A 72,089-nucleotide genomic window follows, 5' to 3' on the forward strand; every position below is an offset into this window, starting at 1 on the left:
GCTCACAGAGCGACATCGTTTAATGTGTATGGGCCTTTAGACTTTGGTCAAAATATTTTGCTGCCTTTGCAGCTGATGCAGGGAGGGGGGTAGGCGGCAGCAGCCTGTAACTGAGGCTGGAGGTAGGCGTGAAATGCATTGCTTATACGTGTGAGTGCGTGGTGTCAGGTGCTGCTCGTGTATATGTGTGTGTGTCAGGTGCTGCCTGTGTATGTGTGTCAGGTCCTGTGTGTGTATGTGTGTGTCAGGTGCTGCGTGTATATATGAGTGTGTCTGATGGTGCGTGTGTATGCGTCAGCTGCCGCACGTGTGTGTGTGTCAGGTGTTGCGGGTGTATATGTGTGTGAGTATTAGGTGCTCCGCGTGTGTACAAGTGTATGTCTGGTGCTGCGCATGAATACGTATGTCTGTGTCAGGTGCTGCGCGTGTACATGAGTGTGCGTCAGGTGCTGCGCGTGTACATGAGTGTGCATTAGGTGCTGTGCGTGTACATGAGTGTGTGTCAGGTGCTGCGTGTGTACATGAGTGTGCGTCAGGTGCTGCGTGTGTACATGAGTGTGCATTAGGTGCTGCGCATGTACATGAGTGTGCGTCAGGTGCTGCGCGTGTGCATGTGTGTGCGTCAGGTGCTGCACGTGTCTATGTGTGTGTGAGTAAGGTGCTGCGTGTGTATGTGTGTGTCAGGTGCTGCATGTGTATATTGGTGTGTCTGATGGTGTGCGTGTATATGTATGTGTCAGGTGCTGCGTGTATATGTATGTGTCAGGTGCTGTGTGTATATGTATGTGTCAGGTGCTGCGTGTATATGCATGTGTCAGGTGCTGCATGTTTATTTTATTGTGTCTGATGCTACGTGTGTGTGTCAGGTGCCGCATGTGTATATGTGTGTGTGTCAGGTGTTGCGCGTGTATGTGTGTGTCAGATGCTGCATGTTTATTTTATTGTGTCTGATGCTACGTGTGTGTGTGTCAGGTGCCGCACGTGTATGTGTGTGTGTGTCAGGTGTTGCGCGTGTATGTGTATGTCAGGTGCCGTTCACCTTCTTCCCATCCCAGCTCAGCTCTGCACCCAGAGAGAGGGAAAGACCAGGGGGCTGACCACTGCACTGCTCACTTTTTGGTCATGAGTTCGGCCTCCTGTTTCTTCCAGTGCTGTGTTCCTGCAGCCCAGCCCTCCCTGTTGTGCCAGAGAATCAGCCCTTCCTTCCCCTGCCAGAGAGAGAGAGCCCGAGGCAGAGACACTCTTCCCGTAGCTGGCCTACCCCCAGTACTTCAGCACTGGCCATGCGGCAGTCAACAAAGGAGACCAGCAGGGGGTCCTGGCAGCATCAGCTGTGGCCGCAGCTGGATCGAGGAGGCCTGCAGTGTCTGAGGTGGGCAGCACTTCCTCCGCCGCTCTCACCTTCCCCTGCCGGAGAGAAAGCCAGAGACATACCCTTCCTGCAGCTGGGCTACCCCTAGTACCTCAGCGCTGGCCAGGCAGAAGTCTATGGAGGGGACCGGCAGGGGTTTCGGGCCGCAGCAGCAGCGGCCGCAGCCAGATCAGGGAGGCCTGCAGGGTCAGAGCTGGGCAGCACTTCCACCAACACTGTCACCTCTGTGCTGGGCATGTACACCAGTCCGTACGGACGGAGGTGTCCACAACAGGCAGCAGTATAATGAGTCAGACAAACTCATTACACGCTGCCCACTGCTGCGCCGCTTGCCCTCGATGGAGGAAGCCTAGATGCGGTCCCCAGCTGCAGCGAGGGAGAAGGGTGATCACATCACCCTTCAACCCGGCACCTCACAATCAGCTGGGGATCTGCAGTAGCTTCATCTCTCTCTTCCTCTCCCTCTCTGACAGCACAGCAGCCCCTCTGGGTCCCATGTAGCTCTGCCCCCCTGCTCACAGTTCACTCGGCCTCTCCTGATTAAAAAGAAAATAAGAGCCTGACCTGCTGCTCAGATGCGAGGAGGGGACGGGCGGTAGGTCCTCTGTGAGTGCACTACACAGCAAAATTAACTGACTCCTCACAACAGTGTGGACTGCGGGCGACGTCAGACGCCAATTTGGGTGTGCTTGCCGCACTACCTGCCCATCAAGCCCAACGTGGTGCCATGGTGCCAGCCCCGCCCACTATACGGATTCCATTTTGTATTAGGAATCCTATAACAGCATTCCGACATCCCTCCCTATGACGCTGCCATCCATACACTGCCGCTCTCATACATCCGTACACCGCCACTCTCATACATCCGCACACTGCCGCTCTCACACAACTGTACACTGCTGCTCTCATACATCCATACACTGCCGCTCTCATACATCCGTACAACCCCGCTCTCATACATCCGTACAACCCCGCTCTCATACATCCGTACAACCCCGCTCTCATACATCCGCACACTGCCGCTCTCATACATCCGCACACTGCCGCTCTCATACATCCACACACCGCCGCCCTCATACAGCCGCACACCGCCGCTCTCATACAGCCGCACACTGCCGATCTCATACAGCCGCACACTGCCGCTCTCATACAGCCGCACACCGCCGCTCTCATGCAGCCGCACACCGCCGCTCTCATACAGCCGCACACCGCCGCTCTCATACAGCCGCCATCCACACACCACCGCACTCATACATCCACACACCACCGCACTCATACATCCACACACCGACTCAGTTATACAGCCGTACACTGCCGCTCTCATACAGCCGTACAACCCCGCTCTCATACATCCGCACACTGCTGCTCTCATACAGCCGCACACTGACGCAGTTATACAGCCGTACACTGCCGCTCTCATACATCCGCACACTGCCGCTCTCATACATCCGCACACTGCCGCACACCACCACACGCATACAGCCGCACACCATCGCACTCATACAGCCGCACACTGCCACTCTCATACATCCGCACACTGCCGCTCTCATACATCCGCACACTGCCGCTCTCATACATCCGCACACTATCGCTCTCATACATCCAACCACTTCAACTCACATCTATACATACATAGCCTCCATACATCTACACATCCAATCCCCGCGCAAGGGAACACTGAATTCACTATCACTTTTCCCCGGGGTGTGACCACAGCCAGCCACTACTCCGGCCACCTTCTTTTGACACCAAAATGCATATTACCTATCATCAGGGTGGTGCTGCTGCTGGGGGTGGGTTGCTGCCTCAGTCTCCTGGTTGGTGCTGCGATTGGAGGGGGTACTGCTTCCCTGTGCTGCCACTGTCTCCCGGATCATCATGCCGCTGGATGAATTGCAGCTTGACGCTACTGCTGCCGGGAGTAACAGCTTCCTGACTGTTGTTGCTGGTGGCTGCCTACTGCTCATTGCCGCCGAAACACTGACCGGCTCGGCAGTGATGCTGGCGAAGGAGTAGTGGCGGTGGGGTGGGGGGTGCCTGCTCCCTTCCCTCGAGCATACCGCAGTGCAAAAAAATAAATAATAAATAGAGAGCATACCAAGGTGAGAGTCTGTATGGATCACAGTGATTACACGGGGCACAGCATAAGGACACCTTGCTGTGAGGGGCTCTGCCCACACAGATTGCTGCACCCTCTCTGATGTCAGCCGCTGCCCTCTCATTCTCTGGGAGGCCAGTTCCAGTGTGAGGTAGGAGAGGAAGAGAACACACAGGAGAGCAGCCCTGATATATAAAAGAGGTGGAAGTTCTATAGGCAGCAGAGACGGAGACCAGCCAGCCAGTCTCCCAGTGCCCTGATCACTACACGCCGCCAGCACAGCATTACAGGAGGGTCCTATAGTGCTGCCCTGAGCTAACAGGTGTGTGTACCAAGTGTACCCCATACAGTGTGCTGCGCCTTGGTGTCTCTAAGAGGGGTAAGGTCACCTTGCCACTTTAGTATATGGCTTTTCCTTAGTACTGTACGTTACAGCCCTGCACTAGTAGTGGCAACTCTGCCCTATGTGAACCTGTGAGGTTATTTTCCTATTTACAGAATAACCGGGGAGAAGGCGGCCATATTGCGGCTCTCAAGTGAAGGCCCTCTAGTACACCCCCTGCTGGCGGCCACTGCGCAGGCGCAACAAATTGAAATGCCCTATCTCTATAATGGGGCATATTTCTCTTAATTAAAAAAAACCTGTAACTTTCTGAAAAACCACAACCCCAAAAGGCACTTCACTGGGACATGCTCTATCTAATAAAACAAACCCCAAGTCTTATTTTTATATATATATATATATATATATATATAGAAGCGTAATGGCGGCACTCAGAGACTTGTGTAGAGCTTACAAAATAAATAGCATTTTGTAAGCTCTACACAAGTCTCTGAGTGCCGCCATTACGCTTCTATATGCTGGGACGCTGAACCCCTGGAGGGCACCGGAGCAATTACTTATGCAGCAAGCAGAAGTTAGTGCCGGATGTTTGCACATGTATATATATATATATATATGCACACACACTCATGTATATACATGCATATACATGTATACACAAATACACGTATGTACATGTTTATGCATGTATAATACACTGATAGAGTACATTATATTTATGAATTAATTGCTTCCCGATTCTGCAGCAGCATCATCAGCACCACCAGTGTTACTCACAGTCACTTCACACTGACTGCTGCATAACACATCACTTAATTTCCGGGCTGCCCGCCACCTGGTGAAGAGACATGGGAGATGAAGGACCAGCAGTGCCACGTTGAGCGGAAGTATTGTGAATTAGTTACCCACACACTCCTTGTGACACCTGCTCCGCGTCTGCCCTCCCACCCGCCGCCTGCCGTCGGAACCCGCACTGACAAGTAAGTCTCAGCAGAATGTGTCTGCCAGCAGCTCCCAGTCCCTCCTAGAGGAACACTGCCAGTGGTGTGGTGGCCGCGGCACACTAGGACTGAGAGACCGCAGCAGGAGGAAAGCACAGGTGGGCGGGAGGAGAGCATGGGCGGACATCACCACGTCACATTGCAAGGTGATGCCAGTCCCCCCAGTGAGGCCGCCGACAAATGCACTCAGCATAGTATTAGCAGCAGGCAGAGGGGGGGCGGGTGCAGCGGTGGTGGGAGGTACGGAAATGAGCTGCAGGCTAGGCTCCACCGATCACACACTCAGCGATCACTGTGCTACAGCAAGCGTGGCGTGCAGCGGTGCTGGACATTAGGGAGTGCCTGTGCGCACCAGGCACCCCCTGTATGCACGCCTATGCCACACTACATCACTATGCTACAGCCCTCCCATATGCTGCACTTCATAATTACACTATACCCCCATACAACATACTACATCACCACACTACACTACTCACAATAAAATTAAAACATCCCAGTTCCTCATTCTTAATGAGCTCACGTGAGTTCTCTCCCCAACGGAGCTCCAGACCAAGCAACAATGAAGTCACCAGCAGCGTGTAGGGGGCAGGCCTGGTCCACTTGTCAGGAGAGAGCAGTCACAGGAGGGTAAGAAGGGGGCGGGGCCTAGTCCTACAGACGGGAGAGAGCACAGACAGGAGAGAGCAAGGTACAGGGGTAGAAGGGGACGGCTGATGTGAAGAAGGGGGCGAAATCTATTTTTACAGGCTTTCAAAATTCGACTTTAAAATTCGACATTTGACAAATTCGACTTTTCTGCAATGGTACAAATGCGGCAATTCGACAAAAGTATGTTCAATTGAAGTTTGTAAATTCGACAACAGTGCTTTTAAACAGTAAATTCATCATTTTCAATCCGCCACACTTTGCTGGCGGAATCTAATAAAAAAAAATTAAAAACATGTTTTGTTTGCTGTTTTTTTTTTTGGTAATAGCATATCTATTTATATTAGAAGGGATTAGGTACTTGGTTTGTCTTTTTTGGAGGCACAAGTATTATTTATATATTTTTTAATAAAATTGCGTGGGTCCCCCCTCCAAAGCATAACCAGCCTCGGGCTTTTCGAGCCGGTCCTGGTTCTAAAAATCCGGGGGAAAAACGGACAGGGTGCAAAAAATACGGGGGACAAAAAGAGTAGGGGTCCCCCGTATTTTTTACACCAGCATCGGGCTCCACTAGCTGGACAGATAATGCCACAGCCGGGGGTCACTTTTATACAGTGCCCTGCGGCCGTGGCATTAAATATCCAACTAGTCACCCCTGGCCGGGGTACCCTGGGGGAGTGGGGACCCCTTCAATCAAGGGGTCCCCCCCCCCCAGCCACCCAAGGGCCAGGGGTGAAGCCCGAGGCTGTCCCCCCCATCCAAGGGCTGCGGATGGGAGGCTGATAGCCTTGAGAAAATGTAAAGAATCTTTTTTTTTCTAGTAGTACTACAAGTCCCAGCAAGCCTCCCCCGCAAGCTGGTACTTGGAGAACCACAAGTACCAGCATGCAGGAGAAAAACGGGCCCGCTGGTACCTGTAGTTCTACTGGGAAAAAAATACCCAAATAAAAACAGGACACAGACACCGTGAAAGTATAACTTTATTTCACACCTGCCGACACACACATACTTACCTATGTTGACATGAAGCAGTCGGTCCTCTTCTCCAAGTAGAATCCACGGGTACCTGAAAATAAAAGATAATTATACTCACCTGATCCAGGTTCCAGATTAAATGCACGTACTTGGCAAAACAACAAACCGAACACACGGACCAGACGGACTGAAAGGGGTCCCATGTTTACACATGGGACCCCTTTCCACGAATGCAGACATCCGAATCTCGCGAGAATCCGACAGCGGGATGATGACGTTCGTGCGCGCTCGGGCTAGCCGAGCAAGGCGGGAAGGTTCGAACCTGCCTCGGACCCGTGTAAAATGGGTGAAGTTCGGGGGGTTCGGATTCCGACGAACCGAACCCACTCATCACTAGTATGTACGTGAGTGTCAGGTGCCGTGCGCGTACATACGTGTCAGTGCCGTGCGTGTATGTACGTGTGTGTCAGGTGTCGTGCGTGTACGTGTGTGTGTGTCAGGTGGCGCGTACCTACATGTGTGTATGTCAGGTGCTGTGCATGTGTGTACGTACAGGCGTGTGTCAGGTGCCGCGCGTGTACGTACGTGTGTGTGTGTGTGTGTGTCAGGAGCCGCGCGTGTACATGCGTGTGGGTGTCTGGAGCCGTGCGTATACGTACATACGTGTAGGTGTCAGGTGCCGTGCGTATACGTACATACGTGTGTGTGTCAGGAGCCGCGCATATCCGTACATGTGTGTGTGTCAGGAGCCACGCGTGTGTGTGTGTGTGTGTGTGTGTGTCAGGAGCCATGCGTGTGCATACATGTGTGTGTGTCAGGTGCCACACGGGTACCTACGTACGTACGTGTGTGTCAGGTGCCGCACGTGTATGTGTGTGTGTGTTAAATTCCGCGTGTGTACGTACGTATGTGTGTGCCTGGAGCCGCGCGTGTACATACATGTGTGTGTGTGTGTGTCAGGTGCTGTACGTGTATGTGTGTATCTCAGGTGCTGCACGTGTATATGTGTGTATCTCAGGTGCTGCATTTGTATGCGTCAGCTGCCACGTGGGTGTCAGGTGTTGAGCGTGTATGTGTTTGTGTCGCATCTGTATGTGTGTGACTGTCAGGTGCTGCGCGTGTATGTGTGTGTCAGGTGCTGCATGTATATATGTGTGTGTTAGGTGCTGTTCATGTATGTGGAAGTGGCAGGTGCTGCATGTGTATATATGTGTGAGTGGCAGATGCTGCGTGTGTATACGAGTGTGTGTGAGGTGCTGCGAGTGTATGTGTGTGTTAGGTGCTCTGAGTGTATATGATTGTGTGTCAGGTGCTGTGCGTGTGTGCGTTAAATGCCACATGTATGTATGTATGTGTGTCAGGTGCTGCGTGTGTGTGTGGGTGTGTCAGGTGCTGCATGTCTGTGTGTGTGGGTGTGTCAGGTGCTGCATGTGTGTGTGTGTCTGTCAGGTGCTGCATGTGTGTGTCAGGTGCTGCATGTCTGCGTGTGTGTCGATGCATGTCTGTGTGTCAGGTGCTGCGTGTGTGTGTGTGTGTCAGGTGCTGTGTGTGTGTGTGTGTGTGTGTGTCAGGTGCTGCGTATGTGTGTGTGTCAGGTGCTGCGTGTCTGTGTCAGGTGCTGCGTTTCTGCGTGTGTGTGTCAGGTGCTGCGTGTCTGCGTGTGTGGGTCAGGTGCTGCGTGTCTGCGTGTGTGTGTCAGGTGCTGCGTGTCTGCGTGTGTGTGTGTCAGGTGCTGCGTGTCTGTGTGTGTCAGGTGCTGCGTGACTGCGTGTGTGTGTCAGGTGCTGCGTGTCTGCGTGTGTGTGTCAGGTGCTGCGTGTGTGTCAGGCGCTGCATGTCTGTGTGTCAGGTGTTGCGTGTGTGTGTGTCAGGTGCTGTGTGTGTGTGTGTGTCAGGTGCTGCATGTCTGTGTCAGGTGCTGCGTGTCTGCGTGTGTGTGTCAGGAGCTGCGTGTGTGTGTCAGGTGCTGCGTGTCTGAGTGTGTGTCAGGTGCTGCGTGTGTGTGTCAGGTGCTGCGTGTGTGTGTGTCAGGCGCTGCATGTCTGTGTGTCAGGTGCTGCGTGTGTGTGTGTGTCAGGGGCTGTGTGTGTGTGTGTGTCAGGTGCTGCGTGTGTGTGTGTCAGGTGCTGCATGTGTGTGTGTGTGTGTGTGTGTCAGGTGTTGCGTGTGTGTCAGGTGCTGCATGTCTGTGTGTGTCAGGTGCTGCGTGTCTGCGTGTGTCAGGTGCTGCGTGTGTGTGTGTGTGTGTGTCAGGTGCTGCGTGTGTGTGTGTGTCAGGTGCTGTGTGTGTGTGTCAGGTGCTGTGTGTGTGTGTCAGGTGCTGCGTGTGTGTCAGGTGCTGCGTGTCTGTGTGTGTCAGGTGCTGCGTGTGTGTGTGTGTGTGTGTCAGGTGCTGCATGTCTGCGTGTTTGTGTGTCAGGTGCTGCGTGTGTGTGTCAGGTGCTGCGTGTCTGCGTGTGTGTCAGGTGCTGCGTGTGAGTATGTCAGGTGCTGCGTGTGAGTGCGTGTGTCAGGTGCGTGAGTGTGAGTGTCAGGTGCGTGTGAGTGTATGTGTCAGGTGCTGCGTGTGTGTCAGGTGCTGCGTGTGCGTGTGTGTCAGGTGCTGCGTGTGCGTGTGTGTCAGGTGCGTGAGTGTGTGGGTGTGTCAGGTGCGTGAGTGTGTGGGTGTGTCAGGTGCGTGAGTGTGTGGGTGTGTCAGGTGCGTGAGTGTGTGGGTGTGTCAGGTGCGTGAGTGTGTGTGTGTGTCAGGCGCTGCGTGTCTGTGTGTGTCAGGCGCTGCGTGTCTGTGTGTGTCAGGCGCTGCGTGTCTGTGTGTGTCAGGCGCTGCGTGTGAGTGTGTGCGTGTGTGTCAGGTCCGTGTGAGTGTCAAGTGCTGCGTCTGTGTGTGTGTCAGGTGCTGCGTGTGTGTCAGGCGCTGCATATGCGTGTGTCAGGCGCTGCAGGGAGGGCGGGGGGGATGGACACACAGCGAAGGGGGGGACGGACACACTGCAGGGAGGGCGGGGGGGGGACACACAGCAGGGAAGGCGAGGGGGGGGGGACACAGCAGGGAGGGTGAGGGGGGGGAGGGGAGACGGACACACAGCAGGGAGGGGAGAGGGTGGCCGGACACAGCGGGAGGAGGGGGGTGGCCGAACACACAGCACGGGAGGGGAGGGTGGCTGGACACACAGCAGGGAGGGCGGGGGATGGACGGACACAGCGGGAGGAGACGGACGGACACAGCGGGAGGAGGGGAGGGTGGCCGGACACACAGCAGGGAGGGCGAGGGGGTTTACACAGCAGGGAGGGCGGCGGGGGGGACACACAGCAGGGAGGGCGGGGGGGTATGGAAGGACACACAGCAGGGCGAGGGGACGGACAGACACATAGCAGGGAGGGCAGGGGGGAGCGGACGGACACACACACAGCAGGGAGGGGGGGACGAACGGACACACTGCAGGGAGGGTGGGGGGGGGGGCACACAGCAGGGAGGGCGAGAGGGGGGACGGACACACAGCAGGGAGGGCGAGGGGGGGGGAGACGGACACACAGCAGGGAGGGCGAGGGGGGAGAGTGACACACAGCAGGGAGGGAGGGTGGGGGGGGGGACTGGTGACCACAGAGACCGTGATAAATACCGCATACTGCAGGGAGGGAGGGCCGGACACAGCGGGAGGAGGAGGAGTGGCCGGACACAGCTGCCCGAGACGCCTCCTACTGCCAGCCGCACCACAGACGCGGGGAGGAGACGCAGGCAGCCACCAGGGAAGGTCCAGCGGGCGGCCGGGCACACAGCGGGAGGGCGGGGGGAGAACGGAAACACAGCAGGGAGGGCGTGGACACACAGCAGGGAGGGCGGGGGGGGGACGGACACACAGCAGGGAGGGCGGGAGGGGGGACGGACACACAGCAGGGAGGGCGGGGGGGAGAACGGACACACAGCAGGGAGGAGGAGGGGGGGTGGCCGGACACAGCGGGAGGAGGGGGGGTGGCCGGACACAGCGGGAGGAGGGGGAGTGGCCGGACACAGCTGCCCGAGATGCCTCCTACTGCCAGCCGCACCACAGACGCGGGGAGGAGACGCAGGCAGCCACCAGGGAAGTCCGGCGGGCTGCCGGGCACACAGCGGGAGGGAGTGCGCGGCCGGGAGGGGAGGGTGGCCGGACACGCGGGGGAGAAGTGGAAGCTGGGTACACAGCGGTGGGCTGCCTGACAGAACTCACCCAGTGCTACGCAGCTCCGGCGATCTCCTCCCGCTTCATGGACCTCAATGAACTCACACGCCGGGAACCGCTCGCTGTCCTCCTGCAGCTCCACGTGACTCCTTCCCTCTCTGTCTCCTCGTGCCCAACTGCCAGAGCTACTCTCTGTACACCCCCTGCTGGCGGTCACTGCGCAGGCGCAACAAATTGAAATGCCCTATCTCTAAAATGGGGCATATTTCTCTTAATTTAAAAAACCCTATAACTTTCTGAAAAACCACAACCCCAAAAGGCACTACACTGGGGCATACTCTATCTAGTAAAATAAACCCCAAGTCTTAATTCGTCCTCTATCCTGAGTTATGCCTTCCCAAAAAAATCCTCATTCACTGTATGGGAAAACGTTGTCAAAAAGCCACAGAGGGATTGGCAGAAAAAAACTGACAGTTGGAACTTTAGCTTACTCCCAATTCCTCATTTTTATTATTTTGCCCTGAAATTTGGCATGCAGCAGCGGGTGACGATTCTACGCGTCCATGCCAAATTTCAGCTCAGTACGTCCAATCAGTTTTGAGGTGTAGCCCCTCAAACACCATGCCCCCATCTCAGAAGTTCCCTATGGGAGAATTCCGTTTGTTCGATTCAGCCTTAATATAAGGGCACGACCGTGCCCTTATAATATATATATATATACAGACACACACACACACAAGTTTTTGCTCCGGCACTCGGCTCAGCCCCTGCTATGGGGCTGTCTTGCTCAGGTGTCCTCCTCAAGGGAAAAACCCATTGCATAACACCAAACAAAAATGATGAGGCGGCACTCAGAGTCTTGTGAAGTAACAACAAACTGTAATGGTGCAGATTCTGCACCATTACAGTTTGTTGTTACTTCACAAGACTCTGAGTGCCGCCTCATCATTTTTGTTTGGTATATATATGTATGTGTGTGTGTGTGTGTGTGTGTGTGTGTGTGTGTGTGTGTGTATATGTATATATATATATATATATATATATATATAAAAGACATAATGGCAGGCGGCACTCAAAGGGTCTGGGCAACCTCAATAAAGACACTGCGGACCCAGTGTATGGTCTGACGTTTCGGAATTTGAATTCCTTTTTCAAAGAACCGAATAAAATGCATTACACTTACCTAAATAGCCCCTACCACCAGTGAAGAGACACCCACCGCTACGGCGTTGTCCGCTGGGAGCCACGTACTGACGTCATCAGCACTGCGCCCGATCTCAGTCAGCACGTCTGACTCTCCCCCGGTTGCCATGGCAGCAAAGGACAACACCTAAAAAGAAAGGAGAAATAATAAGCAGAGGGATAGCACAGAGAGAAAGTACTCTATAATAAATAACATATAATCAGAGCACATTCAAAGGTACACAGCAAGTGGAAAGATATAGAGAAATTTAGAGACATTATCATTAATTGTAAACACTGGGAAAACCTTTTGGAGGAGCATTAAAGAAAACATTGCAGAGACAAATATTCATTAAGACCAAAGGGGTTTATGGTGTTTAGATTAAAAATCCATTTGGACTCCATCCTCAACAGTGATCGATCCCGATTGCCACCTCGAATCGATTTGGGGGCTTGATCTGTCATCTTATAGCGAAGTGTAGCAAGGGGGTGTCTCTGGTCCCTAAAGTGCCTGGCTACTGGCTGCTCACAGGGTTTGCCTTCCAGAGCTTTCCTGATGGCACATCGGTGAGCTGCCATCCTCTCTTTAAATTGACAGGTGGTTTTGCCCACATATATCAAACCGCATGGACAGCGGATGATGTAGATAACGTATTTACTGCTGCAGGTCAGTGCTTGACGAATCTTAATCTTCTTTCCTGAGTGTGGATGTAAAAATGTGTCCCCTGGTTCCAGATACCCACATGTTACACACCCAACACATCTGTAATTACCAGGCTTTCTGGAAAGGAAATGTTGTCCTGGTGCTTTCCTAAATGGAGTAATGTCTGTTCGCACCACCATCTCACGAATGTTCTTACCATGTTTATGGCATGGCATCAGACGATGATTCCGCAGTGTGGGAATGCCTGGATCCTCAGCGACAATTGGCCAGTATCGTTTGGCCTGTTGCACAATTACCTTGCTTGCTGTTGAATATGTATTGATAAAGGGGATGGATTGTATGACGGCACTTTTTTTAGTTGATTTAAACGTATCAGCTCTTGGAATGGCCATAACCTTTTTCTTGGTTTCCATCAGGGATCGTAGATCATAGCCCCTATGGACAAAGCGCTTAATCATTTCATCCATGTGCAATTCTGCAACTTTCTGATCACTGCAGATCCTGTGCACTCTGAGCAATTGTGAATAGGGGAGACTCCTTTTCATGGCCCCCGGATGATGACTGTTAGCTGAGAGCACGGTATTGCGATCTGTCTTCTTTCTAAAGATAGAGGTTTGCAGACCCTGCTCCGAAATTTGGATATGGATGTCCAAATAGTTGATTTCATTACTACTGACCACGTATGTGAATTTGATGTCTTCATCAGTATTATTAGCATACTCCAGTGCCTTCTGTAGGACATCCTCAGGACCAGACCATAGAAGCAGGATATCGTCTATGTACCGGAGGAATAACATCACATTATCCGATATCCAGGGTTGTGACATACATATTCAACAGCAAGCAAGGTAATTGTGCAACAGGCAAAACGATACTGGCCAATTGTCGCTGAGGATCCAGGCATTCCCACACTGCGGAATCATCGTCTGATGCCATGCCATAAACGTGGTAAGAACATTCGTGACATGGTGGTGCGAACGGACATTACTCCATTTAGGAAAACACCAGGAAAACATTTCCTTTCCAGAAAGCCTGGTAATTACAGATGTGTTGGGTGTGTAACATGTGGGTATCTGGAACCAGGGGACACATTTTTACTAGAGATGTGCACCGAAAATGTTTCGGGTTTTGTGTTTTGGTTTTGGGTTCGGTTCCGCGGCCGTGTTTTGGGTTCGAACGCGTTTTGGCAAAACCTCACAGAATTTTTTTTGTCGGATTCGGGTGTGTTTTGGATTCGGGTGTTTTTTTCAAAAAACCCTAAAAAACAGCTTAAATCATAGAATTTGGGGGTCATTTTGATCCCAAAGTATTATTAACCTCAATAACCATAATTTCCACTCATTTTCAGTCTATTCTGAACACCTCACACCTCACAATATTATTTTTAGTCCTAAAATTTGCACCGAGGTCGCTGGATGACTAAGCTCAGCGACCCAAGTGGTCGACACAAACACCTGGCCCATCTAGGAGGGGCACTGCAGTGTCACGCAGGATGGCCCTTCCAAAAAACACTCCCCAAACAGCACATGACGCAAAGAAAAAAATAGGCGCAATGAGGTAGCTGTGTGACTAAGCTCAGCGACCCAAGTGGCCGACACAAACACCTGGCCCATCTAGGAGTGGCACTGCAGTGTCACGCAGGATGGCCCTTCCAAAAAACGCTCCCCAAACAGCACATGATGCAAAGAAAAAAAGAGGCGCAATGAGGTAGCTGTGTGACTAAGCTCAGCGACCCAAGTGGCCGACACAAATACCAGGCCCATCTAGGAGTGGCACTGCAGTGTCACGCAGGATGGCCCTTCCAAAAAACACTCCCCAAACAGCACATGACGCAAAGAACAAAAGAGGCGCAATGAGGTAGCTGTGTGACTAAGCTCAGCGACCCAAGTGGCCGACACAAACATCTGGCCCATCTAGGAGTGGCACTGCAGTGTCACGCAGGATGGCCCTTCCAAAAAACACTCCCCAAACAGCACATGACGCAAAGAAAAAAAGAGGCGCAATAAGGTAGCTGTGTGACTAAGCTCAGCGACCCAAGTGGCCGACACAAACACCTGGCCCATCTAGGAGTGGCACTGCAGTGTCAAACAGGATGGCCCTTCCAAAAAATACTCCCCAAACAGCACATGACGCAAAGAAAAATTAAAGAAAAAAGAGGTGCAAGATGGAATTGTCCTTGGGCCCTCCCACCCACCCTTATTTTGTATAAACAGGACATGCACACTTTAACCAACCCATCATTTCAGTGACAGGGTCTGCCACACGACTGTGACTGAAATGACGGGTTGGTTTGGACCCCACCAAAAAAGAAGCAATTAATCTCTCCTTGCACAAACTGGCTCTACAGAGGCAAGATGTCCACCTCATCATCATCCTCCGATTCATCACCGTGTACATCACCCTCCTCACAGATTATCAATTCGTCCCCACTGGAATCCACCATCTCAGCTACCTGTGTACTTTCTGGAGGCAATTGCTGCTGGTCAATGTCTCCACGGAGGAATTGATTATAATTCATTTTAATGAACATCATCTTCTCCACATTTTCTGGAAGTAACCTCGTACGCCGATTGCTGACAAGGTGAGCGGCAGCACTAAACACTCTTTCGGAGTACACACTTGTGGGAGGGCAACTTAGGTAGAATAAAGCCAGTTTGTGCAAGGGCCTCCAAATTGCTTCTTTTTCCAGCCAGTATTCGTACGGACTGTCTGACGTGCCTACTTGGATGCGGTCACTCATATAATCCTCCACCATTCTTTCAATGGTGAGAGAATCATATGCAGTGACAGTAGACGACATGTCCGTAATCGTTGGCAGGTCCTTCAGTCCGGACCAGATGTCAGCACTCGCCCCATACTGCCCTGCATCACCGCAAGTGGGTGGGCTCGGAATTCTGAGCCATTTCCTCGCACCCCCAATTGCGGGAGAATGTGAAGGAGGAGCTGTTGACCGATCAAGTTCCACTTGACTTCATAATTTTCTCACCAGCAGGTCTTTGAACCCCTGCAGACTTGTGTCTGCCGGAAAGAGAGATACAACGTAGGTTTTAAATCTAGGATCGAGCACGGTGGCCAAAATGTAGTGCTCTGATTTCAACAGATTGACCACCCGTGAATCCTGGTTAAGCGAATGAAGGGCTCCATCCACAAGTCCCACATGCCTAGCGGAATCGCTCTGTCTTAGCTCCTCCTTCAATGTCTCCAGCTTCTTCTGCAAAAGCCTGATGAGGGGAATGACCTGACTCAGGCTGGCAGTGTCTGAACTGACTTCACGTGTGGCAAGTTCAAAAGGTTGCAGAACCTTGCACAACGTTGAAATCATTCTCCACTGCGCTTGAGACAGGTGCATTCCACCTCCTTTGCCTATATCGTGGTCAGATGTATAGGCTTGAATGGCCTTTTGCTGCTCCTCCATCCTCTGAAGCATATAGAGGGTTGAATTCCACCTCGTTACCACTTCTTACTTCAGATGATGGCAGGGCAGGTTCAGGCGTTTTTGGGGTTGCTCCAGTCTTCTGTACGTGGTGCCTGTACGCCGAAAGTGTCCCGCAATTCTTCTGGCCACCGACAGCATCTCTTGCACGCCCCTGTCGTTTTTTAAATAATTCTGCACCACCAAATTCAAGGTATGTGCAAAACATGGGACGTGCTGGAATTTGCCCAGATGTAATGCACGCACAATATTGCTGGCGTTGTCCGATGCCACAAATCCACAGGAGAGTCCAATTGGGGTAAGCCATTCTGCGATGATCTTCCTCAGTTGCCGTAAGAGGTTTTCAGCTTTGTGCATATTCTGGAAAGCGGTGATACAAAGCGTAGCCTGCCTAGGAAAGAGTTGGCATTTGCGAGATGCTGCTACTGGTGCCGCCGGTGCTGTTCTTGCGGCGGGAGTCAATACATCTACCCAGTGGGCTGTCACAGTCATATAGTCCTGAGTCTGCCCTGCTCCACTTGTCCACATGTCCGTGGTTAAGTGGACATTGGGTACAACTGCATTTTTTAGGACACTGGTGAGTCTTTTTCTGAGGTCTGTGTACATTTTCGGTATCGCCTGCCTAGAGAAATGGAACCTAGATGGTATTTGGTAACGGGGACACAGTACCTCAATCAAGTCTATAGTTGGCTCTGAAGTAATGATGGATACCGGAACCACGTTTCTCACCGCCCAGGATGCAAGGCCTCAGTTATCCGCTTTGCAGCAGGATGACTGCTGTGATATTTCATCTTCCTCGCAAAGGACTGTTGGACAGTCAATTGCTTGGTGGAAGTAGTAAAAGTGGTCTTACGACTTCCCCTCTGGGATGACCATCGACTCCCAGCAGCAACAACAGCAGCGCCAGCAGCAGTAGGCGTTACACTCAAGGATGCATCGGAGGAATCCCAGGCAGGAGAGGACTCGTCAGAATTGCCAGTGACATGGCCTTCAGGACTATTGGCATTCCTGGGGAAGGAGGAAATTGACACTGAGGGAGTTGGTGGGGTGGTTTGCGTGAGCTTGGTTACAAGAGGAAGGGATTTACTAGTCAGTGGACTGCTTCCGCTGTCGCCCAAACTTTTTGAACTTGTGACTGACTTATGATGAATGCGCTGCAGGTGACGTATAAGGGAGGATGTTCCGAGGTGGTTAACGTCCTTACCCCTACTTATTACAGCTTGACAAAGGCAACACACGGCTTGACACCTGTTGTCCGCATTTCTGTTGAAATACTTCCACACCGAAGAGCTGATTTTTTTGGTATTTTCACCAGGCATGTCAATGGTCATATTCCTCCCACGGACAACAGGTGTCTCCCCGGGTGCCTGACTTAAACAAACCACCTCACCATCAGAATCCTCCTTGTCAATTTCCTTCCCAGCGCCAGCAACACCCATATCCTCCTCACCCTGGTGTACTTCAACACTGACATCTTCAATCTGACTATCAGGAACTGGACTGCGGGTGCTCCTTCCAGCACTTGCAGGGGGCGTGCAAATGGTGGAAGGCGCATGCTCTTCACGTCCAGTGTTGGGAAGGTCAGGTATCGCAAACGACACAATTGGACTCTCCTTGTGGATTTGTGATTTCGAAGAACACACAGTTCTTTGCTGTGCTTTTTTTGCCAGCTTAAGTCTTTTCATTTTTCTAGCTAGAGGCTGAGTGCCTCCATCCTCATGTGAAGCTGAACCACTAGCCATGAACATAGGCCAGGGCCTCAGCCGTTCCTTGCCTCTCCGTGTGGTAAATGGCATATTGGCAAGTTTACGCTTCTCCTCCGACGATTTTAATTTAGATTTTTGAGTCCTTTTTTTTACTGATCTTTTGTGTTTTGGATTTTACATGCTCTGTACTATGACATTGGGCATCGGCCTTGGCAGACGACGTTGATGGAATTTCATCGTCTCGGCCATGACTAGTGGCAGCAGCTTCAGCACGAGGTGGAAGTGGAACTTGATCTTTCCCTATTTTTGGAACCTCAACATTTTTGTTCTCCATATTTTAAAAGGCACAACTAAAAGGCACCTCAGGTAAACAATGGAGATGGATGGATACTAGTATACTTATGGATGACGAGTGACTGACGACACAGAGGTAGCTACAGCCGTGGACTACCGTACTGCGTCTACTAGTATAGAGATGATAATTAATGATATAAAAAAAAAATATATATAACTACTGTATGTATATATAATATAATGACGGACCTGGTGGACACTGTCAGCAGACTGCTAAACTACTAGTATGAAGAAGATAGAAAAAAAAAACCCACCACAAGTAGGTATACAATTATGGACGAGTGACGAGTGACGACACAGAGGTAGCTACAGCCGTGGTCTACCGTACTGCGTCTGCTAGTATAGATAATATAATAAATATATTACTACTGTAGGTATATAATATAATGACGGACCTGGTGGACACTGTCAGCAGACTGCTAAACTACTAGTATGAAGAAGATAGAAAAAAAAACCCACCACAGGTAGGTATACAATTATGGACGAGTGACGACACAGAGGTAGCTACAGCCGTGGACTACCGTACTGCGTCTGCTAGTATAGATAATATAATAAATATATTACTACTGTAGGTATATAATATAATGACGGACCTGGTGGACACTGTCAGCAGACTGCTAAACTACTAGTATGAAGAAGATAGAAAAAAAAACCTCACCACAGGTAGGTATACAATTATGGACGAGCACTGACGACACAGAGGTAGCTACAGCCGTGGACTACCATACTGTTTCTGCTAGTATAGAGATGATAATGATATAAAAAATATATATATATATATATCACTACTGTAGGTATATATAATATAATAACGGACCTGCTGGACACTGTCAGCAGACTGCTAAACTAACTAGTACTAGACTAGTATGAATGAAGATAGAAAAAAGAAAACACCACACAGGTAGAGGTATATTATTTACAATATTGGCCGAGCACTAGTAGTCACGACACAGAGGTAGCACTAGCTACAGACGTGGACTACCGTACTGGGTCTGCTAATATAGAGATGATAAAGATGATAGAGATGAAAAAAATATATATAACACTACTGTAGGTAAATATTTATATAATATAATGAATGACGGACCTGCTGGACACTGTCAGCAGAATGCGTTTATAGAATATAAAAAAAAAAAAATCCACAGGAGTGTTTAACTTTTTCAGGCAGACAATATACTGGTGGTCACACTGGCAGCAAAAGTGTGCACTGTACTCCTGCTATAACTGCTCCCCAGTCTCCCCCACAATTAAGCTGTGTGAGCAGTGAGCACTCAGCACAGTCAGATATACATAGATAGATAGATAGATAGATAGATAGATAGATAGATAGATATATCATGCAGCACACTGAGGCTGAGCACAGTCAGATATGGTATGGAGCGTTTTTTTCAGGCAGAGAACGGATAAAAAAAAACTAGCAAAACTCTGCACTGACTGTAGGAGTCCTAACAGCTGCTCCCCAATCCTCCCCACAATAAGCTAAGCAGTAGCAAATAGCAATCAGATCAACTAACCAACTAAACGGAGAGGACGCCAGCCACGTCCTCTCCCTATCAATCTCAATGCACGTGTGAAAATGGCGGCGACGCGCGGCACCTTATATAAAATCCGAGTCTCGCGAGATTCCGAGAGCGGAATGATGACGTTCGGGCGCGCTCGGATTAACCAAGCAAGGCGGGAGGATCCGAGTCTGCTCGGACCCGTGCAAAAAAGGCTGAAGTTCGGGGGGGTTCGGATTCCGAGGAACCGAACCCGCTCATCTCTAATTTTTACATCCACACTCAGGAAAGAAGATTAAGATTCGTCAAGCACTGACCTGCAGCAGTAAATACGTTATCTACATCATCCGCTGTCCATGCGGTTTGATATATGTGGGCAAAACCACCTGTCAATTTAAAGAGAGGATGGCAGCTCACCGATGTGCCATCAGAAATGCTCTGGAAGGCAAACCCTGTGAGCAGCCAGTAGCCAGGCACTAAAGTGACCAGAGACACCCCCTTGCTACACTTCGCTATAAGATGATAGATCAAGCCCCCAAATCGATTCGAGGTGGCAATCGGGATCGATCACTGTTGAGGATGGAGTCCAAATGGATTTTTAATCTAAACACCATACACCCCTTTGGTCTTAATGAATATTTGTCTCTGCAATGTTTTCTTTAATGCTCCTCCAAAAGGTTTTCCCAGTGTTTACAATTAATGATAATGTCTCTAAATTTCTCTATATCTTTCCACTTGCTGTGTACCTTTGAATGTGCTCTGATTATATGTTATTTATTATAGAGTACTTTCTCTCTGTGCTTTCCCTCTGCTTATTATTTCTCCTTTCTTTTTAGGTGTTGTCCTTTGCTGCCATGGCAACCAGGGGAGAGTCAGACGTGCTGACTGAGATCGGGCGCAGTGCTGATGACTTCAGTGAGCGGCTCCCGGCGGACAACGCCGTAGCGGTGGGTGTCTCTTCACTGGTTGTGGGGGCTATTTAGGTAAGTGTAATGCATTTTGTATTCGGTTCTTTGAAAAAGGAATTAAAATTCCGAAACGTCAGACCATACACTGGGTCTGCAGTGTCTTTATTGAGGTTGCCCAGACCCTTTGAGTGCTGCCTGCCATTATGTCTTTTCTGCATTAACCCATTGGGCACCGGGGCACGTTGTTGTTTATGGAGTGAGTGCCGGTCTATAGACTTTCATATATATATATATATATATATATATATATATATATATATATATATATAAAGAAGAAGGAGGGATCAGTGTGCTAGTCCCGTCAGAATGCTTATATGGTAAGTTCAATGTTTTAGCACATACAGTTCTTGATCCTGTTTCGGCACTCAGAATACACAGGATAAGTAATACCCTTTTCACACCGCAGAAATAACTTGGGTCGACACGGGTTGGCATGCGGTGTGAAAGAGGCATTGCCGAAATTGCGGGTCACCTGACCCGGCAATTCAACCCGGCTATAAAGCAGTGTTTTACCCCGGTTGAATACCGGGTCAGTGGCTGCGTAAACGGGCTCCCGGGTCGATGCGACCCGGACCCGTTTACTAGATAGGGAGAGCCACCGGCTCCGCCCCCCCCCCCCCCGCTGCTATGGCAACCCGCCCGGCTTATTGCTGGGTCGGGGAAGCCAGCAGCAGCTGCCAATGCCGAATCCCACCCGGGAAGGACCCGCTTCCAATTCCCGGGTGAGATCCGGCATTGGCAGTGTAAAAGGGGTATTATAGAGTCACCACAGAGGCTCAATAGCCTAATATTCACACCTTTCACGTACTACAGGCGGCAGCTTAGTTCCTCAAAATGTGCCACTCAGTACAAATGGCTCAAAGTAAATCTGGAAAAACAACAGGAAGAACAAGCGCCTTTATTAATCAATAAATGTTCTATATACTTTTCACAAACGGTGAGAGGCATTTATGTACTAACTGAGCTTCCAGCACCTGGATAAATGGTCAATAGTGATATGCACAATTGAGTTGTACTTTTGGTACGCATGCCATTCTTGTATTAATCTATTACTGCTGACAGATAAATTACTACGCTATGCAGTGAATGTGGGTGTCCCCCTGCTTCTTTTAGATCTATAGATACCAGGGCTAAAGAAGGGGAGACTGATATACCTTGTATCAAGCTATAATCCGGTACGCAATTATATTCTTGCGTGTGACATATTGTGCGAGAAATACTACACCGTATGTATGTATGTATGTATGTATGTATATATATATATATATATATATATACACACACACACACACACACACACACACACACACTGCTCAAAAAAATAAAGGGAACACTTAAACAACACACTGTAACTCCAAGTCAATCACACTTCTGTGAAATCAAACTGTCCACTTAGGAAGCAAAACTGACTGACAATCAATTTAACATGCTGTTGTGCAAATGGAATAGACAACAGGTGGAAATTATAGGCAATTAGCAAGACACCCTCAATAAAGGAGTTGTTCTGCAGGTAGTGACCACAGACCACTTCTCAGCTCCTATGCTTTCTGGCTGATGTTTTGGTCACTTTTGAAAGCTGGCGGATCTTTCACTGTAGTGGTAGTATAAGACAGAGTCTACAACCCACACAAGTGGCTCAGGTAGTGCAGGTCATCCAGGATGGCACATCGATGCGAGCTGTGGCAAGAAGGTTTGCTGTGTCTGTCAGCGTAATGTCCAGAGAATGGAGGCGCTACCAGGAGACAGGCCAGTACATCAGAAGACGTGGAGGAGGCCGTAGGAGGGCAACAACCCAGCAGCAGGACCGCTACCTCCGCCTTTGTGCAAGGAGGAAAAGGAGGAGCACTGCCAGAGCCCTGCAAAATGACCTCCAGCAAGCCACAAATGTGCATGTGTCTATTCAAACGATCAGAAACAGACTCCATGAGGGTGGTATGAGGGTCCGATGTCCACAGGTGGGGGTTGTGCTTACAGCCTAACACCGTGCATGACATTTGGCATTTGCCAGAGAACACCAAGATTGGCAAATTCGCCACTAGCACCCTGTGCTCTTCACAGATGAAAGCAGGTTCTCACTGAGCACATGTGACAGATGTGACAGAGTCTGGAGACGCCAAGGAGAACGTTCTGCTGCCTGCAACATCCTCGAGCATGACCGGTTTGCCAGTGGGTCAGTAATGGTGTGGGGTGGCATTTCTTTGGGGGGCTGCACTTGCATCCATGTGCTCGCCAGAGGTAGCCTGACTGCCATTAGGTACCGAGATGAGATCCTCAGACCCCTTGTGAGACCATATGCTGGTGCGGATGGCCCTGGGTTCCTCCTAATGCGTGACAATGCTAGACCTCATGTGGCTGGAGTGTGTCAGCAGTTCCTGCAAGACGAACGCATTGATGCTATGGACTGGCCCGCCCATTCCCCAGACCTGAATGAAATTGAGCACATCTGGGACATCAAGTCTCGCTCCATCCACCAACGCCACATTGAACCACAGAATGTCCAAGAGTTGGCAGATGCTTTAGTCCAGGACTGGGAAGAGATCCCTCAGGAGACCATCTGCCACCTCATCAGGAGCATGCCCAGGCATTGTATGGAGGTTATACAGGCACTTGGAGGCCACACACACTACTGAGCCTCATTTTGACTTGTTTTAAGGACATTACATCAAAGTTGGATCAGCCTGTAGTGTGTTTTTCCACTTTAATTTTGAGTGTGACTCCAAATCCAGACCTCCATGTGTTAATAAATTTGATTTCCATTGACAATTTTTGTGTGATTTTGTTGTTAGCACATTCAACTATGTAAAGAACAAAGTATTTAATAGGAATATTTCATTCATTCAGATCTAGGATGTGTTGTTTAAGTGTTCCCTTTATGAGCAGTGTATATATATATATATATATATATATAAAAAACAAGGATTAATACTGTGCAACATGTGATGTATTTCAGATATGTTTGTGTGTACAGATGGCAATACAATGGGACACTCCCCTGTGTTACTGATGGGGCGTCATCTGGGTCCCTCAATATAAACAGGGGTGGTAATTCCCTGAAAAAAGTGCAATGGAATGGGGGGATGAGGGATATATAGCGACCAACGGTGTCAATTAAGTAAAATTGTCAATGATAAATATAAGAAAACTATTTATTTGCCGTAAGAATAAAATTAAAATGACATATATATAAAATGGGACAACAATACAATCACAGCTGAACTAAAACACTTAAAATGAACATATAAAACTACAATAAGATCAAATAAGCAGATTTTCCTTATCTGTGGTATGAGGTAAGTACAGGTCATTCAACGCGTTTCGTCACTTGGACTTCATCACAGGGCCCTGTGATGAAGTCCAAGTGACGAAACTCGTTGGAAGATCAAATAAGCAGATTTTCCTTATCTGTGTTATGAGGTAAGTACCTCATACCACAGATAAGGAAAATCTGCTTATTTGATCTTATTGTAGTTTTATATGTTAATTTTAAGTGTTTTAGTTCAGCTGTGAATGTATTGTTGTCCCATTTTATGTATATGTCATTTTAATTCTATTCTCACAGCAATAAATAGTTTTATTATATTTATCATTGGCAATTTTACTTAATTGACACCGTTGGTCACTATATATCCCTCATCTCCCTATTCCATATATATATATATATTACTGTGTATGTGTGCGTGTGTGTGTGTATATATATATATATATATATTTTACTGTATATATATGTGTGTATGTGTGTAGTGTTCACTCTAGGAGTGAAAAGGGGCAGGGCGCCGGACTCCGGGGGCACTTCGCCGCGCGCGCGTCCAAAATGGGGGCGTGGCCACACAAATTAGGGGGCATGGCCACGCCTCCGTCATTTTAAGGGGCGGTGCGGCCCACAGACGTTACTATAGAGAGCGTCTGTGGCCGGCGACGTCACTGTTGGGGGCGTGCCCAGCACCTCCGTCGGTGCTGGGCTTCCCCCAGCCCTCTCCCAATGCGTGAATGGATGCCGCGCGCATGCGCACGGCATCTATTCACGCCGGGAGGGCAGGGAGCGGGCGGCTGTTCTAGCAGGGCGCCGCAAAAGGGGCAGGGCGGGTTTTGCCTGGTAAAAAACGGGCAGGGCGCGGCGCCCTGCTAAAACAGCCTAGAGTGAACACTGTGTGTGTGTGTGTGTGTGTGTGTGTGTGTGTGTGTGTGTGTGTGTGTGTATATATATATATAAAACAAAGGAATTGGGGGTAGCAACCACCGGTGTCTAAATAATTAACAATATACTTTAAAATAATTAAAACATTTATTACAAGTTTACAACACTTTTTCTAAAAATGGGATAAAAAGTAAATACACATAAATAAAGGTGGTTTTAAAATGCAAGATGATAAAGAAAGTTCTTAACTGAATCAGAGGTCAGCCATGATGCCCACTGCTTTTCGTCATGCAGACTTCATCAAGGGGTATTAATATATATATATATATATATATATATATCCATCCATCGGCGGCACTCCGACCGAACAAATGAAGCTCAGAAAGACTGCATGACTGGCACAGTCTTTCTGGGATTCATTTGTTTGTTCGGAGTGCCGCCGTTGTACGGATATGTGAGACATGCCATATGCAGTGATTTTTTGGAGGGCACTCGGCCAAGTACAATCATCTTCTCATGAAGGCCCGGATTTTGGCTTGTGTATTTATATATATATATATATATATATAAATAAAGAACGTGTAACCGGCACTCTCACTTCCAATTCTCATGCCGCGGTGCTCATTGGTATAAATGCATCCATCCTCCGAGATATGGCACTCTGCTGTCTATTATGGAAATAAATTACATCTCCAGCCAAGCTTGTAGCAACATTTCGGCTTTAATTGCCTTTGTCAAGCAGCATAATCATGATTATCAGTGATGATCATGCTGCTTGACAAAGACAATTAAAGCCGAAACGTTGCTACAAGCTTGGCTGGAGCTGTAATTTATTTCCATAAGAGACTGTAGAGTGCCATATCTCGGAGGAGATATATATATATATATATATATATATATATTACTGAGACGAACCGTATAATCTTTACCACCACATATGATGTCTCGTCTAATAGATCACAACAGGTAGTACGCCACAATTGTCCAATCATTGCTACGGACCCAGTTTTTATAGCACTGAGTCATGATCTGCCATTGTGTGCTTACAGACTGGGTAAAAATCTGCGCCAATTCCTGATGAGACTGACTCTACAACCACGGACATCAGTGGATACCTGGTTGCCCATAATAAAAACGGGATGTTTCAGGTGCCCAGATTGTACCACATGTAGATCGATGATCGATGGTGAAAGCTTTGTCCATCCCCATAGTGGGGCAAAGATTAAAATTCGACATACAGTAGGTTGCATTGTAAATTGGACTATGTGATCTACATTATAATCTGCCCCTGTGGTTATTATTGTGTTGGTATGACAACGCGTAGCTTTAAAGACCGAATGGATAATCACAGGACATCCATACGGGCAGAGTTGGCCACGAAGGTTTCGGACAAACCTGTTGCAAAGCATTTCGCTAGCACTGGACATGTTGTATCCAGTCTAAAATGTATGCTGATCGATTACATTCCAAAACTGTCAAGAGGTGGAAATCGTGAAAAATTGTTGAGGCGACGTGAGGTGCAGTGGATCTACGAACTGGATTCCACGTGTACTCAACGAAGCAAATCATTATAATAATTTTTCGTGGTAGAGCCATCGGGGGCATACAGTTTTTACTAATACTCTTGAATTTTTAGAATTTTTTGTAGTTCATTTTTTTTAATTGCATGTTGTCTTGTTCGGATGTGTATTGTAGTGGTGGTTTTTTGGTGTTATGTGCTGGTCTCCTGTTCCTTGTGTTATATCCAGCATAGATTACTAAAAGGACATTGAGAATACTAAAATAACAGTGAGAGTGCTATTAGGTAATGGCCCTATATGACGCTAGGTTGTCATGATTGCCACCCTGAGATAGGAAGTTTCGGTTACTATGGTAACAGTTATATATGCTCCTCAAGCGTTAGTGCATACACCGGATTTAGAGCGTTCTTAGTCCGAATAGTGAGTTTTGATTGTTTATGGCTGATGGTACATATCTAAGTATGTGTTTTTACTGCTTACTGACGTTTTCTTATATTATATCTAGGTCATGTTTATCTTCAGTGGGAGGCTTGCGTTCCGGGTAGCCGTGGAGCGCATAGCACTTCCGCCCAGCGGCTGACTGACAGGCTCTCTTAGTTGGTGACGTAATTTCTGCCTCCGACGAGTGGCGTGCATTCCATGTAGTGGTGGAACGCATAGCGCTTCCACTCAGCGGTTTCTTTATGTATTTATTATGCTTTTGAAGTGCTGTCTTCTTGCGTGGTGGCAAGATGCTACAAGGGGTTTTCATGATATGTTTGGTTGACATCTTCCTAGTGTTGTAAGATGTTGTTATGTTGATAATAGGATTTTGATAACTAACCAGTAAATCCTTTTCTCCTAGTCCATAGAGGATGCTGGGGACGACATCAAGACCATGGGGTATAGACGGGATCCGCAGGAGACATGGGCACTCTAAAGACTTTTCATTGGGTGTGAACTGGCTCCTCTCTCTATGCCCCTCCTCCAGACCTCAGTTGTAGGAACTGTGCCCAGGGAGACACTTAACTAGTGGTGAGATATCTACCAACTCACACCCTCAACCATGCCGCACACATGGCATTCAACATAACACACGCCAACAGGCATGAACTAATTGCAGCAACATGCTGAAACCAAGATAACACAACTTGTGTAACTGTAATAACTAAATTGCAGGTAAAGCATGCACTGGGACCGGTGCCCAGCATCCTCTACGGCAGGGCTGGCCAAACCGGTCCTCGAGATCTACCAACAGTTCATGTTTTCCAGGCCTCCTGGAGATCTGTTGAATTGTCAGTTAGGAATGAATGCAGCACATCTTAATTAGTAATGACTACACCTGTGCACCAGCTAGGTGGTCTGGAAAATGTGTACTGTTGGTAGATCTCGAGGACTGGTTTGGCCAGCCCTGCTCTACAGACTAGGAAAAAAGGATTTACCAGTAGGTTATCAAAATCCCATTTTCTCATATGTCCTAGAAGATGCTGGGGATGACATCAAGACTATGGGGTCTATACCAAAGCTCCAGTACGGGCGGGAGAGTGCGGATGACCCTGCAGCACCGATTGACCAAATTTAGGTCCTCATTGGCCAAAGTGTCAAACTTGTAGAACTTAGCAAATGTGTTTCACCCTGGCCAAGTAGCTGCTCGTGAAAGTTGCAATGTGGAGCCCCCCCCGGCAGCATGAGTGTGCTGAATCGTACTTCTGATCCAACGCACAATAGTCTGCTTGGAAGCAGGACACCCAATCTTGTTGGGAGCATACAGGACAAACAAAGACTCTGTTTTCCGTATTCGAGCTTTTCTAGCGACATAAATCTTCAAAGCCCTAACCACATCTAGAGACTTTGACTCAGTGAACGTGTCAGTAACTACAGGCCCCACAATAGGTTGGTTTATGTGGAAAGATGAAATCACCTTCGGAAGAAAATGTTGACGAGTCCTCAACTCTGACCTATCTTCATGGAAGATCAGGTAAGGGTTCTTGTGAGACAATGCCCCCAATTCAGACACCCGCCGCGCGGATGCCAATGCCAAAAGCATCACCACTTTCCAAGTGAGAAACTTCAACTCTATCTCTTGTAGAGGCTCAAACCAATCTGATTGAAGGAACTGCAAGGTCCCATGGTGCCACTGGAGGCACAAATGCAGGCTGGATGTGCAGAACCTCTTTCACAAAGGTCTGAACCTCTGGAAGAGAGGCCAATTGTTTTTGAAAGAACACTGACAAGGCCGAAATCTGGACCTTAATTGATCCCAATCATAGGCCCGCCTGCACACCATCCTGCAAAAAATGGAGAAAACGTCCTAAGTGAAACTCTTCCGAAGGAGCCTTCTTGGATTCACACCAAGACACATATTTTCTCCAAATACGGTGGTAATGTTTTGACGTTACTCACTTTTTGGCCTGAATAAGGGTGGGGATGACCTCCTTAGGAATACCCTTCCTGGCTAGGATATGGTGCTCAACAGCCATGCCGTCAAACATAGCCACGGTAAGTCTTGGTATACACATGGCCCCTGCTGCAGCAGGTCCTCCCGAGGAGGAAGAGGCCGAGGATCTCCTATAAGTAACTGCTGAAGATCTCGGTACCAAGCCCTTCTTGGCCAGTCTGGGGCAATGAAGATTGCTCGAACCCTTGTCTTTCTTATGATCCTGAGTACTTTTGGGATCAACAGAAGTGGAGGGAAAACATACACTTACGGAAACACCCACTGGGTCACCAGTGCATCCACTGCTACTGCTTGAGGGTCTCTCTACCTGGAACAGTATCTCTGATGCTTCTTGTTGAGACTAGATGCCATCATGTCTATTTGAGGAAATCCCCAAAGACTCGTCACCTCTGCGAAGACTTCTTGGTGGAGGCCCCACTCTCCTGGATGGAGATCGTGTCTGCTGAGGAAGTCTGCTTCCCAGTTGTCTACTCCCGGAATGAATATTGCTGACAGAGCTTGTAGATGCTTTTCTGCCCAGGGGAGGATTTTTGTCATCTCTGCCATTGCCGCTCTGGTTTTCGTTCCGCCCTGCCTGTTTATGTATGTGACTGCTGTTACATTGTCCACCTGGATCTGCACGGGACGGTTTTGAAGATGATGTACCGCTTGTTGAAGGCCGTTGTAAATGACTCTTAGCTCCAGAACGTTTATGTGAAGGCTGGCTTCCTGTTGTGACCAACGTACCTGGAAGTTTTCTCCCTGAGAGACTGCTCCCCAGACTCGGAGACTTGCATCCGTGGTTACTAAGACCCAGTCCTGAATCCCGAACCTGCGTCCCTCTAGCAGGTGAGAGCTGTGCAACCACCACAGGAGCGAAATCCTGGTTTTTGATGACAGGATTATCTTTCTGTACAAGTGTAGGTGTGACCCCGACCATTTGCCCAACAGGTCCCACTGGAATACTCTGGCATGGAACCTGCCAAACTGTATGGCCTCGTAGGCCACCACCATCTTCCCCAACAACCGAATGCACTGATGGATCGACACACTTGATGGTTCCTGTTTTACCATTTTCTGGATTTCCAGAGCCTTTTCCAGCGCAAGAAATACTCTCTGAACTTCTGTGTCCAGAATCATCCCGAGGAAAGACAACCTTGTCGTCGGTTCCAACTGTGACTTTGGGTAATTTATGATCCACCCGTGTTGTTCGAGTATTGACAGGGAGAGGAATATGTTTTGTAACAACTGCTCCCTGGATCTCACCTTTATCAGGAGGTCGTCCAGATAAGGAATTATATTGACACCTTTCTGATGAAGGAGGACCATCTTCTCCGCCATCACCTTGGTGAATACCCTCTGCGCCGTGGAGATACTGAAAGGTAACGTCTGGAATTGTTAATGGCAATCCTGAATCGTGAATCTCAGATAAGCCTGGTGAGGAGGATAAATGGGAACATGCATGTAAGCATCCTTTATGTCCACCGACACCAAGTAGTACCCCTCCTCCAGACTGGCAATCACCGCCCGAAGTGATTCCATCTTGAACTTGAACCTTTTCAGGAAGAAATTCAGATCTTTTAGATTTAAGATCGGTCTGACCAAGCCGTCCAGCTTCGGAACAACAAAGAGGCTTGAATAAAAACTCCGCCCTTGTTGTGACAACGGTACCAGGACTATGACCTAGTCTTGACATAATTTTTGGATTGCCGCTGTTACTGCTTCTCTCTCTGGTGGAGAAGCTGGCAAGGCCGATTTGAAAAATCGGCATGGGGGAACGTCTTGAAACTCTAGTTTGTATCCCTGGGATACTATTTGTAACACCCAGGGGTCCAGGCCAGATAGAATCCAATCCTGGCTGAAGAGTTTGAGACGTGCCCCCACCCGAGCGGCCTCCCGCAAGGGAGTTCCAGCGTCATGATGGGGATTTTGCAGAATTAGGGGTAGACTTTTGCTCTTGGGAAACTGGAGCCGGTGTGGGCTTCTTTCCCCTTACCCTACCTGCAAAGAAGGGGAACCTCTCGTCTTTTTGTATTTATTTGGCCGAAAGGACTGCATTTGCGGGTGATAGGTCTTTTTTGCTGGTGCAGGCGCAGAGGGCAAATATGTTGACTTACCTGCGGTAGCCGCGGAGACTAATGCATCCAGGCCATCGCCAAATAAGGCCTCACCTTTATATGGGAGAGCCTCCATGTTTCTTTTGGAATCTGCATCCGCGTTCCACTGGCGAATCCATAAGGCCCGCCTAGCCGATACTACCATGGTAGCGGCTTGTGAACTCAAGAATCTAATATCCTTAATTGCTTCCCGCATGTAGGCGACAGCGTCCTTGATATTCCTTAACTTGAGTATCTCATCTTTATCAATCGTGTCAATTTCTGATGACACATTTTCTGACCATTTTTCAATAGCGCGACTCACCCATGCGCAGGCAATAGTGGGCCTGAGCAGTGTACTATTGGCAACATAAATGGATTTCAATGTCGTTTTCATTTTGCGGTCTGCCGGCTCTTTAGGAGAAGCCGTGCCAGGAGCAGGGAGAATTACCTTCTTTGTTAACCTGGAAAGTGCACTGTCTAACACACGGGGGGACTCACATTTTTTTCTGTCTTCAACCGGGAAAGGATAAGCTATGTGAATCCTTTTGGGAATACAATTTTTTTTATCAGGATACACCCACATCCCTTCAAACGGAGCATTTAGTTTGTGTGAAGGAGGGAATGTGGATTTCTTTTCCTAACATAAATAAGCTTTCTCCTGAGGTACAGGAGTGCTTTCTGTAACCTCCAACACGTCCCTTATAGCCACAATCATATATTGTATACTTTTAATTTATGATCTATCTCTCTGGATTCACTATCGATGACACAAGAATCAGAATCCTTGTCGGTATCAGGGTTTACAACATTTGTAAATGGTCTCTTATGTGACCCAGAGGGTCGTAAGGGATAACAGCATCTTGAAAAATCTCATCTTCCACAGATTTTCTCCAGCATGCAGCCTTAGATTCAGACTTATCCAATCTATGGTTAATCAGATGCATACTGTCACGTAGCTCTTTCACCCATGCAGGCTCTTGGTGTGCCGGTAGTGCCACCACATTACAACTCTGTGTCCCTAAAATGGCTTCCTCCAGGGAGGAACTCCCTGCCTCAGACATGCCTCACACTTGTACAGCACTCACAGACACACTGGGACTTATTTGGGGACAGACCCACAGTAAAATCTGTCAGAGGGACATAGTATAGGAGCAGCCAGCTCACAACCCCAGCGCCTGTATTTAATGTCTGTGAACACAGAATGCCCACTGACATGCAGCGCTCTTTATACAGTAAAACACATTTGTAAAGCACCCAAATTGCTTTGTGTCCCCCTGATTTACACCCTGAATACTTGTAGTCAGAAGTGGAGGAGGACCAACTATATCTCTGCAGCCTGAGGAGAGAGAGAAAAAATGGTGCTGAGCAGAGTGCTGGCTGCCTGAGGAATAAGCTTCGCCCTTTTTACCTCAGAGACTGTTTGTAATATTTATACTGGCAGGGGTAGGGCTGTGCCTGGGCATCTTATGCCCCCTATTAGCCCGTTTATAGAAGTATTTTGCTGCCCAGGGCGCCTTCCCCACCCCGCGCCCTGCAGTGCCTGTGTGTGTGGACAGCAATGGCGCACTGCGCTCCTGCCAGCCACATCGTACCTCAGCCGTCACTTACTTGATTGAAGTTCAATCTTCTCATACTCACCTGTCTTCTGACTTCTGGCTCTGTGAGGGGGGTGACGGCATGCTGTGGGAGTGAGCATCTAGACACGGCTAGCATTCGGTTCCCTTCAGGAGCTAATGGTGTCCTGTCAGCCAGAAGCAGAGCCATGAAACTCTGAGGAAGTTGGTTCTGCTTCTGCCCCCTCAGTCCCACGAAGCAGGGAGTCTGATGCCGGCAGATCTCCCTGAAAATAAAAAACCTAACATACAGATGTAGCCACCGTTATCTTGAGTAGTTTTCTGTGCCTAGTCACAACATGAGTTATTAGCATAAACCCTTCAGCTATTGTTCTCAACTGCAATACAATACAGAGAACAATACAGCAGGGGATTAAATCATTACAGCAGGGGATTAACTCTGACTGGCCAGTCACAGTTAATCTTATTAACCGTCAAGATAAATGTATGTCTTTTCAGAGAAACTCAGTAGAGCTCCTCAGAGTGCATTCAGTCGACCTGGGCACATTTCTATAACTGAGGTTTGGAGGAGGGGCATAGAGGGAGGAGCTATTTCACACCCAATTAAAAGTCTTTAGAGTGCGCACGTCTCCTGCAGATCCCGTCTATACCCTATGGTCTTGATGTCATCCCCAGCATCCTCTAGGACGTATGAGAAATATTGGTTAAATACCTACTTCCAGCCTTGAGCCTGTGGTGGGCATGTTATTAGGTACTGGCTGGGTATATAAAGGACAGGAGAGCAGTTCACCATTGTGGGCTTCAGGATGACCAGCTGATGTGATGTTGCTTATCTTGAAAAAGGTCCCTAGAGGACCGAAGCGTCGATGCTATCCTTTGCTGTGATGTCTTTGTGAGTTACATTAAAGAACTAACTTGATGATGCAGTGGTGAGTGCCAATACTCTTTGCTTATATTTCTGGTCAGGACTTGGCCTTTATGGAGCACTGCCCCGTGGATAATAGAGACTGTGAGTGTGGATTTCAATCGGTATATATTTTACTATATATATGTATATATATGTATATATATACAGGTTGAGTATCCCTTATCAAAAATGCTTGGGACCAGAGGTATTTTGGATATCGGATTGTTCCGTATTTTGGAATAATTGCATACCATAATGAGATATCATGGGGATGGGACCTAAGTCTAAGCACAGAATGCATTTTTGTTACATATACACCTTATACACACAGCCTGAAGGTCATTTTAGACAATATTTTTTGTAACTTTGTGCATTGAACAAAGTGTATCTACATTCACACAATTCATTTATGTTTCATATACACCTTATACACACAGCCTGAAGGTCTTTTAATACAATATTTTTAATAAGTTTGTGTATTAAACAAAGTTTGTGTACATTGAGCCATAAAAAAACAAAGGTTTCACTATCTCACTCTAAAAAGTCCGTATTTCGGAATATTCCGTATTTCGAAATATTTGGATATGGGATACTCAACCTGTATGTATATATATATATATGTGAACAGTTGGTATAAGGGTTCTGGCGACCGACGGTGTATGTAAAATATGTATCTGTCCACATATGTAATAAAATATATAACAATTTATTTGGTACAGATAAAAATACAATGGAGTAAATATAAAAACATGTATAAATACTATAAAAAGATTATATACTTTTTAGAAAAAATGGGGAGCGGGGATGGAGTAAATTCTAAAACCACATGAGCATGGTTCTAAAGCCAGAATAGTTAATAATAACAATAATAATAAAAAATGTAATAATAAAAAAGTTGAAATTGTCTAAAATGAATAAGGAGAGTCTTAACTTGTAGGTAGAGGGTCACAGAGGGAGAGGCCAACGCGTTTCGTCCTATCGACTTCTTCAAGGGGTACTGGTGTGCTGGGATATGGTCTCTATGAATACCCTCTGCAATCAAACACTAATTGTTGATGTCACTTCCTGTTTTGAAACAGGTTAAATGTATGTATTCCAATTTTATACTTATAACATATAGGAGAATGTATATTGCTCTTTTGGGGGACTGATCAATTCTGTTAACATAATCAAACATATAAAACGATGTCCGTAAAGTGTAAAAAAAAAAGGTATATAAACCGGAGTGCGGCACTTCCGCCACACTTCCGGTATCAGGAATGTCTGCAATGCGCATGTGCAGGTCGTGATCGACCTTCTGTCACAGGAGTGTTGCACTTCCGCCAAACCTCCGGTCTCCGCTTTTTCTGGGACGCGCATGCGTCTGTAAGATGCTCAGTCTCTTGTTGCATCATCAGTTTCGTCCCACAATCGGAACTCCGCCATGTCAGGTGCCTGTCATGTGAGGGTCGGATCTGTGTGATTACGCGGACCAGGAAGTTCTCCCGTGAACCGCATGCTGGCACGCACTCCATGTTCACTAGGCCAGAAGCAGACGTGTATTGCTTGGACTGTTTCCTCATCAGATTCATAGTCCATGCCTCGTTCTGGATTCCGGCGTGGTGCGCTTGTATACTTTGATGGAACTTTTCACAGATGTCATTGTGGTCATATTCCCATATCGTCCGTAGTACATATATAGAATGTAAACATAAACAGTTTCAGTTATCATGTAATGGCCATTTACACCAGTGTGAAATAGTAAAATGAATGTTTAAAAAGTTTTTTTGGTGTGAACAATGTGTGAAAAAAACTTATTGCAATAAAAATGTATGTGCAAAAAATTATATATGTATTATGTGTTTATGCACACACATATAAACACATACGCACACACATCAATATATAGCTGCATCTCCTCAGTACTTCAGTTTATAGCAGTAAGTGAAAGAGAGGGAATAAATTAAGATTTAAAGTGCCTATTTTAATGTGGTGGTGCTGGTATCCTGTGAGTATTAACTAATAAGTATTAAAATTCGTATCTATATATATATATATATATACAAAAATAATTTAATATCAACTAATAATAGTAAGTATAGATATAAATAAATAGCTGTGTCATGTGAGCTTCCAGTGGTATTTTGAATATATATATATATATATATATATATATATGGACAAAAACAAAAGTTCTCTTGGGGAGCTTTACCACCACAGATATACTTATATAATTATAAAATCATTTATTAAAAAACATGTATACTTTTATAACATGAATCACAAGATCACATATGTCATATGAGCAATACATTCATTTCTGATTGTCTGTTATACATGATGTTTTCAATCATTAGATGAAATACTTATTCCTCAGCATGAGAAAGTATGAATGATCAGTTCACTGTTTTTACGGAAAACGCACAATCGTTGAAACCCAACGCGTTTTGTCCCTTAGGACTTCATCAGGGGTGCAAATCTGGGTGGTTCAATAAAAAATATATATATATCAAACAGTGTCCCTTCACATATATTTCAACTTCATGAAACCACTTCATTATTTAAAATTTTACCTGCTTTATATACAAAACAAATCACATAGAAATGCAAAGAAGGGAGGATATACTGAAAAAAAGGTAAGGAGAACATCGGAGGAGGAGGAATAACATATGGAGTGTAAAGTAAGGATTGGATCCCTACTGAATGGTTCAAATTTAAATACCAAATATATACCATATAACTATATAGTTCAGTACACATCAATTAATGAACAGTTTACATAATGACCAAGGATGGCATCTAGTGCACGTGATACTTAATTGATTAAATGAAGTAATTGTTCATACCAAAGAATGGGTTCACCAAAGGGAATACAAACAGAGCATGAATTCACTGAGAGTGTATTCCTACAAATTAGAATTGTACTTCTATTAGAATACAAAAACATCTTAGAAATGAGGCATCATTCTATTAGTAATGATTCTTAAATGCAATAGTTAGCACCAATCACTCAATTAATATTATGGTGCTCATCAGGAGTTAGGTATAGTCGTTAAACATTTATTAAACATACCACTGGTCAGTTTTCAATAGATTCTCCCACTAATATTGAAATGTGCCTCTTATTAACAAAATGATATACGATGAATTTGTTAAAACAAAACATCAATGTCCATGTTGTATCTACATACATACATACATACATATGGTGGTTAATGAGGGACCATACTGAAATAGGTAGATTGTAACCGATGGGAATTCTACTAAAACGATTCATATGTAGCCGAAATAGGATATAGTCTTTTCTACATACTAAACATGATTAAGGTGTGTGCTCATTTATGAGAGTATATGCTCACCTGTGGAAACTTAACAAACCATCAAATTATGGGTGTTGGCTGAAGTACATCAATAGTACATCCATGTATTTCCTATAGGGTTATGGAGTGTTTGATTAGAAAGGGGTACTAGCAATAGATCACCTCCGATGCAGCAACAACTTAAAATATTAAATGTGACAATCAAAATTATTTAGAAAGAGATCCTAATGACACTATTGATTAATTAGATGTCAAGCTCACCTACCAGAAACTTCTATTTAGATTTCACAAACTGGCAATTCGGATGAGATCAGGAGATATTATCCGATCAGACCCTATAAAGATGGGATGTCTTAGTTGGAAATATGACAATGAGATATGGGACATAGTTTTTTTTTTTTTTTTTTTTTTTTCTAAGTGTTAAATTGGTCTCATTCACGATTAAAGATTAATGACGTGATTAATGCACCACACTAATTAAATGTAATATATTATTAGCAATAGGATCTGATTATGGATAAAATATAAAATATTTTTTATGAAGTCGAGCACATTATATTATCACTATATTACCATAATTATTATGTAGCCCTTTTGAAATATCACTGACATAGTTAATATATGTAAATTGACAAGGCTTTGTATAAGGTAATACCCATCAATATCAGTGGTTCTGTTGGAGTTATTTGAAGTTATGATGTTAGTAGAATCTATTAGGGACATTGATACACGGAGCCCAATATCCGTGGAACGCAGAATTAATGTCCATGGAAAGCATAATGTTATCGCTTTACTAGAACATCGCATCAGGTACCATGAGACGCATTATCGGCGTCCGTGGAACGCATGACGCGCTTCCGCCGGAACCAGAAGGTACGGCTTTGGAACGCACGCCGCCCGACAGGAATGGAACGCAATGTTGCATTCCGTGGCCTGTCTGTAGCGGAATGCACAGGTGACATAGTGTGCAGGACATCGTTAGGGATTTTTTCTGTATGATGCATGTCCCCAAAGGATTGTTTTACAAGCTGTAGGATCCATTGGGATCTTTTCAGGCAATTCTATTAAATGAAATATGTAATTCCGCCGGGACCGCCGGTATTTCCGCCGGAACCGGAAGTCACGGCTGTGGAGCGCATATCGCTCGATAGGAGTGGAACGCAATTATACATTTCTCAATTTATCTAGAGCGGCGTATATAGTAAACACAATTTATACAATGTCTATTGTGACTCCTCTAAATGATACAAGTCCTTAACAGGTTAATCCACTAGCTATGATATCCACTAGTAGTCTAGTAGTCAATTAACTTAATTGAGGGACATAATTAGCTTGACAGGAAATGATGTCAATTACACAGGGGGTATATATAGGACTAAAGAGGTCACTCTCACTTATAGCTGTGAGGTGGACCTTGAGACAACACGCCAGGTAAATACCTTATTCCATTCAGTCTTTTTTATTGATTTAGACTTGTCATATTTCCAACTAAGACATCCCATCTTTATAGGGTCTGATCGGATAATATCTCCTGATCTCATCCGAATTGCCAGTTTGTGAAATCTAAATAGAAGTTTCTGGTAGGTGAGCTTGACATCTAATTAATCAATAGTGTCATTAGGATCTCTTTCTAAATAATTTTGATTGTCACATTTTATATTTTAAGTTGTTGCTGCATTGGAGGTGATCTATTGCTAGTACCCCTTTCTAATCAAACACTCCATAACCCTATAGGAAATACATGGATGTACTATTGATGTACTTCAGCCAACACCCATAATTTGATGGTGTGTTAAGTTTCCACAGGTGAGCATATACTCTCATAAATGAGCACACACCTTAATCATGTTTAGTATGTAGAAAAGACTATATCCTATTTCGGCTACATATGAATCGTTTTAGTAGAATACCCATCGGTTACAATCTACCTATTTCAGTATGGTCCCTCATTAACCACCATATGTATGTATGTATGTATGTAGATACAACATGGACATTGATGTTTTGTTTTAACAAATTCATCGTATATCATTTTGTTAATAAGAGGCACATTTCAATATTAGTGGGAGAATCTATTGAAAACTGACCAGTGGTATGTTTAATAAATGTTTAACGACTATACCTAAAATCCTGATGAGCACCATAATATTAATTGAGTGATTGGTGCCAACTATTGCATTTAAGAATCATTACTAATAGAATGATGCCTCATTTCTAAGATGTTTTTGTATTCTAATAGAAGTACAATTCTAATTTGTAGGAATACACTCTCAGTGAATTCATGCTCTGTTTGTATTCCCTTTGGTGAACCCATTCTTTGGTATGTACAATTACTTCATTTAATCAATTAAGCATCACGTGCACTAGATGCCATCCTTGGTCATTATGTAAACTGTTCATTAATTGATGTGTACTGAACTATATAGTTATATGGTATATATTTGGTATTTAAATTTGAACCATTCAGTAGGGATCCAATCCTTACTTTACACTCCATATGTTTTTCCTCCTCCTCCTCCGATGTTCTCCTTACCTTTTTTTCAGTATATCCTCCCTTCTTTGCATTTCTATGTGATTTGTTTTGTATATAAAGCAGGTAAAATTTTAAATAATGAAGTGGTTTCATGAAGTTGAAATATATGTGAAGGGACACTGTTTGATATATATATATTTTTTATTGAACCACCCAGATTTGCACCCCTGATGAAGTCCTAAGGGACAAAACGCGTTGGGTTTCAACGATTGTGCGTTTTCCGTAAAAACAGTGAACTGATCATTCATACTTTCTCATGCTGAGGAATAAGTATTTCATCTAATGATTGAAAACATCATGTATAACAGACAATCAGAAATGAATCTATTGCTCATATGACATATGTGATCTTGTGATTCATGTTATAAAAGTATACATGTTTTTTAATAAATGATTTTATAATTATATAAGTATATCTGTGGTGGTAAAGCTCCCCAAGAGAACTTTTGTTTTTGTCCATTCTATGTGCAGTACTCCTTCTGACAGGGGGTACCTCTCAGTGGTTTGAGCTATTAGACTATAGCGCAATTAAGGGGTCTTAAATTTTTCTGTTTTATCCATATATATATATATATATATATATATATATATTAGTGCTATGGGAATATTAAAATTAGGGTACATATTCTGTAGGTGTCGGACCATACATAGGGTTGAAGCCTCGTTCTCCATTGCTCTTTTTATACAGTACCGGATCTTCCCAGGTAGTCACCTTCCCCGGTACTGGTCCGGCCCAACACTGTTTTGCTTCCAAGAACGGACGAGGTTGGGCTTTCCCAGTGTGGAATGACTGTATTCATCCAGCAGGAAAACCCGGAATACCATATGTTTTATATATTTATTGGTGCAGCGTGTGCGGACGGGCGGCAGCGCCGTGAGGACAGGTGAGTACAATCTCTGCATTAATGTCTTTTGTCTGTGGTGTATTTAAGTGTTATATGTGCATGCTTTTATTGTTGTCTAAGCCCTGAGGACGGGGTGCTTTTCCCCGAAACATGTAGGCAAATAAAGGAATTTTATCTTTGCATCTATTAAGCCTGCTTGAGTGCCACCAACTCTTACTCCCTATGTTTGCCAATCGCAGACCTGGAGGGCACCGCAGCAAAGGAATCTGTCCATATATTTTGGGAGTGCCGGTATGACTTTGGAATTTATATATATATATATATATATATATATATATATATATACACATACACATATATTAGTGATCAGCGGGTTCGGTTCCTCGGAATCCGAACCCGCCCGAACTTCAGCTTTTTTTACACGGGTCCGAGCGACTCGGATCTTCCCGCCTTGCTCGGTTAACCCGAGCGCGCCCGAACGTCATCATCCCGCTGTCGGATTCTCGCGAGGCTCGGATTCTATCGTGAGACTCGGATTCTATATAAGGAGCCGCGCGTCGCCGCCATTTTCACACGTGCATTGAGATTGATAGGGAGAGGACGTGGCTGGCGTCCTCTCCATTTAGAAATAGATAGAGAGTGAGAGTGAGACACTTGATTTACTGGACCTTAGGAGTACTCAGAGAGTGCAGAGTTTTGCTGATAGTAGTTAGTTATACTAGTGACTGACCAGTGACCACCACACCAGTGCAGTTTTATTAATATAATCCGTTCTCTGCCTGAAAAAAAATGATACACAGTCACATACCATATCTGTGCTCAGCCTCAGTGTGCTGCATCATCTATGTGTAATATCTGACTGTGCTGAGTGCTCACTGCAGTGCTCACACAGCTTAATTGTGGGGGAGACTGGGGAGCAGTTATAGGTTATAGCAGGAGTACATATTTAACAGTGCACACTTTTGCTGCCAGAGTGCCACTGCCAGTGTGACTGACCAGTGACCACACTGACCACCAGTATATTGTGATTGTCTGCCTGAAAAAGTTAAACACTCATCGTGTGGTGTTTTTATTCTATAAAAAACGCATTCTGCTGACAGACAGTGTCCAGCAGGTCCGTCATTAATACGTAGTCCACGGCTGTAGCTACCTCTGTGTCGGCAGTCGCTCGTCCATCCATAATTGTATACCACCTACCTGTGGTGTTTTTTTTTTTCTCTATCTTCTTGATACTAGTAGCTTACTTTAGGAGTCTGCAGTGCTGACAGTGTCCAGCAGGTCCGTCATTATATAATATATACCTGTCCTGCAGTAGTGATATATATATATTTTTTATATCATTATCATCCAGTCTCTACTAGCAGCAGACGCAGTACGGTAGTCCACGGCTGTAGCTACCTCTGTGTCGGCAGTCGCTCGTCCATCCATAATTGTATACCACCTACCTGTGGGTTTTTTTTCTCTATCTTCTTGATACTAGTAGCTTACTTTAGGAGTCTGCAGTGCTGACAGTGTCCAGCAGGTCCGTCATTATATAATATATACCTGTCCTGCAGTAGTGATATATATATATTTTTTATATCATTATCATCCAGTCTATACTAGCAGCAGATGCAGTACGATAGTCCACAGCTGTAGCTACCTCTGTGTCGGCAGTCGCTCGTCATCCATAAGTATACTAGTATCCATCCATCTCCATTGTTATCCATCTCCATTTCATCCATCTCCATTGTGCCTTTTAGTTGTGCCTATTAAAATATGGAGAACAAAAATGTTGAGGTTCCAAAAATAGGGAAAGATCAAGATCGACTTCCACCTCGTGCTGAAGCTGCTGCCACTAGTCATGGCCGAGACGATGAAATGCCATCAACGCCGTCTGCCAAGGCCGATGCCCAATGTCATAGTACAGAGCATGTAAAATCCAAAACACCAAATATCAGTAAAAAAAGGACTCAAAAATCTAAAATAAAATTGTCGGAGGAGAAGCGTAAACTTGCCAATATGCCATTTACCACACGGAGTGGCAAGGAATGGCTGAGGCCCTGGCCTATGTTCGTGGCTAGTGGTTCAGCTTCACATGAGGATGGAAGCACTCAGCCTCTCGCTAGAAAAATGAAAAGACTCAAGCTGGCAAAAGCACAGCAAAGAACTGTGCGTTCTTCGAAATCCCAAATCCACAAGGAGAGTCCAATTGTGTCGGTTGCGATGCCTGACCTTCCCAACACTGGACGTGAAGAGCATGCGCCTTCCACCATTTGCACGCCCCCTGCAAGTGCTGGAAGGAGCACCCGCAGTCCAGTTCCTGATAGTCAGATTGAAGATGTCGGTGTTGAAGTACACCAGGATGAGGAGGATATGGGTGTTGCTTGCGCTGGGGAGGAAATTGACCAGGAGGATTCTGATGGTGAGGTGGTTTGTTTAAGTCAGGCACCCGGGGAGACACCTGTTGTCCGTGGGAGGAATATGGCCATTGACATGCCTGGTGAAAATACCAAAAAAATCAGCTCTTCGGTGTGGAAGTATTTCAACAGAAATGCGGACAACAGGTGTCAAGCCGTGTGTTGCCTTTGTCAAGCTGTAATAAGTAGGGGTAAGGACGTTAACAAGCTCGGAACATTCTCCCTTATACGTCACCTGCAGCGCATTCATCATAAGTCAGTGACAAGTTCAAAAACTTTGGGCGACAGCGGAAGCAGTCCACTGACCAGTAAATCCCTTCCTCTTGTAACCAAGCTCACGCAAACCACCCCACCAACTCCCTCAGTGTCAATTTCCTCCTTCCCCAGGAATGCCAATAGTCCTGCAGGCCATGTCACTGGCAATTCTGACGAGTCCTCTCCTGCCTGGGATTCCTCCGATGCATCCTTGCGTGTAACGCCTACTGCTGCTGGCGCTGCTGTTGTTGCTGCTGGGAGTCGATGGTCATCCCAGAGGGGAAGTCGTAAGACCACTTTTACTACTTCCACCAAGCAATTGACTGTCCAACAGTCCTTTGCGAGGAAGATGAAATATCATAGCAGTCATCCTGCTGCAAAGCGGATAACTGAGGCCTTGGCATCCAGGGCGGTGAGAAACGTGGTTCCGGTATCCATCATTACTGCAGAGCCAACTAGAGACTTGTTGGAGGTACTGTGTCCCCGGTACCAAATACCATCTAGGTTCCATTTCTCTAGGCAGGCGATACCGAAAATGTACACAGACCTCAGAAAAAGACTCTCCAGTGTCCTAAAAAATGCAGTTGTACCCAATGTCCACTTAACCACGGACATGTGGACAAGTGGAGCAGGGCAGGCTCAGGACTATATGACTGTGACAGCCCACTGGGTAGATGTATGGACTCCCGCCGCAAGAACAGCAGCGGCGGCACCAGTAGCAGCATCTCGCAAACGCCAACTCTTTCCTAGGCAGGCTACGCTTTGTATCACCGCTTTCCAGAATACGCACACAGCTGAAAACCTCTTACGGCAACTGAGGAAGATCATCGCGGAATGGCTTACCCCAATTGGACTCTCCTGTGGATTTGTGGCATCGGACAACGCCAGCAATATTGTGTGTGCATTAAATCTGGGCAAATTCCAGCACGTCCCATGTTTTGCACATACCTTGAATTTGGTGGTGCAGAATTATTTAAAAAACGACAGGGGCGTGCAAGAGATGCTGTCGGTGGCCAGAAGAATTGCGGGACACTTTCGGCGTACAGGCACCACGTACAGAAGACTGGAGCACCACCAAAAACGCCTGAACCTGCCCTGCCATCATCTGAAGCAAGAAGTGGTAACGAGGTGGAATTCAACCCTCTATATGCTTCAGAGGTTGGAGGAGCAGCAAAAGGCCATTCAAGCCTATACAATTGAGCACGATATAGGAGGTGGAATGCACCTGTCTCAAGCGCAGTGGAGAATGATTTCAACATTGTGCAAGGTTCTGCTGCCCTTTGAACTTGCCACACGTGAAGTCAGTTCAGACACTGCCAGCCTGAGTCAGGTCATTCCCCTCATCAGGCTTTTGCAAAAGAAGCTGGAGACATTGAAGGAGGAGCTAAGACAGAGCGATTCCGCTAGGCATGTGGATGGAGCCCTTAATTCGCTTAACAAGGATTCACGGGTGGTCAATCTGTTGAAATCAGAGCACTACATTTTGGCCACCGTGCTCGATCCTAGATTTAAAACCTACCTTGGATCTCTCTTTCCGGCAGACACAAGTCTGCTGGGGTTCAAAGAACTGCTGGTGAGAAAATTGTCAAGTCAAGCGGAACGCGACCTGTCAACATCTCCTCCTTCACATTCTCCCGCAACTGGGGGTGCGAGGAAAAGGCTCAGAATTCCGAGCCCACCCGCTGGCGGTGATGCAGGGCAGTCTGGAGCGACTGCTGATGCTGACATCTGGTCCGGACTGAAGGACCTGACAACGATTACGGACATGTCGTCTACTGTCACTGCATATGATTCTCTCCCCATTGAAAGAATGGTGGAGGATTATATGAGTGACCGCATCCAAGTAGGCACGTCAGACAGTCCGTACTTATACTGGCAGGAAAAAGAGGCAATTTGGAGGCCCTTGCACAAACTGGCTTTATTCTACCTAAGTTGCCCTCCCACAAGTGTGTACTCCGAAAGAGTGTTTAGTGCCGCCGCTCACCTTGTCAGCAATCGGCGTACGAGGTTACATCCAGAAAATGTGGAGAAGATGATGTTCATTAAAATGAATTATAATCAATTCCTCCGTGGAGACATTGACCAGCAGCAATTGCCTCCACAAAGTACACAGGGAGCTGAGATGGTGGATTCCAGTGGGGACGAATTGATAATCTGTGAGGAGGGGGATGTACACGGTGATATATCGGAGGATGATGATGAGATGGACATCTTGCCTCTGTAGAGCCAGTTTGTGCAAGGAGAGATTAATTGCTTCTTTTTTGGTGGGGGTCCAAACCAACCCATCATTTCAGTCACAGTCGTGTGGCAGACCCTGTCACTGAAATGATGGGTTGGTTAAAGTGTGCATGTCCTGTTTATACAACATAAAAGGGTGGGTGGGAGGGCCCAAGGACAATTCCATCTTGCACCTCTTTTTTCTTTCATTTTTCTTTGCGTCATGTGCTGTTTGGGGGGTGTTTTTTGGAAGGGCCATCCTGCGTGACACTGCAGTGCCACTCCTAGATGGGCCAGGTGTTTGTGTCGGCCACTTGGGTCGCTTATCTTAGTCACACAGCTACCTCATTGCGCCTTATTTTTTCTTTGCGTCATGTGCTGTTTGGGGAGTGTTTTTTGGAAGGGCCATCCTGCGTAACACTGCAGTGCCACTCCTAGATGGGCCAGGTGTTTGTGTCGGCCACTTGGGTCGCTTATCTTAGTCACACAGCTACCTCATTGCGCCTCTTTTTTTCTTTGCGTCATGTGCTGTTTGGGGAGTGTTTTTTGGAAGGGCCATCCTGCGTGACACTGCAGTGCCACTCCTAGATGGGCCAGGTGTTTGTGTCGGCCACTAGGGTCGCTTATCTTAGTCACACAGCTACCTCATTGCGCCTCTTTTTTTCTTTGCGTCATGTGCTGTTTGGGGAGTGTTTTTTGGAAGGGCCATCCTGCGTGACACTGCAGTGCCACTCCTAGATGGGCCAGGTGTTTGTGTCGGCCACTAGGGTCGCTTATCTTAGTCACACAGCTACCTTATTGCGCCTCTTTTTTTCTTTGCGTCATGTGCTGTTTGGGGAGTGTTTTTTGGAAGGGCCATCCTGCGTGACACTGCAGTGCCACTCCTAGATGGGCCAGGTGTTTGTGTCGGCCACTTGGGTCGCTGAGCTTAGTCATCCAGCGACCTCGGTGCAAATTTTAGGACTAAAAATAATATTGTGAGGTGTTCAGAATAGACTGAAAATGAGTGTAAATTATGGTTATTGAGGTTAATAATACTATGGGATCAAAATGACCCCTAAATTCAATGATTTAAGCTGTTTTTTAGGTTTTTTTAAAAAAAAACACCCGAATCCAAAACACACCCGAATCCGACAAAAAAAATTCGGTGAGGTTTTGCCAAAACGCGTTCGAACCCAAAACACGGCCGCGGAACCGAACCCAAAACCAAAACACAAAACCCGAAAAATTTCAAGTGCACATCTCTAACATATATACATACATATATTTACAAATGAATGTGAAATAGTGTAATCAGCACAGCGTAGTTAGTGCTAATTAGACCATAGGCAAACAGATTCTAAATTTGAATATCTGTATTAACACATTCTCAAACAGGGGGCTGCTAAAGAATTCCTCAGAAGTGCACTATGGTCCTAATTCAGATCTCATTGTAGCAGCAAATTTGTTAGCAGATGTGCAAAACCAAGGGGGTAATTCTGAGTTGATCGCAGCAGCAATTTTGTTAGCAATTGGGCAAAACCATGTGCCCTGCAGGGGGGGGCAGAAATAACATGTGCAGAGAGAGTTAGCATTGGGTGGCTTGGATTGTTTCTGAGCAGGGTAAATACTAGTGATGTGCACCGGAAATTTTTCGGGTTTTGTGTTTTGATTTTGGGTTCGGTTCCACGGCCGTGTTTTGGGTTCGAACGCGTTTTGGCAAAACCTCACCAAATTTTTTTTGTCGGATTCGGGTGTGTTTTGGATTCGGGTGTTTTTTTCATTTTGATTCCATAGTATTATTAACCTCAATAACCATAATTTCCACTCATTTCCAGTCTATTCTGAACACCTCACAATCTTATTTTTTGTCCTAAAATTTGCACCGAGGTAGCTGTGTGACTAAGCTAAGCGACCCAAGTGGCCGACACAAACACCTGGCCCATCTAGGAGTGGCACTGCAGTGTCACGCAGGATGGCCCTTCAAAAAAATACTCCCCAAACAGCACATGACGCAAAGAAAAAAAGAAGCGCATCAAGGTCGCTGTGTGACTAAGTTAAGCGACACAAGTGGCCGACACAAACACCTGGCCCATCTAGGAGTGGCACTGCAGTGTCACGCAGGATGGCCCTTCAAAAAAATACTCCCCAAACAGCACATGACGCAAAGAAAAATGAAAGAAAAAAGAGGTGCAAGATGGAATTGTCCTTGGGCCCTCCCACCCACCCTTATGTTGTAAAAACTGGACATGCACACTTTAACGAACCCATCATTTCAGCGACAGGGTCTGCCACACGAATGTGACTGAAATGACTGGTTGGTTTGGGCCCCCACCAAAAAAGAAGCAATCAATCTCTCCTTGCACAAACTGGCTCTACGGAGGCTAGATGTCCACCTCATCATCATCGCCCGATTCATCACCCCTTTCACTGTGTACATCCCCCTCCTCACAGATTATTAATTCGTCCACACTGGAATCCACCATCTCAGGTCCCCGTGTACTTTCTGGAGGCAATTGCTGCTGGTGAATGTCTCCACGGAGGAATTGATTATAATTCATTTTAATGAACATCATCTTCTCCACATTTTCTGGAAGTAATCTCGTACGCCGATTGCTGACAAGGTGAGCGGCGGCACTAAACACTCTTTCGGAGTACACACTGGAGGGAGGGCAACATAGGTAGAATAAAGCCAGTTTGTGCAAGGGCCTCCAAATTGCATCTTTTTCCTGCCAGTATACGTACAGACTGTCTGACGTGCCTACTTGGATGCGGTCACTCATATAATCCTCCACCATTCTTTCAATGGTGAGATAATCATATGCAGTGACAGTAGATGACATGTCAGTAATCGTTGGCAGGTCCTTCAGTCCGGACCAGATGTCAGCACTCGCTCCAGACTGCCCTGCATCACCACCAGCGGGTGAGCTCGGAATTCGTAGCCTTTTCCTCGCACCCCCAGTTGCGGGAGCTGTTGACGGGTCGCGTTCCGCTTGACTTGACAATTTTCTCACCAGCAGGTCTTTGAACCTCTGCAGACTTGTGTCTGCCGGAAAGAGAGATACAATGTAGGTTTTAAATCTAGGATCGAGCATGGTGGCCAAAATGTAGTGCTCTGATTTCAACAGATTGACCACCCGTGAATCCTGGTTAAGCGAATGAAGGGCTCCATCCACAAGTCCCACATGCCTAGCGGAATCGCTCTGTTTTAGCTCCTCCTTCAATGCCTCCAGCTTCTTCTGCAAAAGCCTGATGAGGGGAATGACCTGACTCAGGCTGGCAGTGTCTGAACTGACTTCACGTGTGGCAAGTTCAAAAGGTTGCAGAACCTTGCACAACGTTGAAATCATTCTCCACTGCGCTTGAGACAGGTGCATTCCACCTCCTTTGCCTATATCGTGGGAAGATGTATAGGCTTGAATGGCCTTTTGCTGCTCCTCCATCCTCTGAAGCATATAGAGGGTTGAATTCCACCTCGTTACCACCTCTTGCTTCAGATGATGGCAGGGCAGTTTCAGGTGTTTTTGGTGGTGCTCCAGTCTTCTGTACGCGGTGGCTGTACGCCAAAAGTGGCCCGCAATTCTTCTGGCCACAGACAGCATCTCTTGCACGCCCCTGCCATTTTTTAAAAAATTCTGCACCACCAAATGCAAGGTATGTGCAAAACATGGGACGTGCTGGAATTTGCCCAGATGTAATGCACGCACAATATTGCTGGCGTTGTCCGATGTCACAAATCCCCAGGAGAGTCCAATTGGGGTAAGCCATTCTGCGATGATCTTCCTCAGTTGCCGTAAGAGGTTTTCAGCTGTGTGCGTATTCTGGAAAGCGGTGATACAAAGCGTAGCCTGCCTAGGAACGAGTTGGCGTTTGCGAGATGCTGCTACTGGTGCCGCCGCTGCTGTTCTTGCAGCGGGAGGCAATACATCTACCCAGTGGGCTGTCACAGTCATGTAGTCCTGAGTCTGCCCTGCTCCACTTGTCCACATGTCCGTGGTTAAGTGGACATTGGGTACAACTGCATTTTTTAGGACACTGGTGAGTCTTTTTCTGAGGTCTGTGTACATTCTCGGTATCGCCTGCCTAGAGAAATGGAACCTAGATGGTATTTGGTACCGGGGACACAGTACCTCAATCAAGTCTATAGTTGCCTCTGAAGTAACGATGGATACCGGAACCACGTTTCTCACCGCCCTGGCTGCCAAGGCCTCAGTTATCCGCTTTGCAGCAGGATGACTGCTGTGATATTTCATCTTCCTCGCAAAGGACTGTTGGACAGTCAATTGCTTACTGGAAGTAGTACAAGTGGTCTTCCGACTTCCCCTCTGGGATGCCGATCGACTCCCAGCAGCAACAACAGCAGCGCCAGCAGCAGTAGGTGTTACACTCAAGGATGCATCGGAGGAATCCCAGGCAGGAGAGGACTCGTCAGACTTGCCAGTGACATGGCCTGCAGGACTATTGGCTTTCCTGGGTAAGGAGGAAATTGACACTGAGGGAGTTAGTGGTGTGGTTTGCAGGAGCTTGGTTACAGATTTAGTGGTCAGTGGACTGCTTCCGCTGTCACCCACAGTTTTTGAACTTGTCACTGACTTATGATGAATGCGCTGACGTATAAGGGAGGATGTTCCGAGGTGGTTAACGTCCTTACCCCTACTTATTACAGCTTGACAAAGGCAACACATGGCTTGACACCTGTTGTCTGCATTTGTGTTGAAATAATTCCACACTGAAGAGCTGATTTTTTTTGTATTTTGATCAGGCATGTCAATGGCCATATTTGTCCCACGGACAACAGGTGTCTCCCCGGGTGCCTGACTTAAACAAACCACCTCACCATCAGAATCCTCCTTGTCAATTTCCTCCCCAGCGCCAGCAACACCCATATGCTCATCCTGGTGTACTTCAACACTGACATCTTCAATTTGACTATCAGGAACTGGACTGCGGGTGCTCCTTCCAGCACTTGCAGGGGGCGTGCAAATGGTGAAAGGCGCAAGCTCTTCCCGTCCAGTGTTGGGAAGGTCAGGCATCGTAACCGACACAATTGGACTCCTTGCGGATTTGTGATTTCGAAGAACGCACAGTTCTTTGCTGTGCTTTTGCCAGCTTAAGTCTTTTCATTTTTCTAGCGAGAGGCCGAGTGCTTCCATACTCATGTGAAGCTGAACCACTAGCCCTGAACATATGCCAGGGCCTCAGCCGTTCCTTGCCACTCCGTGTCGTAAATGGCATATTGGCAAGTTTACGCTTCTCCTCAGACGCTTTTAATTTTGATTTTTGGGTAATTCTTTTACTGATCTTTTGTGTTTTGGATTTTACATGCTCTGTACTATGACATTGGGCATCGGCCTTGGCAGACGACGTTGATGGCATTTCATCATCTCGGCCATGACTAGTGGCAGCAGCTTCAGCACGAGGTGGAAGTGGATCTTGATCTTTCCCTATTTTTTTAACCTCCACATTTTTGTTCTCCATATTTTGCGCACAACTAAAAGCCACCACAGGTATACAATGTAGATGGATGGATAGTATAGTATTATTACTTATGGATGACGAGTGACGACACAGTGGTAGGTACAGCCGTGGCCTACCGTACTGCTATATATATATATATATATATATATATAATATATACAGAATAATAATAACGGACCTGGTGGACACTGTCAGCAGACTGCTAAACTAGTATGAAGAAAAAAAAGCCACCACATGTATACAATGTAGATGGATGGATAGTATAGTATTATTACTTATGGACGACGAGTGATGACACAGAGGTAGGTACAGCCGTGGCCTACCGTACTGCTATATATATAAAATACTGTATAATAAATGGACCTGGTGGACACTGTCAGCAGACTGCTAAACTACTATTATAAAGAAAAAAAGCCACCACAGGAGTGTTTTTCAGGCAGACAAACGTATACTGGACTGGTGGTCACTGTCAGCAAAACTGTGCACTGTACTCCTGCTATAACTGCTCCCCAGTACCCACAATTAGGCAGTGTGAGCAGTGCACTCAGCACAGATAGATCATGCAGCACACTGAGCACAGATATGGTATGGAGCGTTTTTTTTCAGGCAGAGAACGGATTAAACTGGTGGTCACACTCACTACTATCAGCAAAACCCTGCACTGTACTCCTAACAGCTGCTCCCCGTCCCCAGTCCTCCCCACAATTATAACAATGTCACTCTTCGGGGTATATTTACTAAGGTCCCGATTTTGTCCGAGATGCCGTTTTTTCTTCAAAGTGTCATCTCGGGAATTTACTAAACTCAAATCACGGCAGTGATGAGGCCATTTGTATTTTTTTGGAAGTCCTGCAAAAAAAATACGAATGAATACACCATCGGTCAAATATGCCAGCAAATTGGTAGAACTCGGTAATTTACTAAAAAGTGCAAATCACAAAATAACCAAACACTGCCGTGAAAAATTACAAATCGTAATAAAGTGCTAAAGAAAAAACAGACCTGCTTTTTTTTAACCGTGATTGGATAGGTATGCACGGATCCATGAGATCCATGCATGTATATCAGTGGGAAGGGGTGGGAAAGTGTTAATTTTATTTAAAAAAAATTGCGTGGGGTCCCCCCTCCTAAGCATAACCAGCCTCGGGCTCTTTGAGCCGGTCCTGGTTGAAAAAATATGGGGAAAAAAGTGACAGGGGTTCCCCCATATTTAATCAACCAGCACCGGGCTCTGCGCCTGGTCCTGGTTCCAAAAATACGGGGGACAAAAAGCGTAAGGGTCCCCCGTATTTTTGAAACCAGCACCGGGCTCCACTAGATGGACAGATAATGCCACAGCCGGGGGTCACTTTTATACAGTGCCCTGCGGCCATGGCATTAAATATCCAACTAGTCACCCCTGGCCGGGGTACCCTGGGGGAGTGGGAACCCCTTCAATCAAGGGGTCCACCCCCAGCCACCCAAGGGCCAGGGGTGAAGCCCGAGGCTGTCCCCCCCATCCAAGGGCAGCGGATGGGGGGCTGATAGCCTTTGTTAAAACTGATTGATATTGTTTTTAGTAGCAGTATTACAAGGCCCAGCAAGCCTCCCCCGCAAGCTGGTACTTGGCGAACCACAAGTACCAGCATGTGGCGGAAAAACGGGCCCGCTGGTACCTGTAGTACTACTACTAAAAAAATACCCCAATAAAGACATTACACACACACCTTGAAAGTATAACTTTAATACATACATGCACACCACCATATACACATACTTACCTATGTACCCACGCAGGTCGGTCTTCTTCTCCAGTAGAATCCATGGTGTACCTGTTGAAAAAATTATACTCACAAAATCCAGGGTAGAAGGCTCCTCTTCTTCTTGTAATCCATTTGTAATCCACGTACTTGTTAAAATAAAAAAACGGATACCCGACCACGAACTGAAAGGGGCCCCATGTTTTCACATCGGACCCCTTTCCCCGAATGCCTGGAACCCCCTCTGACTTATGTCCAAGAAGGATCCATCAGCCAATCAGGGAGCACCACGTTTGGCACCCTCCTGATTGGCTGTGTGCTCCTGTACTGTATGACAGGCAGCACCCGGCAGTGTTACAATGTAGCGCCTATGCGCTCCATTATAACCAATGGTGGGAATTTTGTGGTCAACGGTGAGGTTACTTTCGGTCAACCGCTGACCACAAAGTTCCCACCATTGATTACAATGGAGCGCATAGGCGCTACATTGTAACACTGCCGTTTGAAGACTTCACATGGTTGATGACTTCATGTGGATCATTACAGGGATTGAGATAAGCTTTAAAAGTTGTATCTACTTGGTACGGAGCCACCTTTTCTACATTGCACACACAGGTGGTGTTTATGTACTATTGCACTATGAGACACTAGGAGACGCTCCTGTCCTTTTTTGTATTTTAGAGTGTAGAAGTTGGTGTGCATCAAGATAATGAGCTTGGCCGTCCGAGTTACCAATTGGGGTTTGAATGCAGCGCACAGCTAATATATAGTAATAGAAGCAGCAGATAGCGGCACTCATGGCGGCTTTGTATGAATCACACAACAACCAGGTCTGGTATCCAGGATCGGACTGGCCCTCAGGGGTACCAGGGAAACCACCGGTAGGCCCCACTGCCTGAGTGTCCACTCCTTCCTCTAGGGATCAGGTTCCAGACTGTGCACTTGTATTATACATGGTAGATATGTAGCATTACACTGCACTAGACTATTGTGTATTTCAAGCCTCTGTGGAGGCTGGCCACACCCCCTTTGTAGGCTGGCCACACCCTTAAGTATGAGCCCGTATCACTGCATTCCCCCGGTGGGCCCTTCATGTCCCAGTCCGACACTGCTGGTATCAACGTTTTGGATTTTACTCCGTGCTCAGGCTAAAGATTAAGCTAGTAACAAACACAAAAAACATACCTGTATATCAAGAAACCAGTGTGTCCAACTGCATCCCTTACTGCTGCCGGAGCAGGGACCACCCGCACTTCTGGTTTCCCATTGTTTCCTGATATCGGGGATGCAGCCACGCAGTGCCATAGTCATGGAGGCATTGGTATGGTAATCCACTACAACATCCGAAGCGGGCGCTAATGGAGAGAATGAATGAAAATAAAAAAGTGTATTGTGCACCACATATCTAATATATTAAAGCGAAAATGTGTCCTTCTGTCTTTCTATACAAATCCACAGTTTACAAGTGAAAATCATGAAATTTTACGTACAAGCGTATTAAAACATGACTGAGGCAACTAAAAACATTTGCAAACGAAATTAATTAGGGGTGAGGCAGCAGCACTGAATATTTCAGCAGACAGCATAACTCTGGAATGCCTGCAGCAATTTACAACAAACTTGGGACACATATGACTTGCACCAGGGCATGTCCAAACTGCGGCCCTCCAGCTGTTGAGAAAGTACACATCCCAGCTTGCCCTGACACAGCTTTAGCATTCTCTGACAGCAAAACTGTGTCAGGGTATGCTGGGATATGTAGTTTCTCAACAGCTGGAGGGCCGCAGTTTGGACATGCCTGACTTACACTCTCGGAACAAACACTGTGGGAGTAAGACACCCCCCGCCCCTAGGGGTGGGACAGCAGCACAACGTATTTCAGGAGACAGCATAACTCCAGAATGCCTGGTCCAATTTACAACAAACTTGGTACATATATGAGAACAAACACTGGGGGTAACACACCCCTGGCACCCCTAGGGGTAGGACAGCAGCAGAGAGTATGTCAGCAGACAGCATAACTGTGGAAGGCCTGGAGCAATTTACACCAAACTTACACTCTGGGAACAAACACTGTAGGGGAACACACCACTACCACCCCTAGGGATGGCCCAGCCACACAGACTATATCAGGTCATGAAAGATACTGTTTGTCAGTGATGACAGGGCTGCATGTCACATGGACAGTGACATCATGTGAGGAGGGGAATGGAGGTAGCAAGAACCCACTCACTGGGAGTTAGATATTGTAAGTAGCACGGTCCCCTAACAGCACAGAGCATATCAGGAGGTAGATAATGTGCTGCGCTATATAAGAAACTGTAAATAAATCGATAATTTTACAGGGGCACTGACCTGATATGAGGAGGGGGAATGCAGGCAGCAGGAAGCAACAGACTGAGAGTTGTATAGTGGGAAGAGCAGGGGTCCCTTAGGGGACCAAAAAGTGGTCCGGCCACTACACAAAGTGCATCAGGGAAGCAAGATATGCCTATATACTAGATCATCAACTAGCGTAAATTAACAAACAACTATATTTATAATTTACCATCCTCATCCTGTAGTAAAGCACGGGTATTCAGCTAATGTAGTATACAATACAACACCTTTGTTGAATACAAAATATAACATTAATAGTAGCAGCAAAATAGATTATGATAATAACATATTATAGGCAGTAGCTTAGTATTAACAGTGCATAAGCACATAGCTGTCACTTAGTAGACAATAAAGAACTGGCATATTATGAACAGAACACATTCCATATGTCAGTTAAACGAAACTTATACATCACTATATTACTGGATAGAGATATTATATATATATATATATATATATATATATATATATATATATATATATATATTGTAGAATGAGGGCGGCACTCACGCAGGCTGATGCAGGTAAAAAAAAGTCAGTTTTATTGATCCGACATGTTTCGGGGACTAACCCCGTCCTCAGGGCTTTAACCCTGAGGACGGGGTTAGTCCCCGAAACATGTCGGATCAATAAAACTGACTTTTTTTACCTGCATCAGCCTGCGTGAGTGCCGCCCTCATTCTACAATATATTCATTGAGGAGATTCACCTCTGGGAAGGCACCGCAGCAACCGTACCGTATTCAAAGTGGAGTGCCGGGACTTTATGCCTGTATATATATATTTATATATATATATATATATATATATATATATATAGTAGGGATGAGCCGGTTCGGTTCCTCGGAATCCGAACCCGCCCAAACTTCATGTTTTTTTACACGGGGCCGAGCGACTCGGATCTTCCCGCCTTGCTCGGTTAACCCGAGCGCGCCCGAACGTCATCATCCCGCTGTCGGATTCTCGTGAGGCTCGGATTCTATCGCGAGACTCGGATTCTATATAAGGAGCCGCGCGTCGCCGCCGTTTTCGTGCATTGAGATTGATAGGGAGAGGACGTGGCTGGGGTCCTCTCCGTTTATAGAGAGTGAGAGACTAGAGTAGAGAGAGACACAGTAGTAATTTTGGGGAGCATTAGGAGGAGTACTTTAGGAGGAGTACTACTACTTGCTGAAGTGATAGATAGATAGATAGTGTGACTGTATAATGTATATCTGACTTGTGGAGGAGACACTGACAGTGGGGAGCAGTTAGAGTCTGAGAGCAGGACTCAGGAGTACATATAACGTACAGTGCACACTTTTGCTGCAAGAGTGCCACACTGCCATTGTGACCACACTGACCACCAGTATAATATATATTGTGATTGTCTGCTTAGGAGTACTACTTGCAAGTTGCTGATAGTGTGACCAGTGACCTGACCACCAGTTTATAATAATCACCACCAGTTTAATATATATAATATATATATATAATTGTATATAATATATATATAATATTGTATACCAGGCACCTACCCGTGGTTTTTTTTTTTTTTTCTTTCTTCTTGATACATACTACTATATATATATATATTATATATATTATTATACTACTATATATATATATTGATTTCATCTCATTATCATCCAGTCTATATTAGCAGCAGACACAGTACAGTAGTCCAAGGCTGTAGCTACCTCTGTGTCGGCAGTCGCTGGTCCATCCATAATTGTATACCACCTACCCGTGGTTTTTTTTTCTTTCTTTCTTCTTGATACATACTACTATAGTAGCTTACTGTAGCAGTCTGCGGTGCTGCTGAGCTGACAGTGTCCAGCAGGTCCGTCATCAGTCATTAGAACATAATAAATATATATTATATACCTGTCCGGCTGCAGTACTAGTGTGATATTATATATATATATATTGATTTCATCTCATTATCATCCAGTCTATATTAGCAGCAGACACAGTACGGTAGTCCACGGCTGTAGCTACCTCTGTGTCGGCAGTCGCTGGTCCATCCATAATTGTATACCACCTACCCGTGGTTTTTTTTTTTTCTTTCTTCTTGATACATACTACTATAGTAGCTTACTGTAGCAGTCTGCGGTGCTGCTGAGCTGACAGTGTCCAGCAGGTCCGTCATCAGTCATTAGTACATAATAAATATATATTATATACCTGTCCGGCTGCAGTACTAGTGTGATATTATATATATATATATTGATTTCATCTCATTATCATCCAGTCTATATTAGCAGCAGACACAGTATGGTAGTCCACGGCTGTAGCTACCTCTGTGTCGGCAGTCGCTGGTCCATCCATAATTGTATACCACCTACCCGTCGTTTTTTTTTTTTCTTTCTTCTTGATACATACTACTATAGTAGCTTACTGTAGCAGTCTGCGGTGCTGCTGAGCTGACAGTGTCCAGCAGGTCCGTCATCAGTCATTAGTACATAATAAATATATATTATATACCTGTCCGGCTGCAGTACTAGTGTGATATTATATATATATATATATTGATTTCATCTCATTATCATCCAGTCTATATTAGCAGCAGACACAGTACGGAAGTCCATGGCTGTAGCTACCTCTGTGTCTTTTAGTTGTGCCTATTAAAATATGGAGAACAAAAATGTTGAGGTTCCAAAATTAGGGAAAGATCAAGATCCACTTCCACCTCGTGCTGAAGCTGCTGCCACTAGTCATGGTCGAGATGATGAAATGCCAGCAACGTCGTCTGCCAAGGCCGATGCCCAATGTCATAGTACAGAGCATGTAAAATCCAAAACACCAAATATCAGTAAAAAAAGGACTCCAAAATCTAAAATAAAATTGTCGGAGGAGAAGCGTAAACTTGCCAATATGCCATTTACCACACGGAGTGGCAAGGAACGGCTGAGGCCCTGGCCTATGTTCATGGCTAGTGGTTCAGCTTCACATGAGGATGGAAGCACTCAGCCTCTCGCTAGAAAACTGAAAAGACTGAAGCTGGCAAAAGCACCGCAAAGAACTGTGCGTTCTTCGAAATCCCAAATCCACAAGGAGAGTCCAATTGTGTCAGTTGCGATGCCTGACCTTCCCAACACTGGACGGGAAGAGCATGCGCCTTCCACCATTTGCACGCCCCCTGCAAGTGCTGGAAGGAGCACCCGCAGTCCAGTTCCTGATAGTCAGATTGAAGATGTCAGTGTTGAAGTACACCAGGATGAGGAGGATATGGGTGTTGCTGGCGCTGGGGAGGAAATTGACAAGGAGGATTCTGATGGTGAGGTGGTTTGTTTAAGTCAGGCACCCGGGGAGACACCTGTTGTCCGTGGGAGGAATAGGGCCGTTGACATGCCTGGTGAAAATACCAAAAAAATCAGCTCTTCGGTGTGGAAGTATTTCAACAGAAATGCGGACAACATTTGTCAAGCCGTGTGTTGCCTTTGTCAAGCTGTAATAAGTAGGGGTAAGGACGTTAACCACCTCGGAACATCCTCCCTTATACGTCACCTGCAGCGCATTCATAATAAGTCAGTGACAAGTTCAAAAACTTTGGGCGACAGCGGAAGCAGTCCACTGACCAGTAAATCCCTTCCTCTTGTAACCAAGCTCACGCAAACCACCCCACCAACTCCCTCAGTGTCAATTTCCTCCTTCCCCAGGAATGCCAATAGTCCTGCAGGCCATGTCACTGGCAATTCTGACGAGTCCTCTCCTGCCTGGGATTCCTCCGATGCATCCTTGCGTGTAACGCCTACTGCTTCTGGCGCTGCTGTTGTTGCTGCTGGGAGTCGATGGTCATCCCAGAGGGGAAGTCGTAAGCCCACTTTTACTACTTCCACCAAGCAATTGACTGTCCAACAGTCCTTTGCGAGGAAGATGAAATATCACAGCAGTCATCCTGTTGCAAAGCGGATAACTGAGGCCTTGACAACTATGTTGGTGTTAGACGTGCGTCCGGTATCTGCCGTTAGTTCACAGGGAACAAGACAATTTCTTGAGGTAGTGTGCCCCCGTTACCAAATACCATCTAGGTTCCACTTCTCTAGGCAGGCGATACCGAGAATGTACACGGACGTCAGAAAAAGACTCACCAGTGTCCTAAAAAATGCAGTTGTACCCAATGTCCACTTAACCACGGACATGTGGACAAGTGGAGCAGGGCAGGGTCAGGACTATATGACTGTGACAGCCCACTGGGTAGATGTATGGACTCCCGCCGCAAGAACAGCAGCGGCGGCACCAGTAGCAGCATCTCGCAAACGCCAACTCTTTCCTAGGCAGGCTACGCTTTGTATCACCGGTTTCCAGAATACGCACACAGCTGAAAACCTCTTACGGCAACTGAGGAAGATCATCGCGGAATGGCTTACCCCAATTGGACTCTCCTGGGGATTTGTGGCATCGGACAACGCCAGCAATATTGTGTGTGCATTAAATATGGGCAAATTCCAGCACGTCCCATGTTTTGCACATACCTTGAATTTGGTGGTGCAGAATTTTTTAAAAAACGAGAGGGGCGTGCAAGAGATGCTGTCGGTGGCCAGAAGAATTGCGGGACACTTTCGGCGTACAGGCACCACGTACAGAAAACTGGAGCACCACCAAAAACGCCTGAACCTGCCCTGCCATCATCTGAAGCAAGAAGTGGTAACGAGGTGGAATTCAACCCTCTATATGCTTCAGAGGTTGGAGGAACAGCAAAAGGCCATTCAAGCCTATGCAATTGAGCACGATATAGGAGGTGGAATGTACCTGTCTCAAGCGCAGTGGAGAATGATTTCAACGTTGTGCAAGGTTCTGCAACCTTTTGAACTTGCCACACGTGAAGTCAGTTCAGACACTGCCAGCCTGAGTCAGGTCATTCCCCTCATCAGGCTTTTGCAGAAGAAGCTGGAGGCATTGAAGGAGGAGCTAAAAGGGAGCGATTCCGCTAGGCATGTGGGACTTGTGGATGCAGCCCTTAATTCGCTTAACAAGGATTCACGGGTGGTCAATCTGTTGAAATCAGAGCACTACATTTTGGCCACCGTGCTCGATCCTAGATTTAAAACCTACCTTGGATCTCTCTTTCCGGCAGACACAAGTCTGCTGGGGTTCAAAGACCTGCTGGTGACAAAATTGTCAAGTCAAGCGGAACGCGACCTGTCAACATCTCCTCCTTCACATTCTCCCGCAACTGGGGGTGCGAGGAAAAGGCTCAGAATTCCGAGCCCACCCGCTGGCGGTGATGCAGGGCAATCTGGAGCGACTGCTGATGTTGACATCTGGTCCGGACTGAAGGACCTGACAACGATTACGGACATGTCGTCTACTGTCACTGCATATGATTCTGTCACCATTGAAAGAATGGTGGAGGATTATATGAGTGACCGCATCCAAGTAGGCACGTCAGACAGTCCGTACTTATACTGGCAGGAAAAAGAGGCAATTTGGAGGCCCTTGCACAAACTGGCTTTATTCTACCTAAGTTGCCCTCCCACAAGTGTGTACTCCGAAAGAGTGTTTAGTGCCGCCGCTCACCTTGTCAGCAATCTGCGTACGAGGTTACTTCCAGAAAATGTGGAGAAGATGATGTTCATTAAAATGAATTATAATCAATTCCTCCGTGGAGACATTGACCAGCAGCAATTGCCTCCACAAAGTACACAGGGAGCTGAGATGGTGGATTCCAGTGGGGACGAATTGATAATCTGTGAGGAGCGGTATGTACACGGTGATATATCGGAGGATGATGATGAGGTGGACATCTTGCCTCTGTAGAGCCAGTTTGTGCAAGGAGAGATTAATTGCTTCTTTTTCGGTGGGGGTCCAAACCAACCCGTCATTTCAGTCACAGTCGTGTGGCAGACCCTGTCACTGAAATGATGGGTTGGTTAAAGTGTGCATGTCCTGTTTATACAACATAAGGGTGGGTGGGAGGGCCCAAGGACAATTCCATCTTGCACCTCTTTTTTCTTTCATTTTTATTTGCGTCATGTGCTGTTTGGGGAGTGTTTTTTGGAAGGGCCATCCTGCGTGACACTGCAGTGCCACTCCTAGATGGGCCAGGTGTTTGTGTCGGCCACTAGGGTCGCTTATCTTACTCACACAGCTACCTCATTGCGCCTCTTTTTTTCTTTGCGTCATGTGCTGTTTGGGGAGTGTTTTTTGGAAGGGCCATCCTGCGTGACACTGCAGTGCCACTCCTAGTTGGGCCCGGTGTTTGTGTCGGCCACTAGGGTCGCTTATCTTACTCACACAGCTACCTCATTGCGCCTCTTTTTTTTCTTCTTTGCGTCATGTGCTGTTTGGGGAGTGTTTTTTGGAAGGGCCATCCTGCGTGACACTGCAGTGCCACTCCTAGATGGGCCAGGTGTTTGTGTCGGCCACTAGGGTCGCTTATCTTACTCACACAGCTACCTCATTGCGCCTCTTTTTTTCTTTGCGTCATGTGCTGTTTGGGGAGTGTTTTTTGGAAGGGCCATCCTGCGTGACACTGCAGTGCCACTCCTAGATGGGCCCGGTGTTTGTGTCGGCCACTAGGGTCGCTTATCTTACTCACACAGCTACCTCATTGCGCCTCTTTTTTTCTTTGCGTCATGTGCTGTTTGGGGAGTGTTTTTTGGAAGGGCCATCCTGCGTGACACTGCAGTGCCACTCCTAGATGGGCCAGGTGTTTGTGTCGGCCACTAGGGTCGCTTATCTTACTCACACAGCTACCTCATTGCGCCTCTTTTTTTCTTTGCGTCATGTGCTGTTTGGGGAGTGTTTTTTGGAAGGGCCATCCTGCGTGACACTGCAGTGCCACTCCTAGATGGGCCAGGTGTTTGTGTCGGCCACTAGGGTCGCTTATCTTACTCACACAGCTACCTCATTGCGCCTCTTTTTTTCTTTGCGTCATGTGCTGTTTGGGGAGTGTTTTTTGGAAGGGCCATCCTGCGTGACACTGCAGTGCCACTCCTAGATGGGCCCGGTGTTTGTGTCGGCCACTAGGGTCGCTTATCTTACTCACACAGCTACCTCATTGCGCCTCTTTTTTTCTTTGCGTCATGTGCTGTTTGGGGAGTGTTTTTTGGAAGGGCCATCCTGCGTGACACTGCAGTGCCACTCCTAGATGGGCCAGGTGTTTGTGTCGGCCACTAGGGTCGCTTATCTTACTCACACAGCTACCTCATTGCGCCTCTTTTTTTCTTTGCGTCATGTGCTGTTTGGGGAGTGTTTTTTGGAAGGGCCATCCTGCGTGACACTGCAGTGCCACTCCTAGATGGGCCCGGTGTTTGTGTCGGCCACTAGGGTCGCTTATCTTACTCACACAGCTACCTCATTGCGCCTCTTTTTTTCTTTGCGTCATGTGCTGTTTGGGGAGTGTTTTTTGGAAGGGCCATCCTGCGTGACACTGCAGTGCCACTCCTAGATGGGCCCGGTGTTTGTGTCGGCCACTAGGGTCGCTTAGCTTAGTCATCCAGCGACCTCGGTGCAAATTTTAGGACTAAAAATAATATTGTGAGGTGTGAGGTATTCTGAATAGACTGAAAATGAGTGGAAATTATGGATTTTGAGGTTAATAATACTTTGGGTTTAAAATGACCCCCAAATTCTATGATTTAAGCTGTTTTTTAGTGTTTTTTGAAAAATACACCCGAATCCAAAACACACCCGAATCCGACAAAAAAAATTCGGTGAGGTTTTGCCAAAACGCGGTCGAACCCAAAACACGGCCGCGGAACCGAACCCAAAACCAAAACCCGAAAAATTTCAAGTGCACATCCCTAATATATACACAGAGAAAGAAAACCACAGCACTCACCACACCAGAAGTGGGGCACAGCTATGCACTTACCACTCACATGGTGGGGTGCATGTAACACAGCACTCTCCACCACAAAAGCAGGGTACACAGCTGCACTATCCACTGTTAATGCTGATATTGATTACCTTATAACCTTCAATATATGGGTAAGAGACTCATACGCAAATGGCGTATGATATACCGTAAGGGTACGCACTTAGCCTAGCGGACGCTTAGCCGTGGACGAGACGCACGAGCGGCACGTTCGCTCACGGCGTGCCGCTGACTGACGTAATGATACGCTACCAGCGTAGCGGACGCTCGAGACCACGAGGAGATCACAAGCGGCGCTGACGCTCACAGATTAAAACCTTAATAACTATACCATAAGTAATGAACTTATACTGTAAACCTTTGTGCAGTGATCAGGTGTAAATGCAACTCAGTTAGTTAAAAAGCTGTATGAGCGTTTGTGACGCTCTGTGAACACTTAGCAATATAATAAACACTCAAATACCGGTCTAAGGTTCTAACACCTTTAAATGAACGTTCAATCGCAAAAAGAATACACAATACAAGTTATACGCTACCAAACTAACATAAAATACCTAACAGAGTTACTACACGTTAAAAATACAACAATGGCACAATTACGTTTAAGGGGAAGGAGAGAGAGAGAGAGAGAGAGAGAGAGAGTGGCTTACAATAAACATGAGGTAAGATGGTTGCAGAGAAACTTACGCACAAGGGGAACAATCGCATGCGCCTTTCTGGATATCCAGCTCTCGATTATCAGTGATGAGAACCGTTGAGAAGAGTAGAGTGGGAGCTGGATCAGATCGGCTTGTCTTTATATACACTACACACAGTACAATACAATGGTCCCTACAATCGCATTGTTCATTGGACACAGGAATTCGTCTCTGCATTATAACAAAAGGTCATAGGTTGGTTCACACAGGTGGGCTGTGACTATTTCAAACTGCTCAGGTGGGAGGGGAACTGAGGTTTCCCGCCGCATGGGTAATAAAGTGCAGACATAGTAAATGTCCATAAACTTCTTATAGTCATAACTATTCGCACGAGCGATTAATCTGTTTTTAACCAACACCGGAATATTGCTAATTAAATACTCTTCCGATGGGTACTAAACACCACTGTGTAACCCCTGTCTGACCCTTCGTATCAAACAAAGAGCGATCTCTTTGTCTATGAACATGCTATATTAACTAAACTTTCAGATTCTATCAAAGGGACCATAATCTACAAAATACATTATATGACTAAAATATGTTATGATCGAGTCGCACGCTAGACGTACACAAACACTACCGTAAATGCGCATACCGTGCGCCCGCGGGTGCACGCAACAGCGAGTATACGCACGCACGGGAGGGCTCATGCATGCGCAGCGGGGACACTCATGAGGTGCAAATATGGCAATGTGCATCATGATATTTTTCTGACTTTGACAGTCCACCCTTTGGCAGTCCTCAATAACTGCCACTTCCTAAAACATTTCAAAAAGAGAAAAATATATGTCATATGTAAATACATTTCTATGGTTGGGTAAGGGAGGAGAAAAGAAGGTGGGAAAAGGGTATGACCTAGTGAGATAGCAGAAGCATGTGTGTATGAATCCATGTTTGGGGGGTCATGTATCATCGTGCCGTACGTGTTTTAAATCAAGCTTCGAGGTATTGCGAAGTATACATTTGAATTCCTTCTTATCCCGTATTAAGGGTCTGTGGTTGGGCTGTCAAACTTACCGAGCTCTTTTCGGCTTTTGGTTGTAACAAAATGGGGGAGCACATTTTAGTTGATGATACATGAATGGGGGGATATCTGAGTGCTGATATCTGTGCCTGTATTCCCTATCGACTATGTGTGTCATTACCTGAAGGTTGTAGAGATGAAGATAAGAAACAATTATGGTAAATGCAGTGATATTCTATGTGAGGTTAATATGCATTTGTTGATTGAAGTCTTGTCTGGTGTCTTGTCTTGATGTACATGTTGACTGTAGTCTCCTTGGGCTTTTGCCAAAAGTGCAAGCAAAAGCTTTCTCAATGTCCATAGACTTACAAAAAGTGTTGGGCTAGCGTAAAATTAACGTTACTAGGGATAAGGGGGTCTATGGCATAGTCCATCTGTTGTCTGTGTAAAAGGTTGTCAAATTCTTCTTCCAAGCGGATGTCTTTTCACCTTGGGGAAAAACAAAGGAGAAACGGGTGAAAGAAACGGACCGTGGAATCACAATTTCATCACAACATTGTCTCTATTGTGGGGTCATAAATCAAATCCATTGGAATTATAATGTCCTCACTCCTTAGACTCATCACCCTAGTACTTCGTTTACACTTCGTTAAAGCCTGAACGCATCTAAATATCAAGCCAATCGATATGACGATACCCAAGATACACAGAAGAAACTTCCCTACATCCATTATAATTCCTTGAGCCCATTCTCCTAAACCAGAGAACCAATTTCGCGGGTTCAACCATGACACCCAACCGGTCAGCTTATTACCCACAGCAGCAAGGGTGAGATTGTGTCTCCTGTGGAATTCCCACTTTAATTGGAGAATATCGTCCATCTTTTGGTCTATGACCTCGACCGGGTCCTCGGTGCTATTTGTAATATAAGTGCAGCATTTTACGCCGTACTGCGTTGCCAGTGTGACACAATATCCACCTGTCACTGCCGTGAGATAATTAAGAACCATCCTATGCTGAACCAGTTCTGTTTTATAAGCCTGGAGCTCCCTTCCAGTATACCTAAAAGTGTCGTCATACATTTCAGTGATATTGTCTAATAAATTTGCAAGCGCAGATATATATTTATAGTTCAACACTCCTCTGGTGGTGCGAGTGATGTCTAACGCGAGTAGAACCTGAATCCCGGTGGATTCATGGATCAGGTCAGAGGCCGGATGCTCTGTCTTTTCTGTCAGTTGCCTTTTAACTACGTGCTCGTAATGAGTGTGAGTGTAAGGAGCTTGGGCACCACGGTGAATATCTTTCATTTTGGTATGCGATACAGTCATTACCTCAGGCAGTACTTTTCCAATATAACATAATCCTTCTGAGTTTGGGGCAAGCCACTTATACTCCTTCCTCCGTCATATGAAATATGCATCATCGGGGAGAACATATGGGACGGAGTAGGACATAACCATATTACACATTTTCCATATGAAATCTCCTAACCCTAATTCTCCCATCTGTTTAGTACACGTATCTGTTTGTACGATATGTGCACAGTATCCTGGTGATACTTCTCCAACTCTCATGATCCTACTTCCTAGGGTATACCTATATCGGAAATATTTTCCACTACCGGCTATGTGGCGTATAAGTTCTGTATCTGTAGGCATTCAATCTGCTCTATATGAAAAGGTCATGGTTTGGTTATTCCATGACACTTCCCAATTTCCCGGCTTTCGGGGATTGGAAATGTTAAAACATATTAGGGATCTATCCACATGATATTGGTGGAGCTTCAAACTAGGAGGACTGGAGATATTAAACCTCCTGTCCACCGGCCTCCCACCACTTAGCTCAAGTACCTCCCCTACCGTTAAAGGGAAGGGTACTAATCCTGATTTGCTATGGCCTTGAGGTACTTGAGAGCATATCCAACAATCTGTCTGATTTAACACCTTACCCACTAAGGAGTGATAGTCACTCAATGGATGCCGGTCCATGTGGATATTAAAACTGAATGACATTTCTTGATGCACCCATCCTCAACTACACTGTCACAGAGTCTACAGATACAGTTCTCTTCAGCTAACCATCCTTCACAATAACTTCTATTGCCAATGCTATCGGATCGTTTTCTGATACTCGCCTTTGCTTGATGATTATGTTGTTCTTAGAAATCTACGCCTCCATCTTTGTCATCAGAACCCGTTCCAGAACCTCTCTCGACCTCCATGGTACTCTCGCCGGAACAGACTGCTCTGGTCAACATCATGGTCAACAGGAAAATCCGGATCACAGTCTCTTGGGGCAAGTCCATCTTATAGGAGGAAATGGAGAAAAATGAGAAGGGGGAAAGAAATAATTGAGGGGGATGGGATGGGAAGTGGAGAAAAACAATAAAAGGGAACAGGGAATCGACAACTGCCTCCGATCTTTTCAATGCTCAGGTGACGTCTCAGTCCTCCTGAAACAGACACTCCAGTGATACAACTTCCTCTACCGTCTGTTCTTTATCACGGGACCTCTCTGGATCAGCAACCTTCTTACAATGGGACGAATGAACCCAAGTCTCTCTCTCGGCAACCTTCAATGCTGTCGTGCTAATCAATAAGACTTGATATGGTCCTTCCCATCTGTCAATAAGGCAACCTGAGCGTAGAAAATTCCGTATCATTACATAATCCCCAGGTTCAATGTCATGACAATTACTATCTGGCAGATCAGGAATCACTAACTTCAGATTGTCATTCTGATTCCTTAGCTGTTTACTCATGTTAACCAGGTATTTTACAGTCACTTCATTGTTACACTTCAAATCATCCTGAGGGTTAATCATGACATGCGGTTGTCGACCAAACAGAATTTCAAAAGGAGACAAATTAAGAGGGGACCTGGGAGTGGTTCTGATGCTGTATAATACAATTGGCAAAGCTTCAGGCCACAAAAGTCCTGTTTCAGTCATTACCTTGCTCAATTTATTTTTAATAGTGCTGTTAACTCTTTCCACCTTTGCACTCGCCTGGGGGCGGTACGGAGTGTGCAGCTTACTATTAATTCCCATCAACTTACACATTGTTTGAAAGACTTCACCTGTAAAATGGGTACCCCTATCACTCTCAATGATTCTAGGGATACCGAACCTACACACAAATTCCTGCACAATTTTCTTTGCAGTAAATACAGCGGTATTTGTGGCCGCGGGAAATGCTTCGACCCAATTTGAAAACACATCTATACAAACTAGTGCATACTTCAAATTTCGACAAGGGGGTAATTGTATGAAATCAATTTGTGTCACCTGAACAGGGCCGCCTGTAGGTGGGATATGAGATGGTTCCGTCGGTATTACCTTTCTGATATTCTTCCTCAAGCAGGTGAGGCATGTCATTGCCCTTTTTCCCGCATGGGAAGAAAATCCTGGGGCGCACCAATATGCTCTTACCAACTTGCACATCCCTTCCTTGCCTAGATGAGTCAGCCCATGTACTGCTTCCGCTAAACTTGGAAGGTATGCTCTGGGTGCCACTGGTTTACCCTGTCCATCTGTCCAGAGTCCTGAGGACTCTTGGCCATATCCTTTTGACCTCCAAACTGCCTTTTCCTGAGTGGAACACAAATTTTGCATTTCACACAATTTCTGTGTGTTGACGGTATTGAATACCATCAGTTGTGTGGTGTCTGTCTGTCTGTGGGTTCCAGCTGCTAATTTAGCAGCTTCGTCTGCTCGGCTGTTACCAAGTGATACCGGGTCTTGGCTATATGTATGTGCTTTACATTTGATAACAGCCACTCTGTCGGGTTCCTGTATCGCTGTTAGAAGCCTTTTGATGTGGGCTGCATGCGCTACGGGTGTGCCAGCTGCCGTCATGAAAATTCTGAGGCGCCATAGGGCTCCGAAATCATGGACTACCCCGAAGGCGTATTTAGAATCGGTGTAGATATTGGCTGACTTGCCCTTAGCCAATTCACATGCTCTGGTTAGGGCAACCAGTTCAGCAACCTGGGCTGAGTGAGGTGGGCCTAGCGGTTCTGCTTCTATGGTGCCTTGGTCATCTACGACTGCGTATCCAGCACACAAGTCTCCCGAGTCCGTCTGTCTGTGACAACTACCGTCAGTGTAGAAAGTAAAATCTACATCTTCCAGTGGGTTGTCACTGATGTCAGGCCTTGCCGTGAAATTTTGGGTCAAATATTCCATACAATCATGCGTGTCATCCCCTGTATTAAATACTCCTTCACTATTACTCTCATTCTCCACCCTTTGTGCCTGTCCAGGCACACCTGGGAGATACGTTGCAGGATTTAATGCACTGCATCTCTTTATGGTGATGTTTACGGGGGCCATCAATGCCAATTCCCATCTTGTAAACCGCGCTGATGAGACGTGTCTAGTTTAAGCCGAATTTAGCAAGGCTGACACTGCATGCGGTGTATGGATTGTGAGGTTGTGACCTAGCACTACATCTTCGCTTTTTGTCACTAGCAATGCTATTGCAGCAACGCTTCGCAAGCATGTGGGGAGGGATCGCGCTACTGTATCTAGCTGAGCGCTGTAGTATGCTACCGGCCTGCTGGCATCACCGTGCTTTTGGGTTAGGACGCCTGCCGCGCAACCAGCACTTTCTGTTCCGTACAGCTCAAAGGGTTTCCCATAGTCAGGCATACCTAATGCTGGTGCCTGCGTTAGGCACTGTTTAAGTCTTTCAAATGCCATCTCAGATTCGTCTGTATGCGAAATCCTATCAGGTTTGTTTGATGAGACCATCTCTTGCAAAGGTAATGCTAGAATGGAAAAACCTGGGATCCAGTTACGGCAATAGCCACACATTCCTAAAAACGTTCTGATCTGTTGCTGGGTTTGTGGCAGAGTCATATCTTGAATTGCTTGAATTCTATCAGCGGTCAGGTGTCTCAGTCCTTGTGTCAAACAGTGTCCCAAATATTTTACTTTAGTCTGGCATAATTGCAACTTGTCTTTGGAAACCTTGTGTCCTGTGTCTGAAAGATGAAACAGGAGCTGTTTCGTATCTCTCAGGGACGCTTCCAGTGAATCTGAACACAGTAGTAAATCATCCACATACTGTATCAATATTGATCCACTCTCTGGTTGGAAAGACTGTAAACAATCATGCAAAGCCTGTGAAAATATACTTGGACTGTCTATGAAACCTTGTGGTAATCGAGTCCATGTGTATTGGACTCCTCTGTATGTGAATGCAAACAAATATTGGCTGTCAGGGTGCAGAGGTACCGAGAAAAAGGCGGAGCAGAGGTCAATAACAGTGAAAAATTTCGCAGTGGGAGGGATCTGCATAAGGATGACAGCTGGATTTGGCACTACAGGGAACTGACTCTCAACTATTTTGTTAATCCCCCTTAGATCCTGTACTAGCCTGTAACCCCTCCCCCCACTCTTTTTAACAGGGAAGATGGGACTATTGGCAGTGCTGGATGTTCTTACCAGAATTCCCTGTTGTAGCAAGCGCTCTATTACGGGGTACACTCCTAACTCCACCTCTGGCTTCAGTGGGTATTGTGGGATTTTTGGAGCTATCCTACCATCTTTTACTTGCACAACTACCGGAGCTACGTTTGCCATTAATCCAGTGTCTTGTCCATCTTTAGTCCAAAGTGACTCTGGTATTTGGGATGTCATTTCTTCTACTTGGGATGGAGTCCTATTTGTAATAACAGTATGTGACATTAATTTTGATGGGGAGTCTAGCATGTCTCGTACTTCCTGAGCGTGATTCTCAGGTATGTCTAAGAATACACCTTCAGGAGTACAATAAATGACGCACCCCATTTTACACAATAAATCTCTTCCCAGGAGATTAGTCGGTGCCGATGCAGCCAGCAAAAAGGAATGCTTGGTATGCAAAGGCCCTATTGTAATCTCTGCTGGTTTGCTAACAGGGTAGTGCTGTACTACTCCCGTTACTCCCATGGCTGGAATTGTCTTACCAGTGGTTCTCATGCCCACTGTCGAATTTATCACTGATTTGGCCGCCCCCGTATCTACAAGGAAATTTAATGATTTACCAGCTACATCAATTGTAATCTCGGGTTCACTTCCAAGACTTGCAATCAATTTTACTGGCTGCAGATTACAGGTGTGGCCACACCCCTATTGGGTATGGTGACCTCCCTGAATCGCGCTGGCAGCAACTACTTGTGAAGGGGGTAAATGGGAACTACCAGAAACTTGCTAGTCTCTTTTTGGGGGATATCTTTTTGTTTCCCCTGCATGTGGCTCATAACTCCGTCTCTGCGGTCCTTGATCCCAATTTCGTGTGTCATGTCGTGGTCTAGGGGGTTGATATGATTTTTGTGTAACTTTCACTCTACAGTCTCGTGCAAAGTGTCCCTCTTTATGATAAGAATAACAAGTTACCACATTTGACTTACCCACAGGGGTCGGAGATTTATACAAAGGTTGCCTTGTGGTCAAGGCCTGTATACTTACGGCCATTAACTTATCACTTTGTGACTCCCTGTGTCTGGTGATATTCCGATCATGATCAATAGCGGCCTCTCTCAAAGTAGCCACCGACAGACCTCGCCAACATGGTTGCGTGGTCTGTACCCTTGTCCTCAATACTTCTTTTAAACCATCCATTAACACAGATACTGCTACTTCTCTATTATTTACATTTGTCTTAATGTCTTCTATGCCTGTGTATTTAGCCATTTCCTGTAGTGCCCGATGAAAATACTCAGCAGCTGTTTCTGCCTCTTTTTGTTTAATGGAGAAAATTTTGTTCCATTTGACAACAGCTGGAAAATACTCTTTTAACTGTAAATTTATTCTCTTTACATTGTCTTGGTTGTACACATCCGTAAGGGGTACATCTTCATTTAATTTACAGTCAGCTAAAAACCTTTCTGAGTCGACATTGGAGGGTAAACATGCCCTCAGCAATATCTGCCAGTCTTTGTTATTGGGCTCTACAGTATTCCCTAGGTCTCTAATGTATTTCTGGCTAGCAACTAGATCTTTCCTAGGATCAGGGAATTCAGACACTATTGCTCTTAATTCCATTCGGGAAAACGGACAGTGCATGGCGATGTTTCTGACAGGCGTGGCTCCTGAAGCGTCAGTTTTCCCATTTGGCACTGCTATTACCCTAACGGGATTAACTCCAATAACATCATTCTGAGTAGATTCTACAGCATGTGGTGAAATGGTTTCAGCATAGTGTATGGTGCCGTACTTACCAGTCGATACGACCTCACCTGTCCCTCCGCTAGGGGCCTTTGATACTAATCTTACGGGTTGGGTCGTGCCTACTGCTGTTTCTGATATAGTGGCTGCTAGAGACAGTGCCGATATTTTTGTTGATTCGTCCTCTTGATCACACTCCTGGGGAAAGTTTAAAACAGGGTACAACTTGCATGGGTTAGTATTTGCATTAATTATCTTATTCACATTATCCTTAACATTTATACAGTTACTAAGTGCCTGTTTATGACACACTAGTGCGCCATTCTCTGCAACCAACTTCTCTCCCGTTATGTATGGTGGCGGTGGCGCCGTAGCTATCAGTTTCCTGATAGGGTTAGATCCAGCCGCCTGAGCCAATCCTCTCTGTATTTCACCCTCCTGATGCCATAACTGTAAATAGTCATAATGTTTGATCCGTCTCTTTGCTGATTTAATGAGACATATCTTTCTCCTTAGATTTTGTAACACATCTGGGCTAAAGCTGCCTACCCGGGGGAACTTCTCCCCGTCATGCAGTCATTCTTTCCCATTCATCGCATAAAACCTCTGTGTGTGAACCGTATTTCTCACACATTACATACCTTGCCGACCCGATTGGCCGGTTTACTGAATCAACCCGAACCGAGGTTGATCGCCCCCTACCTGAACAACTGGCCCCCATCCTTGCAGGTGTTGCTTTCACTACCTCTGACCTTCAAATCAGGGTCTTCAGCGAACCCTTACAAAACCAAGATGTCCGGGGTAGGCCGACGGTGGCAGTTTACCGAGTACTCCACTCACTCGCCCACGCCGACCAATACGCCCCCACACTGCCTTAGCGCTGGCGTACTCGACCTAGGGCCCCTGCGACCTGAACCTCTATTTACTGGAACATGCGAGTGTGATCCGCAGAGCACTTAACCCTTTCCAGTAACTATTGGTTGTTGGATAGTTCCTGAGTGACCAGCGAACCTCCCTTAAAATAAAAAAAATTACACAAATCACGTTAGAATGTACAAATAGCGTTTATGACCTCTCTGGTGTACGCAAATGGTACTGGGTCAAGTTACTAACTAATGCACACAATTACGTGCGGTACAATCGTTCAGCACATAAGCAACTAATCTTATGTGCGGAGCGACCAACGGAATCGAAAATTTCGGCTGCGAATTCCTTCAGCCAGAGCTTTAATGGCCTATATGGGTTCCGCACCAACCCTTTCTGGTGTTGTGCTGTTTCTATCTATAGCAGACTT

General features: G+C 46.3%; 2 long non-coding RNA genes and 1 pseudogene across 3 annotated transcripts; 1 reads left to right on the forward strand and 2 right to left on the reverse strand.

Annotated features, from left to right (window-relative positions):
- Window positions 1–35,238: 35,238 nt before the first annotated feature.
- On the reverse strand, window positions 35,239–36,707 carry LOC134970112 (uncharacterized). The gene is made up of 4 exons (XR_010189669.1): window positions 36,616–36,707; window positions 36,390–36,461; window positions 35,877–35,936; window positions 35,239–35,509 (listed from the first exon to the last, which is right to left on the reverse strand). It is a non-coding gene; the product is annotated as an uncharacterized LOC134970112 (long non-coding RNA).
- A 1,031-nt stretch (window positions 36,708–37,738) lies between these two features.
- Window positions 37,739–39,230, forward strand: LOC134970113 (uncharacterized). 2 transcript variants are annotated; one of them, XR_010189670.1, is made up of 5 exons: window positions 37,739–37,781; window positions 37,861–37,930; window positions 38,085–38,156; window positions 38,611–38,670; window positions 39,041–39,230. It is a non-coding gene; the product is annotated as an uncharacterized LOC134970113 (long non-coding RNA). The 2 variants fall into 2 exon arrangements; XR_010189671.1 differs by lacking the exon at window positions 38,611–38,670 and having other exon boundaries at window positions 39,041–39,229.
- Window positions 39,231–39,562: 332 nt separating this feature from the next.
- On the reverse strand, window positions 39,563–39,681 carry LOC134971298 (5S ribosomal RNA; annotated as a pseudogene).
- Window positions 39,682–72,089: the final 32,408 nt, after the last annotated feature.

The sequence above is a fragment of the Pseudophryne corroboree genome, chromosome 11 (genome assembly GCF_028390025.1).
Source record: "Pseudophryne corroboree isolate aPseCor3 chromosome 11, aPseCor3.hap2, whole genome shotgun sequence".
NCBI classification, from domain to species: domain Eukaryota; kingdom Metazoa; phylum Chordata; class Amphibia; order Anura; family Myobatrachidae; genus Pseudophryne; species Pseudophryne corroboree.